A 72,089-nucleotide genomic window follows, 5' to 3' on the forward strand; every position below is an offset into this window, starting at 1 on the left:
AGCGCTTGCTCTAGGTGAATCCTAGTTAGTTGAGTGAGTTTAGAAAAATCACACAACCCCTCGGCTCTTGCGCGAGCCGTTCTAATTGTACCGAGTGGGGCGAGAGTCTTGCAAGATCGTGACAACCAAGTTTGTGTCACAGTTGCCACCGTGTACCGGAGGGAACGAGGCCCGCAGCGTCTCGGCCGGAAGCTCGATAGTGGAGACGGCGGGGAGCATCCGAGAGGAGCCGAACGCAGAGCACCACTTGTGCGTGGAAAAGGCCAGCGGCTCTCTACGAAGTTACTCGACCGTGGTGCTTGGCCCTCGCGTTGGCTTCCCTTTGCGTAGAGGCACCAACGAGGATTAGTCGGGACCTTGCGTGGTTTCGGATACCTTGGTAAAAATACCAGCGTCATCCACGAGAGTTTGCATCTCTACCTTGCTCTTTACCTTCCGCATTTACATTAAGTATTTAAGTTTCAATATTATCTGTTTGATTAGATTATTTAGATTGAAACTTAGTCTTTGTGGTACAGATAACAACACTTAGACAAAACCTAGCTTGCACATTCTAGATTGTTTATTTGCATAGGTTTTGCTCTAGGGATTTATTTGTGGCCTAGTTTAGAGAGAATTGTTAGAAGTCCTAATTCACCCCCCCTCTTAGGCGTCACTGTTTTCTTCACTTGGTATCAGAATCTGGTTTGGCTCATTTAAAACATTTTAGCTTCACCACCAGTGAAGGAGACGATGTAGCTAAAGAATATATTGAGTTTGAATCTGACAAAGATGATGTGGTCACAACCAGTTATGAACAAGAGGGGGAGGGCAATGATGAGCTACTAGGCTGAGCACCTGAGCTTGAGGCTTTAGGCACTTTATCTATTTATCTTTATCTGTTTGCCACTTTATGAACTATTGCTTTGTTTGTACTTTATAAGAAATTGAGAAGTCAGAACTATGTTGCGTAAGAAACTAAGAACTATCTATGTGGCTATGTTTGTGGATGATCTTTGGTGCGATTTTGTTGCTATTTCTATTCCTTGTCTAGTTGATCCTGCTGGTAATGCATACCTAACAACATGTTGTACTGCCGTTGTTGCTGTTAGAGGTGTTGTTCATGTTGTCATGTTGTTGTTGTAGCATGGGCGACGTGTTGTCCTGTTGTTGGCTTGTTGTGTGATGCCTTGCTGATGTTGTTGCATGGGCGTGCTGCCCTGCTATGATGCCAAGCTTGTCGCTTTGTTATTTGATGCCGACAACTTGGTTAGTGTGTTGCCCTGCTGTTGTTGTGCCTTGTAGGTGTGCTGGTCGACAAGCATCAACATCCAAGAGCCAACATGTATGTTGTATGGAGCCTTCGGGCCAACAGATCATGGCATAGTGTCAGCCTGTCAGGTATGTTGGTCAGCGGCTGGATATGTTGCAACTTGCAAGTATAGATATTTTGCAATTAAATAAGATATGTAAAGTTGTAAATAATGTAAAGTTAATTGTATATATATATATATATCAGTATATCAGAGTATATATATGTGGATTTACTCATTTACTCTTGTTGAAAGCTTATTTAATCTTGCTAAAATGGTGCTACAGTAGCAAACAATTTATATCGTTTAGTTGTTTCTAAACACATTTAAACACGTATAAACAATAAATAGAGCCCCGTCGTTCGTCTATTGTATATCATTTACATTACCATTGGAGTAGATAGAGCAAGCTGCAGGCGGTAGGCTATAGGCTGCAGCTGCTTGCTTTGTTTGGTGAGATAGGGAGCGGTTGGCATTAGTCCCAACTTGCTAGCAGCCTAGCACGCACCGACGCATGCATGAAATGGGCAGGCCTTGTGAAAGGGAAATGTGTCCTTGGGCCATTTCTAAGTGTTTTGGTGAGTAAGTGTCTGACACATCACTTTAATCTAACATACAATTGTGAATATGAGCTCAGAGTCAAAGAGAAGCAAATTGAAAGTTGTAAGAACAAAATGCAAACTCTACAATCCTAGAGACACAAAGGTATGATTCTAGAACTTGGTAAATTATTTTTAGTACTAACTATGTTCTACTAAGTGCTAGGGAACTTCTCAAAATAAGAGAAAATAAAATAGAGAAGTTTGGCTAAGTCTAGTCAAATTTGCACTAGCCTACGGTGCACTAGACTGTCCGGTGCCAGGCTGGTGCACCCGGTGAATAGGGCACTCTCGGGAAATTACTAGGGCACCGCGGCCATAATTCACTGGACTGTCCGGTGTGCACCGAACTGTCCGGTGTGCCAGCCGCGCGCCTGGCCAATGGTCGTCCACGCGATCAGCGGGCGCCACGTGTGCCTAGCCAACGGTCACTAGCCTGCATCGGACTGTACGGTGCACCACTGGACTGTCCGATGTGCCATGGGACCGGAGGTTGGCAATGGTCGGCTTCGCCAAACAAGGAAGGGAATAACACACTGTTCATTGTCCGGTGGTGCACCGGACTGTCCGGTGCACCCACAGACAGAAGGCAACCAGGGCTTTCCAAATAGAGCTCCAACGGCTCCTAGGTCCCTAGGGGATATAAAAGGGACCCCTAGGCGTATGGAGCACTACACCAAGCATCCATTGAACATTCTACAATGCCGAGACATTGCGACCACGCTTTTGATTCAATAGATTGAGATTCAGGCAAGCGATGGAGCTGAAACTCCACTGTGTTGTCTCTTGTGCTCCTCTCTTATCTTGTGTGCGTGTGTTGCATTGATTTTGTCTCTTGTGTGTGTTTATACTTCCCCCTTACTCTTGTGATTTATTTGTGATCAACTCTGTAAGGCATGAGAAACTCCAAATTGTGGAGATTCCTCAGAACGGGAAAAAGTTGAGATAAGAAAGAGAATCGTGGTACTCACGTTGATCCGTGGATCACTTGAGAGGGGTTGAGTACAACCCTCATCCATTGGGACACCACAACATGGATTAGGCAAGCATTTTACGCTTGATCGAACCACGGGATAAAATTGTCGTGTCACCTGTCTTTTTTATAGTGATTCTACTCTTTCTAGTAGTTCACTTCACTTCACAATTTCTCTAAGTTTAATACTCACCTTGTGAGAGCAATTAATTGAAGAAGTTAACTCCTCTCATCCTCTTCATTCGGAGTTGGCTTTTGATTTCACTAATCCAATATTAGTCTAAGTTTGTGAAAGTCGCCTAGAGGGGGGGTGAATAGGGCGAAACTGAAATTCTCAAAAATAATCACAACTACAAGCCGGGTTAGGGTTAGAAATATAATCGAGTCCGCAAGAGAGGGCGCAAAACAAATCGCAAGCAAATGGAGAGGTGAGACACGTGGATTTGTTTTACCGAGGTTCGGTTCTTTCAAACCTACTCCTCGTTGAGGAGGCCACAAAGGCCGGGTCTCTTTCAACCCTTCCCTCTCTCAAACGGTCCCTCGGACCGAGTGAGCTTCTCTTTTCTCAAATCACTTGGGAATCAAACTTCCCGCAAGGACCACCACACGATTGGTGTCTCTTGCCTCAATTACAAGTGAGTGTTTGATCACAAGAAAGAATGCCAAAGAAAAAAGAAGCGATCCAAGCGCAAGAGCTCAAATGAACACAAGCAAATCACTCTCTCTAGTCACTAGGGCTTGATTGGAGTTGGGAGAGGATTTGATCTCTTTTGGTGTGCTTTGCAATGAATGCTAGCTCTTGTAAAGTGGTTGGAAGCTGGAAAACTTGGATGCCATGAATGATGGGGTGGTTGGGGTATTTATAGCCCCAACCACCAAACATGACCGTTGGTGGAGCTATTTGTCGAATGGTGCACCGGACAGTCCGGTGCACACCGGACATGTCCGGTGCGACAGCCACGTCACCATAGCCGTTGCAATTTGACCGTTGGAGTTCTAATTTCTGGGCCCGCCTTGATGTCCGGTGCACACCGGACATGTACTGTTCAATGTCCGGTGCGCCTGCTCCCGCGTGCCTGACGACTGCGCGCTTCTGGCGCGCATTAAATGCGCCTGCAGGTGACCGTTGGCGCGAAGTAGCCGTTGCCCTGATGTTGCACCGGACAGTCCGGTGCACACCGGACATGTCCGGTGAATTATAGCGGAGCAGCCTTCGCGAATTCCCGAGACTGGCGAGTTCCTGAGCCGCGACTCAAATGAGCACCGGACACTGTCCGGTGTACACCGGACAGTCCGGTGAATTATAGCGCGCTGGCTCTGGAAATTCCCGAGGGCGATGAGTTTGAGCTGAAGTCCTCTGGTGCACCGGACACTGTCTGGTGGCACACCGGACAGTCCGGTGCACCAGACCAGAGGAGCCTTTGGTTGCTCCTTTGCCCTTTTGTTGAACCCAACACCTGGTCATTTTATTGGCTAAGTGTGAACCTTTTGCACCTGTATAACTTATACACTAGAGCAAACTAGTTAGTCCAAAGATTTGTGTTGGGCAATTCAACCACCAAAATCATTTAGGAACTAGGTGTAACCCTAATTCCCTTTCAATCTCCCCCTTTTTGGTGATTGATGCCAACACAAACCAAAGCAAATATAAAAGTGCAAAATTGAACTAGTTTGCATAATGTAAGTGCAAAGGTTGCTTGGAATTGAGCCAATATAAATACTTACATGATGCGCATGGATTGTTTCTTTGTTTTTGACATATTGGACCACATTTGCACCATAAGTTTTGTTTTGTAAAATCTTTTGTAAATTCTTTTCAAGAGCTTTTTGCAAGATAGTCAAAGATAAATGAGTAAGATTTTTGCAAAGCATTTTTGAAATTCTCTCCCTTTGTTCCAAATGCTTTTCCTTTGACTAAACAAAACTCCCCCTCAAATAAATTCTCCTCTTAGTGTTCAAGAGGGTTTTAAGATATCAAGTTTTGAGAATACTACTTGCTCTCCCTTTAGAACACAAAGAGATACCAATTTTAAAATATTCCATCCAATTGAAAATCATATTTTAAAATTAGGGTGGTGTCCAATTGAAAATCATATTTTAAAATTAGGGTGGTGGTGCGGTCCTTTTGCTTTGGGCTCATATTTTCTCCCCCTTTGGCATGAATCGCCAAAAATGGAATCATTAGAGCCCTATGAAGTACTTTCTCCTCCTTTGGTCATAAAATAAATGAGTGAAGATTATACCAAAGTTGGAGAGTGATGCGGAGCGACGGCGAAGGATGAGTAGTAGAGTGGAGTGGAAGCCTTTGTCTTCGCCGAAGACTCCAATTCCCTTTCAATATACCTATGACTTGGTTTGGAATACACTTGAAACCACATTAGTCATAGCGTATAAAAGAGATATGATCAAAGGTATACTTATGAGCTATGTGTGCAAGTTTAGCAAAAGAAATTCCTAGAATCAAGAATATTAAGCTCATGCCTAAGTCTGGTAAAGGATTTCTCATCAAGTGGCTTGGTAAAGATATCGGCTAATTGATCTTTAGTATTAATGTATGAAATCTCGATATCCCCTTTTTGTTGGTGATCCCGAAGAAAATGATACCGAATGGCTATGTGTTTAGTGCGGCTATGCTCGACGGGATTGTCGGCCATTTTGATTGCACTCTCATTATCACATAGCAAAGGGACTTTGGTTAATTTGTAACCGTAGTCCCGCAGGGTTTGCCTCATCCAAAGCAATTGCGCGCAACAATGGCTTGCGGCAATATACTCGGCTTCGGCGGTAGAAAGAGCGACCGAATTTTGCTTCTTTGAAGCCCATGACACCAAGGATCTTCCCAAGAACTGGCAAGTCCCTGATGTGCTCTTCCTATTAATCTTACACCCTGCCCAATCGGCATCCGAATAACCAATCAAATCAAAAGTGGATCCCCGAGGGTACCAAAGCCCAAACTTAGGTGTGTAAGCCAAATATCTCAAGATTCGTTTTACGGCCGTAAGGTGTGATTCCTTAGGGTCGGCTTGGAATCTTGCACACATGCAAACGGAAAGCATGATGTCCGGTCGAGATGCACATAAATAAAGCAATGAACCAATCATCGACCGGTATACCTTTTGATCCACGGACTTACCTCCCGTGTCGAGGTCGAGATGCCCATTTGTTCCCATGGGAGTCTTGATGGGCTTGGCATCCTTCATCCCAAACTTGTTTAGAATGTCTTGAGTGTACTTCGTTTGGCTAATGAAGGTGCCCTCTTGGAGTTGCTTTACTTGGAATCCTAAGAAATACTTCAACTCCCCCATCATAGACATCTCGAATTTCTGTGTCATGATCCTACTAAACTCTTCACATGTAGACTCGTTAGTAGACCCAAATATAATATCATCAACATAAATTTGGCATACAAACAAGTCATTTTCAAGAGTTTTAGTAAAGAGTGTAGGATCGGCTTTGCCGACTTTGAAGCCATTTGTAATAAGGAAATCTCTAAGGCATTCATACCATGCTCTTGGGGCTTGCTTGAGCCCATAAAGCGCCTTAGAGAGCCTATAAACATGGTTAGGGTACTCACTGTCTTCAAAGCCGGGAGGTTGCTCAACATAGACCTCCTCCTTGATTGGTCCATTGAGGAAGGCACTTTTCACGTCCATTTGATAAAGCTTGAAGCCATGGTAAGTAGCATAGGCCAATAATATGCGAATTGACTCAAGCCTAGCTACGGGTGCATAGGTTTCACCAAAATCCAAACCTTCGACTTGTGAATACCCCTTGGCCACGAGTCGAGCTTTGTTCCTTGTCACCACACCATGCTCGTCTTGCTTGTTGCGGAAGACCCACTTGGTTCCTACAACATTTTGATTAGGACGTGGAACTAAATGCCATACCTCATTCCTTGTGAAATTGTTGAGCTCCTCTTGCATCGCCATCACCCAATCCGCATCTTGGAGTGCTTCCTCTACCCTGTGTGGCTCAATAGAGGAAACAAAAGAGTAATGTTCACAAAAATGTGCAACCCGAGATCGAGTAGTTACCCCCTTATGAATGTCGCCGAGGATGGTGTCGACGGGGTGATCTCGTTGGATTGCTTGGTGGACTCTTGGGTGTGGCGGCCTTGGTTCTTGTTCATCCTCCTTTTCTTGATCATTAGCATCTCCCCCTTGATCGTTGCCGTCAATTTGAGGTGGCTCATCTTCTTGATCTTCTTGTTCAACATCTTGAGCCTCATCCTCAATTTGAGTTGGTGGAGATGCTTGCATGGAGGAGGATGGTTGATCTTGTGTATATGGAGGCTCTTCGGATTCCTTAGGACACACATCCCCAATGGACATGTTCCTTAGCGCGACGCATGGAACCTGTTCTTCACCTATCTCATCAAGATCAACTTGCTCTACTTGAGAGCCGTTAGTCTCATCAAACACAACGTCACAAGAAACTTCAACAAGTCCTGAGGACTTGTTAAAGACTCTATATGCCCTTGTGTTTGAGTCATATCCTAGTAAAAAGCCTTCTACAGTTTTAGGAGCAAATTTAGATTTTCTACCTCTTTTAACAAGAATAAAGCATTTGCTGCCAAAAACTCTAAAATATGAAACATTGGGCTTTTTACCGGTTAGGAGTTCATAAGATGTCTTCTTGAGGATTCGATGTAGATACAACCGGTTGATGGCGTAGCAGGCGGTGTTGACCGCCTCGGCCCAAAACCGATCCAGTGTCTTGTACTCATCAAGCATGGTTCTTGCCATGTCCAATAGAGTTCGGTTCTTCCTCTCCACTACACCATTTTGTTGTGGAGTGTAGGGAGAAGAGAACTCATGCTTGATGCCCTCCTCCTCAAGGAAGCCTTCTATTTGAGAGTTCTTGAACTCCGTCCCATTGTCGCTTCTAATTTTCTTGATCCTTAAGCCGAACTCATTTTGAGCCCGTCTCAAGAATCCCTTTAAGGTCTCTTGGGTATGAGATTTGTCCTGCAAAAAGAACACCCAAGTGAAGCGAGAATAATCATCCACAATAACTAGACAGTACTTACTCCCGCCGATGCTTATGTAAGCAATCGGGCCGAATAGGTCCATGTGTAGGAGCTCCAGTGGCCTGTCACTAGTCATGATGTTCTTGTGTGGATGATAAGTCCCAACTTGCTTCCCGGCTTGGCATGCGCTACAAATCCTGTCTTTCTCAAAATGAACATTGGTTAGTCCTAAAATGTGTTCTCCCTTTAGAAGCTTGTGAAGATTCTTCATTCCAACATGGGCTAGTCGGCGATGCCAGAGCCAACCCAAGTTAGTCTTAGCAACTAAGCAAGTGTCGAGTTCAGCTCTATCAAAATCTACCAAGTATAGCTGACCCTCTAACACTCCCTTAAATGCTATTGAATCATCACTTCTTCTAAAGACAGTAACACCTATATCAGTAAATAGACAGTTGTAGCCCATTTGACATAATTGGGATACGGAAAGCAAATTGTAATCTAATGAATCAACAAGAAAAACATTTGAAATGGAATGGTCAGGAGATATAGCAATTTTACCCAAACCTTTGACCAAACCTTGATTTCCATCCCCGAATGTGATCGCTCTTTGGGGATCGTGGTTTTTCTCATATGAGGAGAACATCCTTTTCTCCCCTGTCATGTGGTTTGTGCACCCACTGTCGAGTATCCAACTTGAGCCCCCGGATGCATAAACCTACAAAACAATTTTAGTTCTTGACTTTAGGTACCCAAACGGTTTTGGGTCCTTTGGCATTAGAAACAAGAACTTTGGGTACCCAAACACAAGTCTTGGAGCCCTTGTGTTTGCCCCCAACAAACTTGGCAACAACCTTGCCGGATTTGTTAGTAAGCACATATGATGTATCAAAAGTTTTGAATGAAATAGCATGATCATTTGATGCATTAGGAGTTTTCTTTCTAGGCAACTTGGCACGGGTTGGTTGCCTAGAGCTAGATGTCTCACCCTTATACATAAAAGCATGATTAGGGCCAGAGTGAGACTTCCTAGAATGAGTTCTCCTGATTTTGCTCTCAGGATAGCCGGCAGGGTACAAAATGTAACCCTCGTTATCCTGAGGCATGGGAGCTTTGCCCTTAACAAAGTTAGACAAGTTTTTAGGAGGGGCATTAAGTTTGACATTGTCTCCCCTTTGGTAGCCAATGCCATCCTTGATGCCAGGGCGTCTCCCATTATAGAGCATACTTCTAGCAAATTTAAACTTTTCATTTTCTAAGTTATGCTCGGCAATTTTAGCATCTAATTTTGCTATATGATCATTTTGTTGCTTAATTAAAATCATGTGATCATGAATAGCATTGATATCAACATCTCTACATCTAGTACAAATGGAAACATGCTCAACACTAGATGTAGAGGGTTTGCATGAATTAAGTTCATGGATCTTAGCACGCAAGATATCATTATTATCTCTAAGATCGGAAATAGTGACATCAAAGTTTTTAGCCTTAGCAATCAAATTTTCATTTTCTACTTTAAGGCTAGCAAGAGAAATGTTTAATTCTTCAATCCTAGCAAGCAAATCATCATTATTATCTCTAGGATTGGGAATTAAGACATCACAAACATGAGAATCAACCTTAGCATTTAATCTAGCATTTTCATTTCTAAGGTTGTCAATGGTCTCATGGCAAGTGCTTAGCTTACTAGACAATTTTTCACATTTTTCTACTTCTAGAGCATAAGCATTCTTAACCTTAACATGCTTCTTATTTTCTTTAATTAGAAAATCCTCTTGGGAATCCAAAAGGTCATCTTTTTCATGAATAACACTAATCAATTCATTTAGTTTTTCTTTTTGTTCCATGTTAAGGTTGGCAAAAAGGATACGCAAATTATCTTCCTCACCACTAGCATTATCATCACTAGAAGATTCATATTTAGTGGAGGTGTTAGATTTAACCTTCTTCCTTTTGCCGTCCTTTGCCATGAGGCACTTGTGGCCGACGTTGGGGAAGAGAAGTCCCTTGGTGACGGCGATGTTGGCGGCGTCCTCGTCGTCGGAGGAGTCGCTTGAGCTTTCGTCGGAGTCCCACTCCCGACAAACATGAGCATCGCCGCCCTTCTTCTTGTAGTACCTCTTCTTCTCCTTTCTTCTCCCCTTCTTGTCGTCGCCCCTGTCACTATCACTTGATAATGGACATTTAGCAATAAAGTGACCGGGCTTACCACACTTGTAGCAAACTTTCTTGGAGCGGGACTTGTAGTCTTTCCCTCTCCTTTGCTTGAGGATTTGGCGGAAGCTCTTGATGACGAGCGCCATTTCCTCATTGTCGAGCTTGGAGGCGTCTATAGGTTGTCGACTTGGTGTAGCCTCCTCCTTCTTTTCCTCCGTCGCCTTGAATGCGACGGGTTGAGCTTCGGATGTGGATGGATCATCAAGCTCGTTGATCTTCCTCGAGCCTTCGATCATGCACTCAAAACTTACAAAATTCCCGATAACTTCTTCGGGGGTCATTTTAGTATATCTAGGATTACCACGAATTAATTGAACTTGAGTGGGATTAAGGAAAATTAGAGATCTTAGAATAACCTTAACCATTTCATGGTCGTCCCACTTCGTGCTCCCGAGGTTGCGCACTTGGTTCACCAAAGTCTTGAGCCGGTTGTACATGTGTTGTGGCTCTTCCCCTTTGCGAAGCCGGAACCGACCGAGCTCCCCCTCGATCGTTTCCCGCTTGGTGATCTTTGTGAGCTCATCCCCTTCGTGCGCGGTTTTGAGCACATCCCAAACCTCCTTGGCACTCTTCAACCCTTGAACTTTGTTATACTCCTCTCTACTTAAAGATGCGAGGAGTATTGTTGTCGCTTGAGAGTTGAAGTGCTCGATTTGGGCCACCTCATCCTCATCATAGTCTTTATCCCCTATGGATGGTACCTGTGCACCAAACTCAACAACATCCCATATACTTTTGTGGAGCGAGGTTAGATGAAATTTCATTAAATCACTCCACCTAGCATAATCTTCACCATCAAAAGTTGGTGGTTTGCCTAATGGGACGGAAAGTAAAGGTGTATGTTTGGAAATGCGAGGGTAGTGTAGGGGGATCTTACTATACTTCTTGCGCTCTTGGCGCTTAGAGGTGACGGATGCCGCGTCAGAGCCGGAGGTGGATGTTGATGAAGTGTCGGTCTCGTAATAGACGACTTTCCTCATCCTCTTGTGTTTGTCCCCACTTCGACGTGGCTTGTGAGAAGAAGATTTCTCCTTCTTTTCCTTGTGATGAGAAGAAGATTTCTTCTCTTTCCCTTTGTTGGAGGAGCTCTTCTTCTTCTCCTTCCTTTTGGTGCGGGACTCTTCCGATGAAGTGCTCCCGTGGCTTGTAGTGGGCTTTTCGCCGGTCTCCATCTCCTTCTTGGCGTGATCTCCCGACATCACTTCGAGCGGTTAGGCTCTAATGAAGCACCGGGCTCTGATACCAATTGAAAGTCGCCTAGAGGGGGGTGAATAGGACGAAACTGAAATTCTCAAAAATAATCACAACTACAAGCCGGGTTAGGGTTAGAAATATAATCGAGTCCGCAAGAGAGGGCGCAAAACAAATCGCAAGCAAATGGAGAGGTGAGACACGTGGATTTGTTTTACCAAGGTTCGGTTCTTTCAAACCTACTCCCCGTTGAGGAGGCCACAAAGGCTGGGTCTCTTTCAACCCTTCCCTCTCTCAAACGGTCCCTCGGACCGAGTGAGCTTCTCTTTTCTCAAATCACTTGGGAATCAAACTTCCCGCAAGGACCACCACACGATTGGTGTCTCTTGCCTCAATTACAAGTGAGTGTTTGATCACAAGAAAGAATGCCAAAGAAAAAAGAAGCGATCCAAGCGCAAGAGCTCAAATGAACACAAGCAAATCACTCTCTCTAGTCACTAGGGCTTGATTGGAGTTGGGAGAGGATTTGATCTCTTTTGGTGTGCTTTGCAATGAATGCTAGCTCTTGTAAAGTGGTTGGAAGCTGGAAAACTTGGATGCCATGAATGATGGGGTGGTTGGGGTATTTATAGCCCCAACCACCAAACATGACCGTTGGTGGAGCTGTTTGTCGAATGGTGCACCGGACAGTCCGGTGCACACCGGACATGTCCGGTGCGACAGCCACGTCACCATAGCCGTTGCAATTTGACCGTTGGAGTTCTGATTTCTGGGCCCGCCTTGATGTCCGGTGCACACCGGACATGTACTGTTCAATGTCCGGTGCGCCTGCTCCCGCGTGCCTGACGACTGCGCGCTTCTGGCGCGCATTAAATGCGCCTGCAGGTGACCGTTGGCGCGAAGTAGCCGTTGCCCTGATGTTGCACCGGACAGTCCGGTGCACACCGGACATGTCCGGTGAATTATAGCGGAGCAGCCTTCGCGAATTCCCGAGACTGGCGAGTTCCTGAGCCGCGACTCAAATGAGCACCGGACACTGTCCGGTGTACACCGGACAGTCCGGTGAATTCTAGCGCGCTGGCTCTGGAAATTCCCGAGGGCGATGAGTTTGAGCTGAAGTCCTCTGGTGCACCGGACACTGTCCGGTGGCACACCGGACAGTCCGGTGCACCAGACCAGAGGAGCCTTTGGTTGCTCCTTTGCCCTTTTGTTGAACCCAAAACCTGGTCATTTTATTGGCTAAGTGTGAACCTTTTGCACCTGTATAACTTATACACTAGAGCAAACTAGTTAGTCCAAAGATTTGTGTTGGGCAATTCAACCACCAAAATCATTTAGGAACTAGGTGTAACCCTAATTCCCTTTCAGTTTGTTTTGTTGAGCTATTTTTACAGGATCACCTATTCACCCCCCCTCTAGGTGCTCTCACCTTGTCTTTTGGTCTCTTTGAATGCCCATGTCACTATGTCTTCTTTTCCTTTGTTGTCAGGTCACCGCCCACAGCCTCCGCTCATCCCCATTGGATCAGCAGCGGGTTGGCTTGGATAAAATGAATATACCATGCAATGATGTAGTGTTGCGATCTTTGTTACATGCAGGGCCATCTCTACATTTTTAGGCCCACTGTGAAATATAGGCCCCTTAGATTTAAAGTATTTATTCATTTGTATCCTAACAGGCAATGAAGTAGATAACTAACTAAGCAATCTATTCTTGAGCGGTTCTTCAAAGTTGTTTAGGTACATTTCTATAACAAGTGCTACATAAAAAGAAGCCTTCTCCTAAATGCAGTGGGGCAAAAAAAGTGGAGGTTCTATAAGAGGTATTGTGTTCAATGTTTCTGCATGCTTTCATGTAAGTTTTGTATTACTAATGTATGACCATTGTTTATGTATTAGTGAAATAAAGAGCGGATTGGAATCCAGGCCTTGAGAGATCCCTTATTGACATTCTCCATGAATTTAAAGATGGTGGCTGAGGTGACAATGGTTGTAACTTTTAAGGGTGGAATAGTATGATAAAGGAGTTTCATGTTAGGAACAAGTATGTATCCTTTACAAAGGCTCATATTTAAGATAAAGAAGGTCAAGTGAAGAGAGACCACAAGATGCTTAAAGTAGCAAAGCAACAGAGTGGGTAGACCTAATTAGTGAATATGCTTTAAGAATCACTAGCTTTGTGGAGAATCTCATGGTGGTAAGTTGATTTTGTGGGATAATCAATTAATGAATTAATTATGTGGGATAACCTCACAGTGAGAACCTCATATTTGATCGATGTTTTTTAATTCTGCAGACATACCCTAAAATCAAGAAATTTAATATCAACAAGGCAACCTTCCCGCTCTTTGATGCTTTGGAGATTCTTTATGATGATAAGTTCATATATCTCTTTTTTGAATGATGCTCAGCTTAAGCTAGCTAGTCCATTCATTCATTAAGAGGCAACCAAACTAAATTTTGCTAGTGAAGGGCAATGTCTTTGTAGAAGTATATATGGACTAGCTAGTGATTTGCTATTCATTAATAGACCATTTGGAAGAGAAAATACATGACTTGTCCACAAGAGGTGGAGCACTGGGCTAAAATGTTTGTAGAGAAGTGCAATGGCTTACCAATTGCTATTGTACAAAAGTATTGAGATGCATCTTAGCAACACTCCTATCATGGATATGAACATAATCATGCAGGTTAGTTTGGAGGACCTACCACATAATATAAGAAATTGCTTCATGTATTGTTGTCTGTACTCGGAGAATTATGCAATGCAAAGGAAGTCGCTAGTGCGAATTTGGGTTGTAGGAGGAGGTAGCTGAGGATTATCTGACTGAACTAATCCATCAATGTCTATTAGCAGTGGTGAAGAGGAATGACTCTGGATGTGTTTGTGAAGTTCAAATGCATGATATGAAATGCATCGATGCCTGTTATCTAGTCCAATCATTCATTTATTCATTAAGAGGCAACCAACCATTTTAGCCCGAGTTCCAAATGCAAGATTAACAAGTGAGAATCATGTATCGAGATACTTTAATTTTGTGTTTGTGAGAAGGGACCAAATTGTAATGAGTGGTTATTTGTTCCCATATCATATATATTTGCTAGCCTGCTAGGTAATCTACTAGTCTGCTAGGTAATGCCATATATATCTTTAGGGCAAGAGTATCTCATGTTAAGACTTGTTCATTGCACTAGGATTTGATTTCATATATTCATCTTGACTTATTTCCTTGTTATTGTGTAGGACACTTGGCTGAAGGGACTTGGAGTTGCACTTCTCTTGAGGCGTCGCAAGAGGAAGAACCCATTGAGCAACTTCAGGATGCCAAAGATGGGCCACAATGCTTTGATATCAATGCGGTTTATGATGCAGATGATGATGTTGATGATGCACTCACTGAAAGAAATGAAGATGTGCTTCAAGGAAGGGCTAATACTCTGTCATGAGATGAAGAAGGTGAGATTCTAGCTATTGAAAGAAGTGGATAGCGAAGACCTACTGCATCAAGAAACAAACAAGAAAAAGAACTAAAGAAACCTAGAAAGAGTGACGACATAGAAGATATGATGGGCAGATACTTAGAAACGAGGAGCAAGCAAGGAGAAGATGAAGCTGCAATAGAAAAGGAGGCAACTCAAAGGGCCTATTTGGTTCAACTTTTTTCTGACCAGCTTTTCTGAAAATCTGGCTGTGGGAAGAATCTGGCTGTGGGGAGAACTTGAGTATCATTATGATTATGTGTGGAGGAAGATAAAGTTGTTCATAGGGCTCAGGATTTAGAAAGTGACGGATTCCTACTACTACAACGACTCAACCGATTATGTGTTTATGTTGATTTTGGATGGTTTTTGCCCCAACGAATTTTATAAAAGCTGATTGAAAAGCTGATCGTTTGGCAGTCTGCAACAGCTTTTGGTGGCCAGAAGCTGCCAGAAGCCGAAACAAACAGCCCCAAAGTGACGATTTCTTTATCAAAAGGTGTACATCAGTTCTAAACACAATAGAAACAGTGACCAAATTGGATAAGGCAAAAGCATATTCAGTCTTCACCAATTTATGCACCCAAAAATACTAAACGCACCTCTAAAAAATTTATGCACCCAAAATACTAAACGCACCCTCCTCAATTTTTCTCTAGCTTTGCTACTGAGACTATTAGTAATTTTATTCTACATTAGAACATTTTGCCACATAAGAGCTAGCTACTAAACTAACTACACTATAACTAGTTACTCCAACAACTAAAAACACTACGTTGGTGAGCTAGCAACATAAGCAATGTATGAATGTCAAACACATGCGTGGAGATTAATATTGAAGGGGAGAAAAGAGATGACACACTCATTTTTCAAGGTTCGATGATTTCTGTGCTAATAATCCTTGCCAGTTCGATCACACTCCTAGCTACAGCCTAAACAACTGAGGGCCTAGATTTGCTTGTTGGTAGATGAGGCAGGATCAAGTCAGCAATTGGAGTGTCAACACGATACTTAGAGTAAGTACTAGCATATAGCTCGTGGTAACGCTACGATCCAAGAGGAGGGGAGGGGTCAACAGTGGTTGCGGTGGCAGCGTGAGAGGGTTTGACGGCGATGGCGACGCGAGAGAGGGGGAGGGCGTGGCGGTGACGCGGGGGAGGGGGGCTGGGGCGGCGGGGTTATGTGGGAGGGAGTGAGTGATGAGGGAGGATCCAAATAGTATTGCTCATTAGGTTTGAGTAAAAGATAGGGGGTTATCTAGCGTTCTAAACCGTTGATTTTGATGGTATGTTTAAGTTTAGGTGCAATTTATTTGGTGGATTTATTGGAGATTAAGAGTGTGAGTGATTTGATTGGGTGGGTTTTGCAAAGTTTAAACTGGTATATAGTGTTATAGATAATAAGGTGATGTAGACAAACTAAACTATAAGAGATGACATGTCAGATTTATGATGATACAAATGTAAGATAAATGGAGAGAGAAAGGAAACAGATTGCTCACTAGTAGCCAGTCGAAAGTGAAATACTTAGGATGTGTTTGGTTTGAGGTCAAAGTAGGATGAGGCAGGGGTGACACCGTCCCCTCAATTTTTTTGGATCACGACGTCACAAAAAAACTTACTCCGGTATTTATCTCGTCCCCACGTGACTCTCATCCAAACGCTATATAAACTGTGGTCGCCTTCTTTCATCACTCCTTATACAATATACATTCAACCAAACACACCCTTACAGAATGCAAGACACCCTTTATGAGAAAAAGTGACAAATAAAATATTAAATATATAGCCGTATTGTGGACAAAGATATTACACAACTTGACTTTTAATTGGTTAGTGGCAATATCATAAAACTCAATATGTTCTATCAACTATTGGGCTACGGATAGGTTTGTGTTTGCGAGACTAGAAGCCCACCTATCGGTATCAACAACCAATAGGTCTATTAAAGCAGTCCAAAGCCCAGAAGTCGATAGGCTCACCCACGCTGATTTGCAAGGACGGTTCACAAACATCAAAAGGTTAATATAATCCACCGGTATCAAGTCAGGGCTTGTTCTATGTGGATTGAGTAGGATTAGATTGATTTAAATTTCAAGCAAGTCAAAAAAATTTAAAAATTTTTCTAATTATATTCAATTCATGTATAATAGGAATAACCAAATAAGTCCTCAAGGTCCGTCGACAACAGAAACACATGTGCAGGCTGGTATGCATATCAACTGCCGATTAACCTCCTGTCGGTATTGAGAATAGACAGTGCGATCCTGAGCGTCCGTTTCTGTCCAGACGGTCAAACATTTCCCGCCCAATCAAACCCAAACCCTCACCGGCCACCGCTCAGTCGCTCAACAGACGCCGCCTCCTCGTCGCCGGCGACCCCAGGTGGGCAAGGCAAAGGCGAGCCACCCGTGATCTGATCCGCCCATCTCACTCTCTCTTTCTCCACCTGAAACTCCGGGCATTTCGTTTTTGGGTAAGATTCAACATCCGCATGCTCTAATCGGGCGCGCAGCTCGGTGAGGAAGGAGATGGAGGAGTTCCAGGCGGCGGTTCGAGGCGGAGACTCGCGAGGAAGTGCGGAGGCTGAGGGTATGGTCCCGATACTTGGCAACCATAAAGTATGATCTATCGAGCTCATCGCAGTTCCTACCTTGTTTAGCCTAGCCGCAACTGGTTGCTTGGCATCTGCGTGATACTAATCAAACCGGCAAAAGTAGGGCAGAGGTGTTTAATATGCTTTGGTCTGATCTATCCAGTAGCTTGCTGTCCTCTCGGTTGAAAACTAGCCAGTGGCCTGTAGTTTATTGATGGATCTTTGTTGGCCTGCCCGATGGAATGGACCACCTGGGCTGGGTCTGGGAAGCTGGAGGCTAACTCTTGCCATCTAGTCAAATTGTTTTTTGCCTTGCCATTTCATTGCGTTTCAGATGGACCGGATCAATGCGGGTGATAAATTCCTGGGCCATGGCTGTTGCCTCTCCTGGGGAAGGATTTGAATTATGGGTTGTCAAGCCTGTGTTGGTCCGCACCAACATTTTGTGGCTTCACTATTCAGACAGCCAAGAAGAGCGTGGTTAGGACTTATGTGATGGTCAATATAGGCTAACTTGTATTTTACTGGGCCTATGAACACTGACAAGAATGTGTTGTGAACTTATGGTGTAAAATGGTCTGCTGATATATTCTAACGTATCTCTTGCATGTGTGATGGTAACGTCGAGAAAGATAGGGCGTTATTTATGGTTGTACTTGGATCGTAAGTTATTGTCGATACTAGATTTGTAGAGAGGAACGTTGCTGGGTAATTTGTTCTGTTAGGCCTAGATAGCAAGAATTAGCTGTTCATGGAAGCTGTGTAGATATATGTATATATAAATTTTTTACATCTTGGGCGATTCTCTTTCTCCATCAGTCTATCTTATCAAGTAGCTATTGTTTTACTTGCCCGATGCACGAAAACAATTCATGGTGAGTCATGGACCATGGTCTGCACATAACCATTAACTTCACAAGCATCCAAATAACATTAATATGAATTTAAAAGACAACCTGTTCTTGCATACAAGAGTCTGCTCTCCTAAGAAATTGTTGGTTGGTACATTTTGTTAGGTTTGCAGTGCAATAATATAGCACACAGTAGTGAGGAACTATTTCAAACGGCATACACAGTTCAAGATCTACTCACCTGAGCCAAGAAATAGAGCGGCATTGCTCAAGATCCCACCAACAAGCACTTACAGCTACCTTTTTTTTGTGTCGCTGTGTCTTTATATAGAGCAGAATTAATTACTGTTCTGCTGATGTTGCGAATTTGTATCTGCTTCTTCTGATTAACGGATGGTTCCTATAATGAGTACAGCTGAAATCTACAATGCAGGAGGTGCAGAGCAGTGCGATGTACTCGAAGTCTCGAACAACACAGAGATTGCTGCAGGAGAAGCTAGGAAGCCTGATCTGACTGCTAAGAAGGCAAAGCTGGGCGAGAGCATGGCTTCAGCCCGCTAGTTCAGAGCACTGCTTCAGCAGCAGCTCCAGAAAACTTTTCAGTCACATGGGATCAGAAAGCAGCTCAAGCTACCATTTTAAGCAGATATTTTTCGTTTCCAGGACACCAAGAAAGCCTTGTTTTGTGGGTAGCACATTACAAAATTCATCTTAATCTGGTGGACACTATAAAAATGTGCATTTATGTATAGCACACCATATCAATTAATAAACTCCTTTTGTGCATAGAGGAGGAAGCATTTCCGGTAAAAGGGCTGAAATATCTTTAGAATTGGTCCCACTCATCAATTTCTTATCTGCTTTGGTATAATATTAACATACGTCTGGTATCCCATTAATATATGTCTTCAATTTTATATTATTTTTCTACTATCTTAACCACCTCAAAACTCAAATGTTGTAGATGTCATTGATGATAGCTACAACTTTGATGTAAGAACTATTTTTTTTTGAAGTGACAAGCTCTCGTACGTAATTACTATGTTACTAAAACTTTATGTTATTTTTTTTTGAACATTTTAACGACTCCAAATAAGAGAACTTTTTAAGAGTTTTTGGATCCCATTGAAAATTATAACATTCATGTAAAAGTATATTTATTTGTTATTATATAGTAAAAAAATGTTGTTTTACTTAACTTTATACTATTTTTTCAAGCATCTTAACGGTTTCAAATGAAAAAAAAACTTATATTAACTTTATATTATTTTTTCAAGCATCTTAACTTTATATTACTAGTTTAGAGAGCAAACCGCACGATGCAAGAGATGACACAATATTTATCTCCAAGGATTAGTTGCTTGCCAATAACCTACATCATTGTTGTGGTGAGTCCAAACTAGATGAATCATGTAGTGAATGGCATAACAAGCCAAGCCCATAAGCAGGCGCCATAAGGATTTACTCTAGAGCGATACCCAACAAGCCACTATTTCACTATAGTTGCTATTCACGAATCTCCTGTGTGATGGGCATAAGAACCCCATTTACAAGAACAAATCAAAGCTAGCAATAATCATCAAAGACACTCAATGATCCCACGATCACTAGGCCATCTAGATTGGAAAAAAAACTTAGTTTAATTGGTGCAACGTATCTCTCCTACTTATTAAGGCTGTAAGGGTAGCCTGTCATTTTCTGTTCTGCCTTTTTCCATTTCCTGTTTTGCCCTCATCCCTGTCCGGCAGCAGTAAAAAATGAAATCTGTAAGAATTGTGAATCGAACTCAAGACCTGCTGCTAGATTAAAGACAACATATCCATCACACCACATCTTATTTTGTTGTTATAATAGAAGATACTAGAGTTATTAAAAGTAAGGTATGGCTAATGCCACACTAAGCCATAATGGCTCCTCCGTCGCTACTGTCCGGCAAACCATCACATTCTGTGACGCGGGACGTCGAGCAACTCCTGACTTGGGGCACTCCGGTCCCATGTGACGAAATCCCCCATTCCCATTCAGCCATTCCTATCGTGCAAGCCATCACACACTCTGGACGTTGGGCCCACATTGCAGACTACGGGCGCCCACGTGATAGCCACCCTAAGTTTTGCACACACCGGACCCACGTCTGCTCGCACAAAAAGTTGCCTCAATTTGACACCGGGAGGAGCATTTGACCACGATTGCTTTCTCTGAAGAAGGAAGGCTTATAAGCCGGTAGAAGCTATGTTGGCTGGCCGGTATGGTCATAAAAATGTGCAAGCCGTGACGATGACATAGGTCGCGTGGGCTGTGTTTCTTTGGTGCGGCCCAAGTAGCTGCCAGGAGGCCGCACGCTTCTTACCCTGACCCAGCTTAGGCTTTAGGGTCAGTCTCCCTTGCTTTCTCTGCCCAGCGAGCCCTCGCCCTCTAGCTCTTCCTGCTAGCGCCGTCTCCATCCCGTGCTCTCCTCTTCATCGTCAATCTCAGCCATCTCAGGAGCACCCGCTCACTCCCAGACGCCCGCGCAAAGGAATCCCCCACGATCTCCCTCCAAACTTCCCACTCCCTCCACGATCCCCCCCTCTAGCTCATGATCCCTCTGCCCGCCCTCACCCCCGCCTGCCACACCCACGGGCGCAACAATCCAACAACCCACACTTGGCCCCGCTATCCCGATCCGTCGCCATAAATCCGCTAGCTCCTCCTCGAGTCCTGCTTGATCTCCCCATGCTCGACCGGTCGACCGGACGGAAGGGCAGCCCCGACCGTGACCACAGCGCGATGTGCGACGAGTGAGGGCGGTGGTGGGGGTTGCGACCAACGACGGAGAGCCACACAAAGAAGCCCGTCGGCGATGTTTTCCTCAAGGTTCGCTCGCTCATTCCTTCCTTCATTATGCTATTGGCGTGTGATCCTAGCTAGCGCTCTCTTGATTTCATCCTTATCCACGTGAATCCTGGATCACACTGCATGCAGATCGGATTACTGGAAGGCCAGACCAGCTGCTCGCATTCACTGGTGCACGGTGTGGGAGCTGAGAGTTCCGTTCCTATGGCCGGGCCCCACCTCTCTTGGGCCCTTGTGCAGATACGCAGAGGTAGTGTCCCCTAATTTGTTTGTCATGTCCCCTAATTTGTTTGTCAGAGCTACTTGAGGATGTCAATGAGGTATGGCTCTGCTGGTTCATCAGTATTCAGTAATTACAAGGCATTATGAGTTAGCATGCTCCCTCCTGCTAAGCTAGCTAAATGTGGTTATCAGGTCTCAATAAGTATCCATTTTTAAAAGTATAAATTGTTATAGCCATACATGCAAGTCTTTATTTTGGAAATAACCAAAGGTTCTGAACCTTAACTCATCAATCATTCCTAAAATGCGATTCCTTTTTTTCATTCAGAGTTCGATTGGACAAATTAAGATGGATTGAGATCTTAGTTGTTAAGGTAGAAGCAAAAGCACCACCACTGAATCCTGTACTTTAAACGGTGATAGCAGCAGTTACGGTCTTCGATATCTTAGTGTGTTACTTGGTGATAGCAGCAGCTGCGATCTCCAATATTCTAGGGCATGTTTGCCTCCCTCTTCTAAACTTAGAGATCTAAAAGCTTTAGAATGTTTTAGCTTTCTTTTGATGTCCAAATCTCTAATGTAGGGTGGGCTAAAGGTTAAAGCCAACTTTAGACCACCTGACGCATATAAGGAAGAAGGGTCCACATGCACCATTCTCTGTGGCATAGCAAAATCGAGCTCGATGTCCTTGAAGATTGATCGAGATAATATTAGTCAGTACTGAATTTAATTTTAATGACAAGTTTGTAATGGGTAGGATAATAAGGGATATGTTACAGGTTGTTGGTTTCTTGAATGAATATGTTGATGCATAGGGTTAGGCCTGAAAGGAGAAACAGAACAGGATTGGTTTTTGTAGCTCTCCTCCCCTCATCTCTCCATGGGATTGGAATATATAGAACTTTGTGAGTTTATATGGAAAGCAATAGATATTGTTTATTTCCTCTCTTCTCTTTTCTCCTCTCCTCTCCTCTCTATGCCATATTACTGTTTTTAAACTAAGGCGACATTGCTAGAAGCACTATTATATGTCAAGTTCATATATTAAGAATTTGAACTCTAGCCTATTAATGATGATAATTGTTCATTGTCTGAAATTCCTCTATTTGACCTCTATATATGTTTGAAATTCCTAAACAACATTATGTCCATGTTTGTGTGTTAATATTTTTTGGTCATTATGTCATGAGTTTGTGTTAATAATCTGAATACTAAAGCATGTGGTAGGCACCATTATGTCTAAAATTCATATACGCATTGCTTATGATTGTTTGAGGATTACACCTGTCTTGAGTTTTTATATTAATAATCTGAATAGTAAGGTTCGTTGTACCTTGTAACATTTGAGTTTAGTTGTTGGCTCTGAATTCTGAAAAAATATTTTTTTTACCAAATACAACATCAGATGTAATTTTACTACTGTGATTAAGTTGTATCACATATTCACAGTAGTATTATTGTGTTCTTCAAGCAAGTCAATTACAGTGAGCTTTTAGTCATGAATTTACAGTAGTCTATGAAAGATCATTCTTGAATTTTTGCCTTTAAATTGTCTTGTTAAATCTTGTATACTACACTACTAGGTGAGTGCTCGTGCGTCACATGTCCGAGTTTCTCTTCAATGTCATCCCGGACGGCTCGTGGATGTCGTCCTCCATCTCATAACAGTATAACACACATTTGTATATATAAGTTATCGAGCTATTATATGATCCCGTTGCAACGCACGAGCACTGAGCTAGTTATTCATAAAATTAGTAAGAATGTAGAATGTCCACTGGACAACTAAATGAACCAGTGGAATACGATACACAAAACGATCGTTTCGTTTGCTCATGACTCAAGACATGCTATCCAATTGCTACTTCTTGGTTGCAACGCTTGACCAGAACCCAGGTGTCCTGTGCCTTACCCATACTATGCAGCAAGTGCAAAGCATATACTACTAGTATACTCTCACCACATTATTAGCAGCAGGATCTTTGGCAAAGCATGAGCCTCATTTTTTTTCTCACCCAGCTAGCCTTAGCCAGGGCCTGGGAACTGGCCTGGTACCGACGCCGCAAAGTGTGCAGCGTATCTCCTCTCGTCTCATCAATGCGTAGTCGCCCCGCCCGCCCCATTTGCATGCAGCCCAGAGGCAAAGTGGACGCTTTTTAGGGTTGGTGCCCCCCCTCCTCCTCTCCAACTACTCACGCACTTGTACCGTCTCGTTAAATGCTGCTGGCCTGCCGCTGCACATGAGGAAGCTTTTCTCGCCATGCCAGGGTACGGATCGTCGCCCGTGCATTGTTGTTGTGGTAGCAGCACAACGGAATGCGGCTGTAATTCATAAATTCTGGCGAATAAATACCGTGGCAGGCCCGCTGGATGTAAGGGCACGGTTAATTGAGTCACGGTCATGTGCACACCAGTACCGCGCGCGGGTGTGTGTTTGTGTTTGTCCCTCTGAGATACAGAGTATTCTGCGCACCAAATTAGGGTTTGTTTGGACAATCTCGGATTAAAGTGGATTGAGGTGGTATGGAACGTATCGAAGTGTAATATGAACTAATTTCTCTTTCAATCCCTCCAATACACCTCAATTCACTTCAATCTCTCTTTGCACAAACAAAGCCTTAGGGATTTAAAACAACCAAAAGTGAGGGGAGGGGGGACATAGGGCAACAAAATTTTATCTGTATCAGACACCTTGCGATCAAGGAAAAACAAGCTGATTTAGCAAGTGTCAGTGATCAAGTAAAACAAGGCAAATTCGAAAGTGTGAATATCAAACAGTACCGTTAGGCCGCTGCCTACGACTTCCTCGTCTCAGTGATGAGAGGCTCCACAGTCGTTGTCCCTTGCAAATTGCAACTGCAAAGCGCGGCCCTGCTTGCCGGTAGGAGGAGGGTCCCCGCCCCGGTTTATAGTAACCGCAGCAGCAGCAGCAGGTTTACGGGCGGAGTGAAGGGAAGCCGCGCCGCACCCGCAGTCACTCTCGCCGTCGCAGCACAGCGGCAGGGCAGAAGCGGCTGCCCCTGCTGCGTTTCCGTCCGTCGCCCGCCCGCCCGCCCGGCGCCCGCTTCTCTTTTGCCCGCCTCTCTCTCTTTTGCATACGCCTTTCATCTCCACCCCAGTCCCCACCCGCCCGCACCGAGGAAAAACTTTTTTGAAAACAAAAAACCCCCCACTCCCACGTCCCACCACCTCGCCTCGGCCGCTGCGACAGTGCATACGCCCCCTCCCCTCCTGACTCCTGTTGCGTATACACCGTATGTGTCTACTGTGACTCCGGGTCCCGGGGGGGTAAGCGACCGAGCAAGGCTTCGTCTCCGGCGGCGGAGGCGGATCTGGGAGGGATGGGGAACCGGATAGGCGGGCGGCGCAAGTCGGGGGTGGAGGAGCGGTTCACGCGGCCGCAGGGTCTCTACGACCACAAGGACATCGACCAGAAGAAGCTGCGCAAGCTCATCCTCGAGGCCAAGCTCGCGCCCTGCTACCCGGGCGCCGACGACGCCGCGCCCGGCGGAGGGGACCTCGAGGAGTGCCCCATCTGCTTCCTGGTAAGCACGCGCGGGGAGATCTCCCCCCACCCTCACGCACCCCCGATTTCGGCGTCGGCGGCGTCGGCGGCGGCGCCGTCTGCTGTGGCGGGAATGCCCGACCACGGTCCACGGTTAGAGACCTGGACTGAGGGGGGAAGATTTCGGCGGGGGGGTTACTGGGTCCATTGGCGCCTGACTCTGTTGGATTTGCGTGTGCCGTTGCCGCGATTCTGTTACTGACTGGGTGGGGGGAGGTCGACGACCGTGCACGCGGTTCTAGATGCTGTGTGCTCTGGAACCTCCTCCTAGGACCGTGGGTTTCAGTACGCTTAGCCACGTTTCTAGGCTAACAGCACAATTTTGTCGACTAGTTCTGCAAAGTGCAGTCACGGCGGCGTCGTATTTTGTTTGTTCTGTGCGCAGGCGACTGTTACCTTCTGCTCTGCTTCTGTACGTGCATTGTTGTTAGGGATATTCTAGGGGCTTGTTTTAGGACCAGCCGAACATTTCCGTGTTTTCAATGACTTGAGAGTACTTGACTGTTTTGCCTGATACCCCAGAGTTGCCAACAAGTAGTCAAAAGCGCGGTAACGGTGGGCATCATTGTTTTTTTTTTGTTCTGCGTATGTGTCTGGGATGGTACCTACTGCTCATGCTCTGCTAGGACATCATACTGTATATGTACATTGTGCAAAATGCGCTACCATGTTGTCCTAAGATTGTTATCACACCACATTTGATGCTTTGATCATGTTGTTTGGAGAATTTTCTGAATTCCTTTTGGATGGCTAACCGCTGTGCTATATGAGGTTATGAGTGCCACCAGTGCCACCAGTGCCCCATTGATTCTAATTCCTGGAGCAACATGGCTTACGAATGTTCTACTGTTCTACTCCTATGTGATGGTAGTGTGGTAACAGGCTTGCACATCACTTGAAATGGGCGTATTATACGAGCCTCGCAAGAAACTGCTCCAGTTCCATGCCTAGTTAGCTCAGTACCAGCGTATTGGGCACTTCTGTCTTATGGTTGTATCGTTACATCCTTTGTCTAATCCTCAATGTGAATCTGGTTATGCTCTTGTTATCTGGGATTTTTAATCTCATTGCTATTGCAGTACACTTAATGATTTGGTTGCCTGATTGGTTGATTCTGTTGTATGGAATTTTGTTTCTTAGATGTTTTCAATAGCTCGTGGCGTTTTTTTTTCCGCATCTACATGTCTTGTTCAGTTGTTTTTAGTGTTACTAGTTGGGCAGGACAGCAAGTACTGCATTTTGATCACTAGCTTCAAAAGTACCTCAGGAATTTGGCCAATGATAGTGAAGAATAGGATGGTCTATTTGGTTCTTAGAAGTATTTTGGGGTTCTGGTTAGTTGGCTGTTTAACTAATCAGATAGAATCATCAGTTGTTTTGTGCAAGCACTGTGTTATCTCTCCTTGAGCATTTTCTAATAAGATTGTTTCAATTTGTTGCAGTACTACCCAAGCCTCAACCGTTCAAAGTGTTGCTCAAAGGGGATATGTACAGGTAATGCATGCATCCTACTGTTGATTTAGCCATCCCACATCTGCAAATAACCTTTGCATATCCTGTTTGGCATTTTTACAGAGTGTTTTCTTCAAATGAAACCAACTCATACTGCTCGACCTACACAGTGAGTATCCTTTATTTCATCTCATCTTAGTTTCATATTATTTGGTGATTACATGCCTTCTTATGAAAAAAAAACTTGGTCGCTGAAGGTGCCCATTCTGCAAAACGCCTAATTATGCTGTGGAGTATCGTGGTGTGAAAACAAAGGAGGAAAGGAGCATAGAGCAGTTTGTAAGTCTTAGCCTTTAAATGCCTGCATATTCCATTTATGCATTGCCAACTTCTGTACAGTCTTTAGACTGCAATCTGCATTTGCTGTAGCTTATGTATAACATATTGCAGGAAGAACAGAAAGTCATAGAAGCACAGTTGAGGATGCGCCAAAAAGAACTCCAAGATGAAGAAGCTAAAATGAGAAGAAAACAGGGCAGGTGTTCTTCTAGCAGAACGGTAACACCAACAACAGAAGTTGAGTATCGAGATATTTGCAGCACATCCTTTTCAGGTTAGCAGTGGGCATAACTAATATGCTCATTTAATAATGCTATCTTTCTGGTGTAGTCTTATCACTTACACAGCCATAATGTCATTACCTCTGTAGTGCCATCATATCAATGTACTGAGCAAGGAAATGAATGCTGTTCATCTGAACCTTCATGCTCTAGCCAGGCTAACAGGCGGCCTTTCCATTCTAGACACAACCGGTATGTTCATGCTATCTCTTTTATGTTTCACATGAAACCATTCTATTTTTGTTTGTTGTAACTTACAATTTGCAACGTTTAAATATTACGGAAACTTGATCTTTTAGTTTTACAGTGGATTACATTTAACTGTTGAGATGAAATCGACATCTAACTACTGTGCCACCTGTTTTTGCTGACAGTGATGATAATGTTGACATGAATCTGGAGAACATGATGGTTATGGAAGCAATTTGGCGTTCCATTCAGGTTAGTGGACAGGAACTAGCAAGATGCATGCAGTACATGACTTGAATAATGCTATGAGTGCTAATTTATATTGGTTTTCCAAGAGCTGCACATAGACCAACATTTGCCTAAAATAAAACTTTACCAGTTTCAGTGTGCAGGATTTGTAGTTAAAGAAAGCATGGTGAAGACCATGTGCTCTCTTAGAAAGTTACAACATCTGTATTTTAAATAGTTATAGCATATGTGCTCTCACTTGGAAAAAAAGGATTGTGTGCTAACATGTTGCATGTTGATAATCTTTTCACCTGTTGTGCAAATCTCACATTTGTTTGTTGTGCTAACATGTGCATGTAATTTGCAGATAAGCATAGTCATGCTACTGGGTAGTATAGGGTCTATGAGTTCTCCTCGTCCTTCGCACTTATTCGCTAAATAGTCATTGTCAGCATTAGTATATCCATTTAACAAATACTCCCTCTGTTTCAAAATATAGTTCTTTCTAGCCTTCTTTTTTTTATGTTCACATTCGAATGGATGATAATGAATGTCATACATACAAACTACATTCATAGGTTAATTAATGAACGCATGTTTAATCTAAAACGAAATATATTTTGAAACGGAGGGAGTAGTTCATATTGAAATTTAGTCGTTTTCTGTGATCCAGAGTTGGATGTTCATGTTTTCATTTGCCACGGAATCTCAGCTCTATCTGTTTTCGGAATATCAAGTAGAATTGATTGAATTTGTTATGGTGATTGCACGAGCTAACTTTGCAACTCCAGATTGTTAGCCAATTATGTAGATATCGAACATGATTTGTTATTTGGGTGCTAATTTAGAGGATAGAGTCACTGGCAAAATGGTTTTGTGGAATGAATGTAGTTAGGTCTGCGGGATAAACCAAAATTTTCTTGCCTGCAACCACTACGGATAAAAAAGCTTCTCGTATCCATAATGCTGGCTAATACAAATATTTGAGGTAATTAGTTTTGAGTACTGCCATAATGGGGCAATATCTAATATATGTATCAATTATTTGATATATGTTATGAAATCTTATGGACGTTCTTGATACTGCACTATGGGAGTTTGCTTCTGACAAAAGTGCCAGATGTGCAGACACTTTTGGAGCATGAATTGACAACTATGTTTTCTTTCATTTCATTTGAATAGCCTATTTCAGGATATTTGAAGGTCGAGTAGCTAAACTGAAACTATAGTGGATATGCTCTGTTTGGTTTAATGAGTTTTGTGTACAGTTGTCCTATTTTTATAAAGTCGATAGTTTCTAAATATTGCATCGTGTTCCCAGTTTTGTGCTTGTTACTTCTCAGTGCTTGCATTTGCATCCTGCAAACGACAACCGACCATTGACACCCAGCTAACGTAGAACACCTGAGGGCTGGGGTCCAGACTCATCAAGGGCAAATGACACTGCTATTACTTATGAACAACCAATGCGTAACCATACATAGTATCAACTGATATGATCTCAAGGACTTGTCTGATCTTAGCAGGCATCTAAGATGCTCCTAGGCTTCCCATTATAATACTTAAAAAATGCATAAAGGAAATGTTTTCATAAAACAGTTAATGGTAAGATTGATGAGATTCTTCAGAACACCTTTTGAAATCACTTTTTTACTTGGATCAAATCCGAACAATAATTTTTGCTTTGGAATTTATGTATTTGCTAAGTCAAAGCAAACTCTATATCTGTTTCTTATTTGTTTCATTACCTTAGCAGGAACAAGGACATCTAGTAAATCCTGTTTGTGGCAGCTACTTTCCTGTAATTGAGCCACCATCACGTGAAAGGCAGGCATTTCTTCCGGCTGCTCCTCTAGAAATGCCTCATCCAGGTGGATACTCTTGTGTTGCGGCTTTGGCTGAGCACCAGCCACCAAGCATGGATTTCTCTTACATGGCTGGCAGTAGCACATACCCAGTCTTTGACATGATCCGCCGACCGTGCAACATGTCTAGTGGAAGCTTGTGCAGCGTCGAGAACAGTTCACTAGACACCTGGAGCGGGATGGCACCAAATTGCAGCAGAGGAGTGGTAAGAGAGGAGGGAGAGTGCTCAACCGACCACTGGTCGGAGGGTGCGGAGGCGGGAACAAGCTATGCCGGATCGGACATCATGGTGGATGCAGGGGCCATGCAACCGCTGCCTTTCGCTGAGAATTTCACCATGGCTCCAAGCCACTTCCGCCCGGAGAGCATCGAGGAGCAGATGATGTTTTCCATGGCCGTGTCACTAGCAGAAGGTCATCATGGTAGGACGCAAGCGCAAGGTCTGGCATGGTTGTAAGTTGTATAACACTAATTTTGACGCCTTGATCCCTGCCCCTTTCTGTTGGTTCGACCTGCTTCCCCTGCACCTCTGCTTTTTTGCCACTTTGTTTAGCTTTTTGCTCCTTTTTTTTCTTTTCTTTCTTTTTTGCATGTGTTGCTTCATGGCTTGATATAGATCTTGCTATAGTCCTCCATTGTCATTGCTTATATGTATGTAAAATGGAATATGTGGAAATAGGAAAGAAAATGGGTCGAAAGTTCTTTTGCCGGTAGGATGCGCAGTGTGTTTTCGCATTGCAAAGCATTCCAAGATTTTGCAAAGTTGACCTGGAACAGGCATTCTAGCTATTCTCTCCGTTGACATGTTCTTGGGGTGTAAAGATGTTTGATTCTATGGGAAAAAAACAACTAGACTCTGGACCGGCTGAGGTTAATTTCAGACATGTTTCGATCTATTTGTGAATTCTTCTGATCTGTTGTAGAACTACTTTCAGCTGTAGTGTATGACTTGTCAGGCAGAGGCAGGCAACAGCAACACCAATATTATCCAGCCTCACAAGTATGTTTTTCTTAAAGGGGGCTCAAGTACAGGTATTTTGGCATGGAGCATGTCGATGGAGGATGGACAGACTGAGGACAATGTACAGAGATTTGTTGCGTTGCACACGATTCCGCATTCCGAACCGTGAGGTTGACAAAAGGAGAGAGGATCTCTTCTTGGAGAGGAAGCATCCTGTTTCTTAACAGCAGTTAGCAGGTGAGGTGAGAAACCTTGGATGCCGACACCAATATGCAAAGCTGGCCGGACTGAAACACGGGAATTCCAAGTTTTGTCTTATTTTCCGCAGAAACTTACGCGAAGCGAAGGCCAACAATGGCTTCAAATGCGTTTTGGGGGTAAGAAATGAATGCAGCTTGTGGCTTGAAATGAGGCCATGAGCCACCGTGTGGGAAGGGCAAGGGCTTGCAGTTAGGATGGTAGGGCTTGAAATGGTAATGAATTACGATCTAAATATTTTTTTCATAATTTATTTAAGCTTTTAATTAATTTTAGTTTAAAAATAAATAGAAATAGACCTCGGTCATAATTCGATTCGATCCTTAAATTTTGTAGTGTAAAATTTAGAGCTCATTACCACCTCTATTTGTAGTTGCACGTGTGGACAACTAGGTGTTGAAAATTAGGTTCGGGATCTAGCTCGGAGCATCACAAGTATCTCTAAAATTAGGTTCGGGATCTAGCTCGGAGCATCACAAGTATCTCTCCCACATAGCCGATAGTAATATACAAATATATTCCATATAAAATCATATTAGCTTAATTGATCTACGCATAAATTACAATTATTAGTATGGAATTCAATTCCAAGGATCCGAACGGGGCTAAGAAAATAAAAAATTTACATTACTTAAAAATACATAATACATATGTCAAATTAAAATAAAAAGTTCACAATGCATAAAAAACAAAAATTACATATCTAATACAAATAAAATTTAATTCCCATGTGCAGATCCTAAATATGCTCCATTAAATTATTTTGGAGTTGATCATGCACCGAGCTTGCATGGAGTGCGGTCTCACGCTGAAGGATAGCTGCAAAGCTCATCGGTGTTTCGAGGGTGACAATTGATACTGCAGTGGAGGACTCGGTTGTCTCATAGTCTTCCATGTCATATAATCCTCCACGCTCATCATCAACAGTCATATTGTGCAGGATGATACATGCATGCATGATTGAGTACTTGATAGGAAAAAAAGAATGACCTGGATTGTGAGAATATGAAATTAAGCCTTGATCACCCAAATACCATCTCCATGTCCTCAGTGTTCCTTCCTATTAAGTAGCAAACATACACTCCTTTGGAGTCTGTGAGAGTGGAATGGTCTTCACGAACACCAAGTGCCAAGAGTAGATGCATAAGGGAGGTAGTACCGTTTGTACTCATGGCCATTCATCATGAAGTTCACATTTGGTGTTTCACCTTTGAGCACGTTAGTGAACAAAGTTGATTGGTTGAACACACTCACATTGTTGTTCGATCCCGCCACCGCCTAAAAAACATGCTAGATCCATACTATAAGTCATACGAGGCAACCGTCTTGAGCATGATGGTCAGATATCCATTGCCCTCTTATAAATTGTCCTCTCCATGCAATGGACAGTTTCTCCACTTTTAATGCATGCAATATATACTCCATGCCATACCAGATATCTCCTCCCCTTAGCTAATAGACAACTAAGGTCATTGACAATGGGACGACGAATACACTTCGTCTTGAAACATGCAATAAAACCTCTACAGAATAGTTCAAGACACTCTAAGAAATAATTGTTCCCTATTTTGATGTACTCATCGATGAAGTCAGCAATGCTACCGTACCTAAGCATGAGTAGGGCAGCTGTGCACTTTTGGTAGGGGAGAAACCGTTGTGGTTGAGTGCATTGGTTCAAAGAGTGAAGTAGGTAGAGTGCTCACCCAACCTCGCCAAGATGTGAAGAAAGAGACTCCACATGCGGTACCTTCGACGAAAGTAGAGCGAAAGATAGACGTACAGTTTGTTGAAGTAGTCTTGCATCTACAGGTCATGGACGGATACATGGTCGCGGTCGATGTATCCTCAACGTTGCATCAGTCTCCTCCTCGACCTAGAAGACTAGGAGACAAACTATGTTGCCTATTGTATTACACTTTCCTGCAACAATTCGAACAACTTTTATTCGGTTTGTCGATGTCCGAGCTAGACAAAGATATCACAACAATGCTTGATCCGAATGAAACAAGTGTAAGACGAGAATGAGGAGATGGCTGAGAAATTTGAAGTGTGAGTTATGTGAATGTGCTCAAACACTCATCCTCTATTTTGTATACTAGGTTTCAGGATCTTTTTGAATTAAAAAATAAAATCCAAAATAGAGTGAACCAATTAGAACGTGCCACATGTTACCAGACAGACGATACCGGCCATGGCAGCAGGGGTTGGGTTGGTACCAACTGACCTAAACCCAACACGGTCGGTACCGATCCTAGCGCCCATGACCGTGCACCTACATGTATTGGCACCATGGCGAGCGATACCGACCGATCATTGATGCCACGCGGGTGGACGGTAGCGTCCAGCGTTAAATTCGATCTAAGATTTCTTTAATTAATTGCACACCATTCACCCCAATCTAGGTGGATTAGGAGACACGAAGAAGACGAGGTGGATTGGAATGCAATCAAACACTCGTTAGGACGACCGAAAAGCAAAAGAGAAGCATGTTGTGCCCCATCATAGTCTCATCATCTAGCAAACTAAAGAACAAAGCTAAAATAAAGCGAAAGCACCGCTAAAGCGTGAGTGTGTTGCTCGGGTGGGTACCTCGTCATGGTCATGTCAAATTTGTCTTGTGCGGGCTTGTTATTTTTTTTATCCAAATTATCATATACTAGAGACGACGGAAGGTTAGCAGCTGTTACATGGATCACCTCTTATTTTACATGGTTTGTAGCAGCCAATGATGTGCGCATAGTTGAGATTTGAGGCAGTTTTCTACACCACCACCTTTGGGTTATATATGTACTATGGATTGGAGAATTTATCACCACAAATCTAGAAAAGTAAAATTAGTCGGTCCCTCAAAAGGTCACGTAGTAGTATTAAGAAAGAGCATTTGAATCGACTTCCACACGTCGGAAAAAAGGTTCAACGAGTAAAAATAAAGAGTACTACCTTCATCTGAAAAAGGACACGGCTCTAATTTTGTCAAATTACCAATATCGACTAGATTTATTAAAAATATATATAATATTACGAAAAAATATCGATATTCATGGTGTCAAATATTTGTATTATAGAAATATATTCTACGATGATTAAATTGACACTACAAATATTGATATGTACTATAGCTTTGATGAAAATTTTAAATGATTTCACTTAGACGCTTAGTTCTGTCTTACAGTTCGGGACAGACCCAGCTGTTTCGTTGTCGTCAGTTTTAACTTTAATCGCTGTAGCCAGGTTGCCCTCGGCGCAAAAGCGCGGCACATTGGAATGAAAATTTTAAATGATTTCTGCGCGTAAAGAGCACGAGTCAACGGCACACGTCTGCGTCGACATCCTATCCTATCCTACTCATACTACTAACACAATCGTACCATTGGCCGGCAGGCCGATCTAATTTTTGGCTGGCTGATCAGGTGCGCATAATGCAGGGGAATCTTTTTATATGTCCTGTCATGTTGTTGACCCATCCACGTCACCCGTGGACCAAGAGTTTAATACGGTTAATTTCCTCCCACGAGTCCACAGGACATCCTTAGCAGCAACACGCAATTGCTACACGCACGCACGCACGGTACCCCTTCTACGAATAGTATTCATATTTTAGAGCAAGTTTAATAATATAGTTGTAGCGGATTTTATGATGTTTTTATGTTACATAAAGCTAACAAACAAACCTAATATAACCTATACATTTAATATTTGCTCTATCTCTTTCTCTCACAAAGTGAGCAACTCACTTTCTCTCTCCATTTCTCTTTTTTCCACGTCACCATAAATCTAAAGTGACCTCTCTTGCAACCCACCTACGTCACCTTATTGTATTTTCAATATTGATGGCACTTTGGTGCGTTTTATCAGACCGGATAAATCGCAAAATTTTAGAGAAGTGAACAATAGCAGAAAAGATTGAATTTTGTTGTTGGGTTTTCCTGTTAATCTCATGAATGACATATGCATCCACCAAATCGTAGCTTCCTTGGGCAAGCTCCTTCATTGGCACAATAGTCCTAGCTAGAATCAAGTACTATGTCCTTGTTAAGTGCATGTACAAAATCTTTAATGATGTGCCAAGAAGCATCGTGCTCACTCAGGGAGAGGTTTCCACTGGTCTGGGATGCTCTTGGACTGTCCTTGTGTACATTCTCACGCCGGAAGACAACTGGAGGCTGGGGGACGTTGAAGCCCTTGTTAATCATGAAGATGATGTTCCTCCCAATGACAACCCTTGTTGGTGACTTGTTCTCAAATGCTATGAGTTAAGAACAAGACAACACAGAAAATGTTAAACGGTAAAGTCCTTCGTCCTTAGAAACATTATTTCCCTTAGGATATAATGATTTTCGGACGAAGGTTATGAAGGACACACCTTCATAAACGCAACATACGATGATGAAGAATGGACCATAAGAAATATGAAGGATTATATAGACAATTATATATTATTATCAACTTATTTTCGCATTATTATTATGAAGAAACAGAAATGACATCAAATTACAAGTGTACCTTCGGCTTGGAAGGAGATGAAAGTACGAGTATGACGCAAAAGCAAATGCCAAATCAGCGTGAACAATACGGGGGTACTGTTCACCTATTTATAGGCACGGGACACAGCCCATATAAAATTACATTCATGCCCTTTACATTTGGTAGTAATTCTATAGTAATCCATCGAGGTCTGAATAGCCTTTTCATCTTTAAGTCGGTTTCCTTTTCTGCTACCACGCCGAAGCTTTCCCGCTCACATCTTCGGCGCTGTATCAACCTTCGTATTATTTTGGGCTTCTCCTACTATGATATCAACTTGAGTCCGAAGATACCTGTTCACACATTATACTCCAGAAACACTGTTAAATCATGTTTTTGAGGACCTTCGGAAGCCGAAGGCCCCCAACAGTAGCCCCTCGCAATATTAATTTGTTAAAATAATAAATTTAGATTGCGACATGGACGAAGGCTTTAAGCCGAAGGTCCGAAAAAACACCTTCCCTTTGCTAGAATAGCAACATTCACTGACAGGCGGGGCCTTTCAATTTTCAACGCACTGGGCGTATAAATAAGGGCATACCGTGAGCTCATTTGGTACGCTTTTTTGCCATCTGCTCTCGCTCACTCAATTTTTAGCTCTTGCGCACCAAGATTTCTTAGCTTTTTAAATTTTGAAGCTTCGGCGTTGAAAATAGTTTTTTAGTGTTTCCAAAGATGTCTGAAGATAAGAAGGTTGCTGCCGAGATGAAGCTGAGTCTCTCTGAAGAGAAGAATCTGGGGTTTCTTATAGCAATGTCGAAGACCAATACAGAAAAAATCACCAAAGAAATTTTAGAAGGTTTGTCTGAAGATACTGATGACAGCGACAGTTATGATATGGATAGTGGTGGTGAAGACTCCGAAGATCGCCCTTGGCGACCAAGCCATGCGGTTTTCGGCAAATCAAGTATCAAAGAAAATCATTTTGTCAACATGAGAGGAAGATATTTCCGGGATTTGTCCGTTGTGAGGGCCGACGAAGGAGAAAAGACTTGTCCGAACCCTGAAGAAAATGAAGTCGTAGTGTACCGAAGCTTTTTGAAAGCTGGACTTAGATTTCCCCTGAGCAACTTTGTCGTAGAGGTGCTGAAAATATTCGAAGTCTATCTTCACCAACTTACCCCCGAAGCAATCATAAGGCTGAATATCTTCGTGTGGGCCGTGAGAAGCCAAGGTCTGGAACCTGATGCAAAAAGTTTCTGCAACATACACGAATTATCATACGAGACAAAACCTTGGGGTAAGGAACAGTATCACAATAATTTTGGCTGCTACAGTTTCGTTTCTCGGTCTGGGTCAAGCTGTCCCGTGCCAACCTTTCGGAAGAGATGGCCCGGCGACTGGATGACAGAATGGTTTTATGTGAAGAATGACCTGAAAGCACGGGAAGATATTAAAGGTATAATTATGCGCCCTATTTGGCAAAGCTTCGGCCTGCGGAGGCCGAAGGTTGAAATGAATGAAGCTGCCGAAGAATGCCAGAGAGCCTTCGGTGTTATTTGTTCTTTTATTGGAACGAGAGATTTGGTCCAAGAGCATATTGCCTTCAGAGTATGGCCGCTCGCGGAAAAATGGAAAATGCCGCAAGAAACCACAAAGGAGGCTGACGAAGGTGGACTTATCAGGCTGAAGTATACTTTCAAGTTCGGAGATAAATTCGTTGAGCTAGATGATGACTGGCTAAAAAGCATTGAAAATTTAAGTGATGAACTGCTTGGGGCTTACTCGAAGGCCGAAGATACTGCATTGTCAGCAGCCTTCGGAGGCCGAAAAAAGAAAAGACTGAATCAGGTGTTTGACGCAATCGGGTTCGTCTACCCTGACTATCGTTATCCCATTCGAGGGCAGAAAAGAAAAGGCACAACCTCTGCGAAAGAAGAAGCTGCAGCTGCTCCTAGTGAGCCAGCACCGAAAAGAAAAAGGATAAAGGTCCTCACACATCGGCCACGCTATATTGAACCAGCCTCGGTGCCTGAGTTCACCAGAAAAACCTCTTCGGCCACCGAAGCTGAAAAGCCAACCAAGCCAACCTTGCTGCCAGAAGTCGCAGAAATGGCCGAAGCGCCAACAAGAATAGAATTGGAAGAACCAAAGATTTTGTTACCAGAAACCAACGAGATGGCCGAAGCGCCATCGACAGAAAAAATGGAAAAAGCAAAAGGATCCACTGAGGGATCAAAAATATCAGAAGTTTTAAGTCCTTCAGCAAATGTTGAGACAATAAAAAATCAAAAGGGGCCAGCGGTGACTCCGAAAAGAAAAAGAATGGTCAATGTGCTAGATGTTTTGGAAACAATTAAGTCCTCAAGCACAACTCCGAAGAAAACTGTTGAAACTTCCGAAGCGAAAACTGAGATTTTTGATACTAAGGCTCCAGAGCAAGAAACTGAAGCTGAAGCTGGGCCCTCAGAGCCCACGAAGGTAAAATCCTTGGAAACCGAGGAAGAAAAAATGACGGAGCCAATTCTTGTTGAAGAAATCAGTGCTGTTGCCCCCGAAGCATCCCCCAAAGTCCTTGATTATATTGTTCGACATGCTTCGGGGAAAAAATTATCAGAAAAAGAAAAGCAAGAGGCCCAGCTTTACGCCCAAAAACTGAAGTATCCAAAGGGGCGTTAATATTCAACGGCGGTGGAGAAGAAGACTTTTTGTATTGTCTCCCTGACAGCAAGGAGATTTCTGTCTGTCAGGAGATGAGCAAGAGCTTCGGATTCCCAACACTAGAAGACGGGCTCTCGGTGCTGTCGAAAAACGAACTGGCCGACAGCCTGGCGTATAATAGCCTAAAGGTTCAAAAAATGAGATCTTTGTATTTTTTCTTGAGACCAAAATTTTTCGTCTGCTTAATTTTATTGACGCACACAGATTTTTCTTTGCAGGGCCTTATACTTAGCAATGCCCTCAGGGCCCAAAAAGATGCCGAAGACAAAGGATGCGCTATAGCCCTGAGCAACCTTCGTTCCGAGGTAATTGAACTAAGGAACGAAGGTCTCGAAAAAGATAAAATATTACATTCATTGATAAATAGAATAAAAGAAGACGAAGCTACTTTTAAAGGTCAAGCTGAGGTTCAGAAGCGTGAAATTGAAGATCTTCGAAAGCAACTAGCCAGAGCTAAAGAGGAACGCATACTTGAAGAAACGAAGCGAGAGCTTAGTGACCAATGGGCAAATCATTTAGAAGGAACCGTTGAAGAGCTTCGTTCGTCCAAGAAAAGATGATATGATAAATCTATGGAGTGTGTTAAGAAGATGAAAGCTAGCTTCGCCAGCGTCGGCGCATTCTCGAGCGAAGAAAATTTTACAAGAGGCAACCCCGAAGGTCCCATCGAATGGATTAATCACGAAGCTAAAGCCTTCGAGGAAATTTTAAATAGCCGCGGAGACATATGTGCTTTCTCGGGTGCCAGGGGGATTGCCACCATTTTGGAGAAAAAGGGCTGCGAGCATGTAAAGATTTTAGCGCAATCCGAAGATACCTTGTCCTTCGAAGATGCGAAAGATCCTTCAGCCGAAGCCAGCATGGTTGGTGGAAAATTTTTCACCGATGTCTGGGATAATGGTGGTCGAGAAATGGCCCGAGAAATTATCCAAAAAAGCGAAAAGGGTATTCACGATGCTAGAAAAGTAGCAGAGGCTGCTGAGAAAAGCGCAGAGCCCGAAGGGCAAATAGGTATTAACTAATAGTTTTTAGTGTGCTGTAATTTTTGGTTTTAAACTTCGTTCACAATTTGTAATAGCAATGTAGCCGTATCCTGTCCTCATTCAGATCCTACTAAAGCGTCTCCGGGCCCTCACCCGAAAGGAGACGACGAAATTAAAAAGATGGCTGAAGCTATCATGGATGAAGTTGTTAATCGGCTCCTGAACGAAGCTGCGGAGGTTGTACTTAGAGAAGATTAAGTGCTATTGTAAGAACTTCTGAAATGTAATATGTGTAACATCTTGTAACCCTGAATGTAATATACTTGTTTTTATGGTTCAATTCTTTGCGATGCATGAAATTTTACATACGTACCGTTTTTGAGTCTTTGACGAAAAAACACCTTCCCTTCTTTTCATGCTTCGTGAAGAAGAATTTTCATTTATCACAACAATATCCGTAGTGTTCTGATGAAGAATATCCAAGCTTCGTGAAGATATTTTCCGAAGCTACACTTCCGAAGATCAATAGTGTATCTCCTTGTGACTTAGCATGATTTTCCCCTTTTTCAAAACATTCTTCTGAAGATCAATATTGTGTTCCCTTCTTGTGTCATATGCAGCATGATGTATGATGCTTATGCCATGCGAAATGATGTGATGATGTTATGCTATGTGAGATGGTATTTATTTCGAAGATACACGCACATCCCTGTAAAAACACATAATCCTTTTAAATCAGCGTTGACTTTTCGCTGTAAGCCTCCCTTAGGAGCTTCTTCGCCTTTTACTTCAGCGGAATCAGCGTTTATTTTTCGCTGTAAGCCTCCCTTAGGAGCTTCTTCACCTTTTACTTTCAGCGGTATTCGCGTTGACTTTTCGCGCTTCGCCTTTTACTTAGGCGGTATCAGCGTTTATTTTTCGCTGTAAGCTCTGCATTCCCTTTGGAACGACTTTGGAGCAGAAAACTTACACTGCGCTCCCTTCGGAACGGCTTTTTGTAACTTCAGCAAACTTACTCTGCGTTCCTTAGAACGACTTTTTGATAATCCGAAGGTCCTCCTTGTTATCGCAAATCTTTAAGCTTCAACAACTTAAGCTTGTGGAAAAAATATATTTTCCTTGTGGCAGACATCAAAACTATTACTTGAAATTTAAAGAGTGTCCTTTATTACACAGAAAATAAAACTGAAATGAAGAAAACTGCTATCAAAATAGGATATTTGTCAATAGATGTGCTTCGACTCTGGCACAGTGCTATTGACTGTGCGAGCTTCGGATTGTTCTCTGAAGTCCCTTTGGTGTGGAGCATATTGGCTCCCTTCTGGCTGTTGGCCTTGTTGCAGCGGTGGTGGAGGCGGAGGCTGTTGCCAAGAAGCTTGAGGTTGACTCGCCGAAGCAACAGAAACTGCAGGGTGGTTGCCTACATATTCTGGGATGTAAGGCGAATGATACGAAGCTGTGTGCATGACCTGCTTCGGCTGAGCCTGTTGTGCTGCAGCTTCGGCTATTTCCTTTTGCTTCTGGATGGTAACATGGCACATCCTGGTGGTATGGCCCTTGTTCTCACCATAGAACAAACAAAAAAAATCTTCTTGGTTGATCTCCAAATCTTCCGCCGAAGCCCCTGGCGCCTCTGCCTCTTAGAGCTGGCGGTCGGAAGGAGCTTTGCTGTTGCCCCGAAGCCTGTGAGGAGCACTGTGGCCTTTGCTGCTGGCTCCCCCTATCATCATTTTGAGTAGAGTTGTGAATTGACCTAACATGCCTCGGATAGAATCTTCCTCCGAAGCCCCTGGTCATTTCAGAAAACCTGAAAGCCTCCTCCCTTCTTTGACGAAAATCATTATCGGCCCGAATATACTCGTCCATCTTCTGGAGCAGCTTCTCCAAAGTTTGAGGAGGCTTCCTAGCAAAGTACTGAGCTGAAGGTCCTGGCCGAAGCCCCTTGATCATGGCCTCAATGACAATTTCGTTGGGCGCTGTTGGTGCCTGTGCCCTCAAACGCAAGAACCTCCGGACATACGCCTGAAGGTATTCTTCGTGATCCTGGGTGCACTGGAATAGAGCTTGAGCAGTGACTGGCTTCGTCTGAAACCCTTGGAAGCTGGTTAACAACAAGTCCTTCAGCTTTTGCCATGAAGTAATCGTTCCTGGTCGAAGAGAGGAATACCAGGTTTGAGCAACACTCCTGACAGCCATAACAAAAGATTTTGCCATGACTGCAGTATTGCCACCATACGAAGATACTGTTGCTTCGTAGCTCATCAAAAACTGCTTCGGGTCTGAATGGTCGTCGAATATGGGAAGCTGAGGCGGCTTGTAGGACGGAGGCCAAGGTGTAGCCTGCAGCTCAGCGGACAGAGGAGAAGCATCATCAAAAGCAAAATTTCCATGATGGAAATTGTCATACCAGTCATCTTCGTTGAGGAAACCCTCGTGATGAAGGTCTTGGTGCTGAGGCCTTCGGTTTTGCTCATCCTAAGTAAGATGACAAACTTCTTCAGAGGCTTCGTCTATCTGCCTTTGCAGTTCAGCTAGCCTGGCCATCTTTTCCTTCTTCCTCTGCACCTGTTGATGAAGTATCTCCATGTCTCTGATTTCTTGGTCTATCTCATCCTCTGGCGGTGTCGGGCTGACAACCTTCCTTTTCTGGCTTCGGGCCTCCCGAAGGGAGACAGTCTCCTGATTGTGGTCCAGCGGTTGCAGAGCTGCAGCCCCAGTTGCTGAAGCTTTCTTCGGCGCCATAGCGAAGGTTTATGATCGCCGAAGGTGTTCAAAAACTCAAAGAGTGGAAGTGAGTTCACCGGAGGTGGGCGCCAATGTTGGTGACTTGTTCTCAAATGCTATGAGTTAAGAACAAGACAACACAGAAAATGTTAAACGGTAAAGTCCTTCGTCCTTAGAAACATTATTTCCCTTAGGATATAATGATTTTCGGACGAAGGTTATGAAGGACACACCTTCATAAACGCAACATACGATGATGAAGAATGGACCATAAGAAATATGAAGGATTATATAGACAATTATATATTATTATCAACTTATTTTCGCATTATTATTATGAAGAAACAGAAATGACATCAAATTACAAGTGTACCTTCGGCTTGGAAGGAGATGAAAGTACGAGTATGACGCAAAAGCAAATGCCAAATCAGCGTGAACAGTACGGGGGTACTGTTCACCTATTTATAGGCACGGGACACAGCCCATATAAAATTACATTCATGCCCTTTACATTTGGTAGTAATTCTATAGTAATCCATCGAGGTCTGAATAGCCTTTTCATCTTTAAGTCGGTTTCCTTTTCTGCTACCACGCCGAAGCTTTCCCGCTCACATCTTCGGCGCTGTATCAACCTTCGTATTATTTTGGGCTTCTCCTACTGTGATATCAACTTGAGTCCGAAGATACCTGTTCACACATTATACTCCAGAAACACTGTTAAATCATGTTTTTGAGGACCTTCGGAAGCCGAAGGCCCCCAACAGTAGCCCCTCGCAATATTAATTTGTTAAAATAATAAATTTAGATTGCGACATGGACGAAGGCTTTAAGCCGAAGGTCCGAAAAAACACCTTCCCTTTGCTAGAATAGCAACATTCACTGACAGGCGGGGTCTTTCAATTTTCAACGCACTGGGCGTATAAATAAGGGCATACCGTGAGCTCATTTGGTACGCTTTTTTGCCATCTGCTCTCGCTCACTCAATTTTTAGCTCTTGCGCACCAAGATTTGCTTAGCTTTTTAAATTTTGAAGCTTCGGCGTTGAAAACAGTTTTTTAGTGTTTCCAAAGATGTCTGAAGATAAGAAGGTTGCTGCCGAGATGAAGCTGAGTCTCTCTGTTGGAGCTTGCTCTCAACTGCAAGGAGGCCAACAAGGGTGAACAGTGGTGACAACAGGGTTACGTGCTAGGGGGCAATAGCTCTGTTGATCTAGCCTCTCACGGGCACTGTGCGGGGGTATTTATAGGTATCTGAGTGCCCAGCGCCTTGTGTTAAGGACGCATGTGCCCTCAGACACCTAGTTTATCCCCAGAATATTCCCATAAAGCAGGGTTACAAGCTGTAATTACAAGAATGCCTTTACAAATTAGGCCCGTAACACAAAGGCGGCCATGCAGGGCCCGTTACAATGGGCCAGATCGCACGTGGGCCTCAGAGCTGGACGAGGCCGCGCCGCGGGATGACGTCGCCGTAGGCCTTCGTCTGGTGCCGAATGGAGCGAAGGGTGTCCCTGCCCGTTTTGTCTCTGTCAGACCAGCGACTGCAGCGAAGGCCTCGAGCGAAGGGTGGCGTCTTTGCCTTCGCCCCAACACTCTCTGAAGAGAAGAATCTAGGGTTTCTTATAGCAATGTCGAAGACCAATACAGAAAAAATCACCAAAGAAATTTTAGAAGGTTTGTCTGAAGATACTGATGACAGCGACAGTTATGATGTGGATAGTGGTGGTGAAGACTCCGAAGATCGCCCTTGGCGACCAAGCCATGCGGTTTTCGGCAAATCAAGTATCAAAGAAAATCATCTTGTCAACATGAGAGGAAGATATTTCCGGGATTTGTCCGTTGTGAGGGCCGACGAAGGAGAAAAGACTTGTCCGAACCCTGAAGAAAATGAAGTCGTAGTGTACCGAAGCTTTTTGAAAGCTGGACTTAGATTTCCCCTGAGCAACTTTGTGGTAGAGGTGCTGAAAATATTCGAAGTCTATCTTCACCAACTTACCCCCGAAGCAATCATAAGGCTGAATATCTTCGTGTGGGCCGTGAGAAGCCAAGGTCTGGAACCTGATGCAAAAAGTTTCTGCAACATACACGAATTATCATACGAGACAAAACCTTGGGGTAAGGAACAGTATCACAATATTTTTGGCTGCTACAGTTTCGTTTCTCGGTCTGGGTCAAGCTGTCCCGTGCCAACCTTTCGGAAGAGATGGCCCGGCGACTGGATGACAGAATGGTTTTATGTGAAGAATGACCTGAAAGCACGGGAAGATTTTCGGACGAAGGTTATGAAGGACACACCTTCATAAACGCAACATACGATGATGAAGAATGGACCATAAGAAATATGAAGGATTATATAGACAATTATATATTATTATCAACTTATTTTCGCATTATTATTATGAAGAAACAGAAATGACATCAAATTACAAGTGTACCTTCGGCTTGGAAGGAGATGAAAGTACGAGTATGACGCAAAAGCAAATGCCAAATCAGCGTGAACAGTACGGGGGTACTGTTCACCTATTTATAGGCACGGGACACAGCCCATATAAAATTACATTCATGCCCTTTACATTTGGTAGTAATTCTATAGTAATCCATCGAGGTCTGAATAGCCTTTTCATCTTTAAGTCGGTTTCCTTTTCTGCTACCACGCCGAAGCTTTCCCGCTCACATCTTCGGCGCTGTATCAACCTTCGTATTATTTTGGGCTTCTCCTACTGTGATATCAACTTGAGTCCGAAGATACCTGTTCACACATTATACTCCAGAAACACTGTTAAATCATGTTTTTGAGGACCTTCGGAAGCCGAAGGCCCCCAACAACCCTCATCCTCTCCCAAAAGAAGACAATGATGAAGATTTCTTTCAAGCTGAGGGAGACATCATGGAAAATGTTGATAATCACAACTTGGAAGATGTTCAGGGTCTTGCACAAGGTGATCCTATCTGGGATAATGCAGCCATGAAGATGGGAATTGCTAACAGCTGGCATCCATGTCCCCAACAGCCCCATTTTCCTTCTTAGGCTCATGGCATGCATGAGCAAATTATGTTGGACCCCACTGATAGACTGGATGATGGGACCGATTCCTCTTCCTCCTCCAACAACTCGGTTGCAAGATGCAAGAGCAGTAACAGATCCCCGTTCAGGACTGTTGGTGATCTCCTTGAACTTGGTGCTTTCCCTCTATCTCTGGATCTTCTATCACGTGAAATGTCGGGATGGGTTGAACAATTCATGTCCATAGGACTAAAAAGAATTTATGCCGTGCTCTCCCTAACTTAAGTGAGGCCTCTTGGTGGGGCTCTTTTTCGCCTGGTCCTTCCACGACTCAAATTCAGATTCAGGAAGAAAATGTTGAGGCTTCCATCATTGAAAAAGTCTAGCCTATGACTTGCAGCCAACATGTCTCCGCTCCTCTGCCTATTGAGCCTGCTTGCTCACATAGGCATAAGCAGGAGGTTTCAAAGCAAAAGCAAGTGGTCTCCAAAGTTTATAAAAGGCAGGCGTTGTGGCGGATCCGCCCGAATTATTCCAACTCAAGTGCCTAAGTCCCACCTTAAAGGCTAGACCACACTTAAATAGGAATAAAACGTCAGTCCCTCGAATCTAGTCCGACAAGGCCACTGACAGGATCAAGTACCACATACTCACTCGATGGTGAGGCACAGAGCAAATACAATAAAGCATAAAACCATACATTAAGGAGTATTAAATTTATTACAACATCATCGGAGTTTTAGCACAAGTGGTGATCATTGTTCGAAATGCGGTGGAATAAAACTAACGATAAATAGACGGAGGGATGAGAAAGCCTGTCCCATCACTCCTCATGCTCCTCCTCAGCCGAGGTAGGGTCCCACTCGACTGTCCAACCCGGTGGCAAGATGGACGACCAAGTCACTCCAGCAACCATGTCCTCCAAAGAACCTATAAAATTATGCCACAAGCAAGGCTGAGTATACTAATACTTAGCTATACTTACCCGGTGTGACAGTCTACTCCTCTACCTCTAGACATGCAGCTGTTTGGCTGAGGGGTTTGGTTTGCCAAAAGCACTAGCTGAGTCTAAAATCAAGTTTAGCTTTTCAAGTTTTAGTGTGACTCTCTTAAGACTAAATGTGTATCTATCTATTCATACATGGTATCAAGCATTTAGCAATCAACATCTTTTGCCAAAACAACACATTTCCACTTGTTACTCAATGTAGCAGCATGGATCAAGCAGTCTCATTAGCTGCGAGAAGCAGACGATTCGAATCGAGTTTTTAAACCTTGCAAGGTAAACCTAAACACACGACGTGGTGAGGCACTCCGTCCCCACACACATCAACCGTCCCCATCGATTCCCCGTCAGTAGAGAGGGGCTCACCGCCTTAGCGTACAATGCCTCACTGACCCCGACTGCCGTCGTGCAGTGACCGCACTTGCACCCACCATAACCGGAATGGGAGACCACGTCTCAGGTCACGTGAGGAGGGCCATCTGCTGCCAGGTTCACTCAAGTATTAGGCTTACCGATTTACCATATTTCTCGGCATATGTTTAGTACGTTCAAACGCTTGACATACGGTACCACACCTTAATCCTTATTCCAATTTTCGTCTCGTAGACAACCAATCCCCATGGATCGTTGTCCACAGACCATCATCCTTACGATATAAAAATGGATACAACCAATTCCTGACCTCGCGTGAGTGCTAGAAAAATCACTCGACTTACCGAGATCCCTAATTATTAAAGCAGCTACTCGACCTAGCATACTAGTATCCATCTCAAAGGGAATCCTGAGTCATGCAACTACAGTTTCAAACAACTCCTACACTTAAGTGCACATTCAAACCTACAAACAATAAGTGTAGTAAAATAACATAATAAGTAGGTTATGCATAAAACTGGGGCTTGCCTTCCAAAGCTGGGGCAGACATATCCTCGATGGCAGGCTCTGGTGCTGGATCCTGGGCTACCTCCTGAGCAACTCCTTGCTCCGGCACGAGGATGTACGCCCCATCAGCGAGATTACAGTCTATCGAATGCAATGAATACAATATATGCTTATTAATGACATGATAAATTGTAAAGGCTATGCATAGTAAATTAGTACTAAGTTCAGTGGGACTCTAGGGTTTCTGTTGGGTATACTTAAGGGTTTTGCACTTTCATCTTCGAGATTTTGAATGGAGTTACACTTTTTAATCATATTTTTAGGCTCCCTGAGGTACTTAAGGGTTTTGATTGTACATTATCTAATTTTCCCAACATTTCCCTTTTCTTTCCACTGTGCTTCTATTTAAGAATTTTGAACTATCATGGTCAGTTAACATTTTCCAAAAATGTTATAAACATTACAGTGGGTAAATATTCACCATTGTGGGTTATTCTAGAAGTTTGAGGCTGAATTTAATTTAGATACTACTTGTGCAAAATTTACAAAAGTAAGGGAAAAAGGACACTTTATACTATAGCTCTAGTGTAGGTGAGGTCTCTGCACTAAATTTTATTTCTGCCTAGATTCAAAGGTGGTATTAGGCCTCTGTGTTAAAAATCACAGAAAAAGACTTGCTGGATATTTAGCTGTGATTTTCTAAAGTTTAATGCCAAAAAGGTACTTCTAACTAACTTGTTATTTGAAAAATATCAAACAACAGAACTCATATTTTTCCTACATTCCTAATAACAAAATATTAGTTATCCCAAGGTTTGGGGTGTGGTCTCCTCAGGATATTTTTCTAAGATTTTCCTAAGTTTTCATTGTTTGCATAAAATAAAAGGTAATGCATTTCTTTTATACTAAACAAGGGTCCAACAAAATTTTCCAGTGAACTATACTAAATAAGTGAGCTAACAAAAATGTGGTTGCTCTCTGGTTCTTATTTTAAACTACCTTTTCTATTTTCTTTAACTTTAGGCTAAAAATGATTTAAATGGCAAACCCTACCTTAATTTGGTGTACTGAGGGTTTTACTATTTTTAAACAGATTAGGGAGTGATTAAGTACTTCTCTGATTTTTCTTTTGGCCAGAACACTATTTAATTCCAAACTTTAAATTCTTCTGCAATACTTAGAGGGTTTTGTATTTTTCCTAAGTAGTTTACATTATTCAGAACCTAGCAAAATTAGTTTGACTCAAATTGGTTGAATAAAACTGGAGTTATGAATTTTACAAGCTCTGTTTGTATTAAATGAGAAATGTTTAAATGGTTTTCTGGAAAAACCAGTTTACACCGAGGACCCTGGGTTTTTCCTAAAACAATCTTTTAACTTATACCCCTGCACAACTATTCACCTGAGTCGCTGACATTTCAAAAACCCCCCTGACTTCTATTCCTTCTTCCCCGAGGTCCCTCCCCCCTTTTGAACAGTACCTGTGGAAGGAATTAGGGCGGCGCGGCTTACCGGCGGCGAGGGAGGTCCGGCGAAGGGTGGGGTTGGCTCCGGGAAGTTCTTGCGGTCACGACGAGGTGCGGCTTGCCGTCGGTGATGGTCGGAATCGGTCGGTCCACGAGCGCAGGCGGGTGAGCTCGTCGGCGGCGTGTGCTCCGGCCTATCCACGGCGATATAGGTCAATCCAAGGGCACGGGGAGCTTCACTTGGTGCTAATGAGTCGACCCGTGCAAGGAATCGAAGAATAACTCACCGTGGAGCTCAGTCTACGTTCGCCGGCGGTCGGGTGAAGTCCGGTGATCTTGATCCGGCGTCTCCGGCGAGGCAGAGCTTGATTCCTCGCTCTGGGAGCTTCACCGAGGCACGTAGAGTCTCTCTTGAGGGTCGGACGGGGCTTGGGATGGCTCGGTTGGCCGGTCTATGGTGGTGGTGCTCGGGCGGCCGCTGGCACGCCGTGTGCAGGGCAAACTCCGGTGATCTCGTGCTCCAGTGAGGTCGAGAGCGCGCGGGGGCGTACGACTGAAGCCTTGGCTGGCTTTATAGGTGCAGGCGCAGGCATTGGCATGGGCGCGGCTTGGCGCGATGCGGGGCGCGCGGGGTCGGTCGCTGGGCGTGCTCTGGCGAGTTCAGGGCGCGTCGAACACGTGGAGGTGTTCTTCTACCCTTGTTCAAAAGCTTGCTGAGATCGCAAATGTGCGAATCTTGGCCAAAATCCGGCGCAGACCTCTTCCTGGCACCTATGGCTATCTCTTGTATGTGAGTTCCAAGGGGAGATAAGCCCTAGGTCAGAAGATTTGTGGACGCCAAATCTGGGTTGTCTCACTGTCCACCCCGAGACAAAAGTGATGTCAAATCATGTCAAATGGTTTTGGCTCGGGTTCAAATTTTTCCAGTGGTTTCCTTAGGTAGTTTGGCACCTTTTTGGTATTCAGACCAAGTGGTTTTGGCACCATTTACTAAGTGAACACGTCTGATCTTTAGATTAGGGTTAAATTTTGACTTAGAGAAGATTAGAGAGCTCTAGTGTGCTCTCTACTTAAGGAGTGGATTTGGGGTCTTTGAGGGGCCTTTTTGTAATGTTTCCCTTTTGCATTTTATAGGTTTTAGTGTGTACTTAAACTTTAGTTAAAGATTAGAATCAAGATTTGGCCACTTGATTAACTTATCCACTGATCCCTTGCTTGGAAGTCTAGTGCCTTTAGGGGTCTAGGGTTTAACCTATGTGGCTCAAGATGACAATTGTTCAAAATGTTTGGGTAAATCTTTTGTCATTAACATTTCTTAGCTAACCCATGCTTCCAAGGTTTTAGGTGCTCCTTCTCCTCCAATTAACCACATGTGATAACAAGTCATCAGTGCAAGTATGAAGCCAGTGTCTTGGTAACACCTGAGGTGTTACAACCATCCCCCCTTAAAGGAATCTCGCCCCGAGATTTTGGGTAGGGATCCTTTAGGGGGTACCAAGAAGGTGTGCTGGTGTGTTGCATTTTCCTTTAGCCAAGTTTCTCTAGTTAACTGCTCTTCGAATGTCATTCTCTTTGCAACTTCAGAAGGAAGTCCTTTTAAAGTTATTTTCAAAGCTTACTATACCTTTAACATCTAAGTTTTTCTTATATTTAGATTCAAAGGGCAGGTGGGGGTGGGGTTTTTGGATTACGTACCGACTTTTTTAGGCAGAAAGTCGGGGAAGCGAGAACGTAGAAAATCCTCAGTCTCCCACGTAGCCTCTTCTACTGAATGGTGGCTCCACTGAACCTTATACATCCTGATCGACCTTGCCCGCGTTGATCTCTCCTTTTGATCCAATACTTTGACGGGGTGCTCTTGATAGGACAAGTCTGGTTCTATCTCCAATTCTGGTTCAGGTAGCACTTCTGTGGGTAAGCGGACACACTTTCGTAGCTGAGATACGTGGAACACATCATGAACTACTGACATATGGGGTGGCAACTTCAATTGATATGCTATAGGTCCACAAGTCTCCTTGATTTCATAGGGCCCAATGTAGCGAGGAGCTAACTTGCCCTTGATTCCAAATCTCTGAACACCTTTGGTGGGTGACACCTTAAGATAAACATGATCTCCCACTTCAAACTGTAGAGGCTTCCTCCTCTTGTCATGATATCTCTTTTGCCTGGCTTGGACAGCCTCTAAATTTCTCTTAATGACTCTGACTTTCTCTTCCGCTTCAAGTACCAGGTCAGGTCCAAATATTTCCCTCTCTCCAGCTTGAGACCAATTTAGCGGTGTCCTACACCTTCTCCCATACAAGGCCTCGAAAGGTGCCATCTTTAGGCTGGCCTGGTAATTGTTATTATAAGAGAACTCTGCCAACGAAAGACACTTGTCCCAATCCTTGCCATAGTGTAGCACACATGCTCTCAACATATCTTCCAAAATCTGATTCACCCTTTATGTCTGACCATCCGTTTGAGGATGGTATGCTGAGCTTCTTATTACATGGGTCCCAAGTGATTCTTGCAGTTGCTCCCAGAAACGTGCTACGAATGGTGCTCCTCTGTCTAACACAATAGTCCTTGGTATTCCATGCAAACGAACTATCTGGTCAATATAAATCTCTGCATACTTCTCTGCCCTGTGGGTGATATGTACTGGCAAGAAATGAGCTGTCTTGGTCAACCTATCAACAATGACCCAAATAGAATCGTGGTGCCGGGAGGTATTGGGCAATCCTACGATAAAATCCATGCAAATATCCTCCCATTTCCAAGATGGTATGAGAAGGGGCTATAAGGTGCCTGCCATCTTCAAATGACTGGCCTTGACTCTTTGGCAAGTGTCGCATTCAGATATATACTTAGCAATTTCCCTCTTCATCCTGGTCCACCAATACAAGGATCTGAGATCATGATACATCTTATTACTGCCGGGGTGCATGGAGAATCTGGAAAGGTGAGCTTCATCCAATATTTTCCTTCTGAGCTCGGGGTTCTTAGGAACAACCAATCGGTCTCCAAACCATAGGATTCCTTTACTGTCCTGACGGAAGCATTTGTATTTGTCCACCTTTTGTTCGATCATTTCCTTAATGACTTGAACACCCTTGTCACCGATCTGTGCCATGACTATTTGCTCATGTAAGGTGGGCTCCACTAAGATATAACTCAAAGTATCTGAGGGAATGACTTCTAGGTTCAATTTGCATAACTCGTCACACAGAGTGGCGATCTTAGAGTCCATGATCACACAGTTGCATTGGGCTTTCCTGCTTAAGGCATCTGCCACAACATTGGCCTTGCCAGGATGGTAATGCACCTCCAAATCATAGTCCTTGATTAGTTCTAACCATCTCCTTTGTCTCATATTAAGATCAGCCTGAGTGAAAATATATTTGAGACTCTTGTGATCAGTATAGATATTACAATGAGCTCCCATCAAATAATGTCTCCAAATCTTCAGAGCATGAACTACGGCTGCTAACTCCAGATCATGATTGGGGTAGTTCTGCTCATGGGGTCTGAGTGCTCGGGAGGCATAAGCAATGACTCTGTTGTCTTGCATCAAGACACATCCCAATCTAGTACCGGAAGCATCACAATAAACCTCAAAGGGTTTGGTGTTGTCAGGTTAAGCTAACACGGGTGCTGTTGTCAGATGGTGTCTTAATGCATGAAAGGCCTCTTCACATTTATGACTCCACTCATACCTCAATCCTTTCTTCAGCAACTCCATCATTGGCTTGGCAATCCTAGAGAAATCTGGAATAAATCGTCGATAATACCCTGCCAATCCCAGAAAACTACGGATCTGCTGTACTGTGGTAGGAGGCTTCCAGTTCATCACTTCTTGTACTTTCTCAGGGTCAACCGATATCCCATCCTGAGAAATGGTGTGACCCAGAAATTTTATCTCCTTCAACCAGAAATCACATTTGGACAGCTTAGCATAAAGACGATGATCGTGCAGCCGCTGAAGTACGATATGTAGATGCTCAGTATGCTCATCTTCATTTTTGGAATAAACCAGAATGTCATCAATAAAGACCACCACAAACTTGTCCAGCTCTGGCATGAACACTGAGTTCATCAAATACATGAAATAAGTCAGGGCATTGGTCAGCCCGAAAGACATCACCAAATACTCATAAAGCCCATATCTGGTAGAGAAAGCTGTCTTCGGAATATCACTGGCCCTGATCTTGATCTGATGGTAGCCAGAGCGAAGGTCTATCTTAGAGAATACTCGGGCTCCCACCAACTGATCAAACAATACATCAATGCGGGGCAATGGATACTTATTCTTGATGGTTACCGCATTGAGCGGGCGGTAATCAACACACAACCTCAAACTCTCATCCTTCTTCTTCACGAACAAGGCTGGACATCCCCATGGTGAAGTACTTGGGCGAATAAATCCCTTGTCCAACAATTCTTGTAGTTGCTTTTTCAATTCCGCCAATTCTGCTGGAGGCATCCTATAGGGTCTCTTAGATATAGGTGCAGTTCCAGGTTGCAACTCAATTGCAAACTCTATGTTCCTGTCGGGTGGCATCCCTGGTAATTCATCTGGAAAAACATCTGGGTACTCACAGACCACTGGGATTCTCTCAACATGTGACTCTATCATAGTGAAGGCACAGGAACTGGTACATCCCTGGTTAGGCAAATATAATGTAGTTTCACCACAGGAAGGGGAGTGTATCTCAATGGCTCTTGCTGCAATATCAATTATTGCCTGTTGCCTTGATAACCAGTCAGTCCCTAATATGATATCCACATTATCCAATCCCAAGATAAGGAGGGTGGTTCTAATCACAAGACTACCAAATTTTATAGGCACCTGCCTGTTGATTTGATAGGTGGCAACCCTGCCTCCTGGTGTTGAAATTGTAATACCCCCATTGGTGTGATGGAAAGGTAACTGACATTTGGCACTAAATTTTGCACTAATAAAACTGTGTGATGCACCAGAATCAAAAGGAATGATTGCAGGATAATTCAAAATGGAAAAGATACCAGTCATGACGGGTGCTCCCTCTGGAATGTCAGCCATGGTGGTGAAGTTCAGCCTGCCTTGTCTCATTTGCACCTTCTGCCTCTTGCCTTGATTCTGATTGGAATTCTGTCCCTGTCTCTGCTGATTCCTGGGGCAATTCTTGGCATAGTGTCCAGTGTTACCACAAGTGAAACACCTATTGTCATTGGCCTGACAATACTGCTGCTGTTGTGGCTGATTATGGTTCCTCTGAACTGGGGGCTGAGAGCGATTGGGTGCCTGCTGTGGTCGGATCACCCAACGTTCTTGCTGCTGCTGAGGTCCCCTGTTCTGAGCGTCAGATACAATTCTGAAGCGCTAAGGCTGAGCTGATGATCATACCACAGGGGTCTTCCTCTTCTTTTCTACCTGACGGGCTGTGATGCAGTCCTCCTGGGAAATGGCCATGTTGACTAACTCATTGTAACTATTGGCCCTGACAGTGTTGAGACGGTCGCGGAGCTTAGTGTTGAGCCCCCTCCTGAACCTATCCCTCTTCTTCTCATCAGTGTTTGCATGATATCCGACATACTGACACAGGTCATTGAAGGCCTGAGCGTACAGCAACACAGTGCGATTCCCCTGAGTAAGTGCCAGAAACTCATTAAGCTTGCAGTCCATAATGCCTGCCGATATGTGATGCCCTCTGAAGACTGCCTTGAACTCTCTCCATTCCACCACATGGTCAACTGGCTGCATAGCGAGGAAATGATCCCACCATGTTCGCGCGGGTCCGCGAAGCTGCTGGGTGGCGAACCTGACCTTAGCTACATCTGAACAAACTCCATTTAGTAGTGGAAATTTGGATTCCACTACCCTAAGCCATACATCAGCATCAAGCGGATCCTCTGCCCGAGTGAACAATGGCGGCTGAGTGCTGAGGAACTCCTGATAAGTGGCTGCTGCTGGGGGACGCTGATGGTGATCACCACCACCATAATGCTGGGGTGGCGGCTGACGCTGAGCCAACTGTCGCAGAATCTCATTCTGCTGAGCCATCAACTCTTGCATGGTAGGAGGCGACGGCGGTGGTGGAGGAATGCGTTCATTCTGTCCACGACGCACTCTTCCTGCCATCTGAAAAATTAAGGATGCTCTCAATATCATACTTCTGATGTCAGGGTCCATACGTGGTGAAAGATTTGAAAGGGTAAAACCAACATTTTCTTGCATAATTCATAAAGAATACTACGTGGCATAAAACTTTTCTTCATAAATTAAAGCTGACATCATTCATCATCCATACTTCCAAAAGAGTTTGTTACGATTACATCAGTGACCCAAAAGACTCAACTCCGTCTAGCCTAGTACCCCAAGGGTGCAAAAGCTAAGCTAGCCTCGAGGAGTTCTACCGCCACACACTTCTAACCCTATCCTTGTAACTTAATGGACAAATGAGGCAACGCTTGACTCGGGGGAAGGGGGTCTCCCTGAGCCAGCAGTGTCTAGGCTAGATGCGGGCTCCGGCTCCACTCCTCCCTTGATGTCAACATTCTCGTTGGTCTCCATGTCCTGAATCTCCTGATGGTGCATATCCAAATGTTGGTTAGCTTCCTCAAGTTGCTGCTGAGTGTTGATTAGCTGATCCTCGAGAACCTCAATGGTGTTCTCCCTGGCTCCCACTAGCTCCTCAAGCTCCTGGATCTGGTTGGCCATCTGTTCCACCTGTAGGTCCTTTTCCACCATCTCAGTGGATAGGTCTACCATCAGTTCCTCTCTGTTGTCTAGGGTCATCTTGGTAGCCTCCAACAATGCCATTAGCTGAGACATTGCCTCTCCTCGCATCACTTGCAGACGATACATGGCATTCATGCACCGTACCGTGAGGTGAGCAGTCTGCCCTGGGTATAGAGCCCACACATCCTTGGCATGTTCCACTCGATCCTTCCACATTGGGTCGTCCTCCTTCTCCGCGGGGAACAAACCAATGGGGTGAGTGGACAACTCCAAGGGGTGAAAACCATAGAAGGTGGTCAGCTCGTGGAGAGCAATGGCCTCGATCGTGTCCTCAGCCCGGTATCCAAAAGACTCGGAGTCCAACAAACGCCAGCCTGGCTGTAAGGGATGAGGCTCCAGGGTCATCCTCACCCTACAGCGGGGCACCCGGTGCTTCTCGAACAGCTGTACCGTGTATAGGGGAGGCGTCGTGTAACCGGCTCCCTGCAGCACCTCCCACAAGATGCGGGGAAAACCCCCTCGTGCAAGTCCGTCTGTGTGGGAATGTGTGTTCCCTCCTTCCGAGGATCCGTGAGAAGTCATCTGTGTACGGGTAAGCGTAAGCGAAAAAGGAAAAAGAATTACAAAAGAATAACAGGGAATCAAGGTTTGGCCTTTCGAAAGTTATGATAAGGTCACTGAGTGTACTTAATCTTTTTATTATCCTGCCTCATAGCATCTAAGGTTCTTGACCAATTACCAAGTAGTTTGAATAAATTATGCATGCATGCTCGTCTTGAATGACCTCACATCAACTTATAGGGAATAGGGAAAAATCCCCATCCCTTCTAGTAGCCTGTAGGGCTCACTCCATTAGCCACCTAGCTACCCTTCTATTACCCTAAGGCTTCACGCTCTATATCCATACCTATCGCCTTACCGATCTATCCAACATTTGTTTCTAACAATTTTACTTTTGAAAAAGGATGGTATTTATAGTTTATTGATTCCTCTGTGGTGGTACAAGCTCCGATACCAACTGTGGCAGAACCGCCCGAATTATTCCAACTCAAGTGCCTAAGTCCCACCTTAAAGGCTAGACCACACTTAAATAGGAATAAAACGTCAGTCCCTCGGATCTAGTCCGATGAGGCCACTAACAGGATCAAGTACCACGTACTCACTCGATGGTGAGGCACAGAGCAAATACAATAAAGCATAAAACCATACATTAAGGAGTATTAAATTTATTATACCATCATCGGAGTTTTAGCACAAGTGGTGATCATTGTTCGAAATGCATCGGAATAAAACTAACGATAAATAGACAGAGGGATGGGGAAGCCTGTCCCATCACTCCTCATGCTCCTCCTCAGCCGAGGTAGGGTCCCACTCGACTGTCCAACCCGGTGGCAAGATGGACGGCCAAGTCACTCCAGCAACCATGTCCTCCAAAGAACCTATAAAATTATGCCACAAGCAAGGCTGAGTATACTAATACTCAGCTAGACTTACCCGGTGTGAGGAGTCTACTCCTCTACCTCTAGACATGCAGTTGTTTGGCTGAGGGGTTTGGTTTGCCAAAAGAACTAGCTGAGTCTAAAATCAAGTTTAGCTTTTCAAGTTTTAGTGTGACTCTCTTAAGACTAAATGTGTACCTATCTATTCATACATGGTATCAAGCATTTAGCAATCAACATCTTTTGCCAAAACAACACATTTCCACTTGTTACTCAATGTAGCAACATGGATCAAGCAGTCTCATTAGCTGCGAGAAGCAGACAATTCGAATCAAATTTTTAAAACTTGCAAGGTAAACCTAAACGCATGACATGGCGAGGCACTCCGTCCCCACACACATCAACCGTCCCCATCGATTCCCCGTCAACAGAGAGGGGCTCACCGCCTTGGCGTACAATGCCTCACTGACCCCGACTGCCGTTGTGCAGTAATCGCACTTGCACCCACCATAACCGGAATGGGAGACCACGTCTCAAGTCGCGTGAGGTGGGCAATCTACTGCCATATTCACTCAGGTACTAGGCTTACCGATTTACCATATTTCTCGACATATGTTTAGTACGTTCAAACGCTTGACACACAGTACCACACCTTAATCCTTATTCCAATTTCCGTCTCGTAGACAACCAATCCCCATGGATCGTTGTCCACAGACCATCATCCTTACGATATAAAAATGGATACAACCAATTCCTGACCTCGCGCGAGTGCTAGAAAAATCACTCGACTTCTACCGAGATCCCTAATTATTAAAGCAGCTACTCGACCTAGCATACTAGTATCCATCTCAAAGGGAATCCTGAGTCATGCAACTACAGTTTCAAACAACTCCTACACTTAAGTGCACATTCAAACCTACAAACAATAAGTGTAGTAAAATAGCATAATAAGTAGGTTATGCATAAAATCGGGGCTTGCCTTCCAAAGCTGGGGCAGGCAGATCCTCGATGGCAGGCTTTAGTGCTGGATCCTGGGCTACCTCCTGAGCAACTCCTTGCTCCGGCGCGAGGATGTACTCCCCGTCAGCGAGATTACAGTCTATCAAATGCAATGAATACGATATATGCTTATTAATGACATGATAAATTGTAAAGGCTATGCATAGTAAATTAGTACTAAGTTCAGTGGGACTCTAGGGTTTCTGTTGGGTATACTTAAGGGTTTTGCACTTTCATCTTCGAGATTTTGAATGGAGTTACACTTTTTAATCATATTTTTAGGCTCTGTGTGGTACTTAAGGGTTTTGATTGTACATTATCTAATTTTCCCAACATTTCCCTTTTCTTTCCACTGTGCTTCTATTTAAGCATTTTGAACTATCATGGTGAGTTAACATTTTCCAAAAATGTTATAAAAACTACAGTGGGTAAATATTCACCATTGTGGGTTATTCTAGAAGTTTGAGGCTGAATTTAATTCAGATACTATTTGTGCAAAATTTACAAAAGTAAGGGAAAAAGGACACTTTATACTATAGCTCTAGTGTAGGTGAGGTCTCTGCACTAAATTTTTATTTCTGTCCAGATTCAAAGGTGGTATTAGGCCTCTGTGTTAAAAATCACAGAAAAAGACCTATTGGATATTTAGTTGTGATTTTCTAAAGTTTAATGCCAAAAAGGTACTTATAACTAACTTGTTATTTGAAAAATATCAAACAATAGAACTCATATTTTTCCTACATTCCTAATAACAAAATATTAGTTATCCCAAGGTTTGGGGTGTGGTTTTCTCAGTATTATGTTTCTACGATTTTCCTAAGTTTTCATTGTTTGCATAAAATAAAAGGTAATGCATTTCTTTTATTCTAAACAAGGGTCCAACAAAATTTTACAGTGAACTATACTGAATAAGTGAGCTAACAAAAATGTGGTTGCTCCCTGGTTCTTATTTTAAACTACCTTTTCTATTTTCTTTAACTTTAGGCTAAAAATGATTTAAATGGCAAACCCTACCTTAATTTGGTGTACTGAGGGTTTTACTATTTTTAAACAGATTAGGGAGTGATTAAGTACTTCTCTAATTTTTCTTAACCTCAGTCTAACAGTGTAACTATTTTTCCTTCTTTTATTTAGCTTTTGGTTAGAACACTATTTAATTCCAAACTTTAAATTCTTTTACAATACTTAGGGGGTTTTGCATTTTTCCTAAGTAGTTTACATTATTCAGAACCTAGCAAAATTGGTTTGACTCGAATTGGTTGAATAAAACTGGAGTTATGAATTTTACAAGCTCTGTTTGTATTAAATGAGAAATGTTTAAAAGGTTTTCTGGAAAAACCTATTTACACCGAGGACCCTGGGTTTTTCCTAAAACAATCTTTTAACTTATACCCCTACGCAACTATTCACCTGAGTCGCTGACAATTCAAAAACTCCCCTCACTTCTATTCCTTCTTCCCCGAGGTCCCTCCCCCCTTTTGAACAGTACCCGCAGAAGGAATTAGGGCGGCGTGGCTTACCGGCGGCGAGGGAGGTCCGGCGAAGGGTGGGGTTGGCTCCGGGAAGTTCTTGCGGTCACGACGATGTGCGGCTTGCCGTCGGTGCGTGGGGTCGGGCGCTGGGCGTGCTCTGGCGAGTTCAGGGCACATCGAACACGTGGAGGTGTTCTTGTGCCCTTGTTCAAAAGATTGCTGAGATCGCAAGCGTGCGAATCTTGGCAAAAATCCGGCGCAGACCTCTTTCTGGCACCTATGGCTATCTCTTGTATGTGAGTTCCAAGGGGAGATAAGCCCTAGGTCAGAAGATTTGCGGACGCCAAATCTGGGTTGTCTCACTGTCCACCCCGAGATAAAACTGATGTCAAATCATGTCAAATGGTTTTGGCTCAGGTTCAAATTTTTCCAGTGGTTTCCTTAGGTAGTTTGGCACCTTTTTGGTATTCAGACCAAGTGGTTTTGGCACCATTTACTAAGTGAACACGTCTGATCTTTAGATTAGGGTTAAATTTTGACTTAGAGAAGATTAGAGAGCTCTAGTGTGCTCTCTACTTAAGGAGTGGATTTGGGGTCTTTGAGGGGCCTTTTTGTAATGTTTCCCTTCTGCATTTTATAGGTTTTAGTGTGTACTTAAACTTTGGTTAAAGATTAGAATCAAGATTTGGCCACTTGATTAACTTATCCACTGATCCCTTGCTTGGAAGTCTAGTGCCTTTAGGGGTCTAGGGTTTAACCTATGTGGCTCAAGATGACAATTGTTCAAAATGTTTGGGTAAAGCTTTTGTCATTAACATTTCTTAGCTAACCCATGCTTCCAAGGTTTTAGGTGCTCCTTCTCCTCCAATTAACCACATGTGATAACAAGTCATCAGTGCAAGTATGAAGCCAGTGTCTTGGTAACACCTGAGGTGTTAGAGGCGCCTAGGCAGACTAAGCAGATTGGCAAGGAGAAGACTAGGTCTATACGTAAGAAGGTTGTTCAACAACCTTACCCACCTCAAGTTAGAAGGAGTGCAAGGATCAATGCCAGAATTAAGGGACTCAAGGTCTCCTTCAAACTTGGCTCGACCTCAAGGTCCCTGGAGGTACCCACTAGGCATCTGCCCCTTGAGTTGGAAGATTTGAATGATCTCAATTATTTTCTTGGGTCGGTTAAATTATCATCCTTACAAAACCTCTTGGATTTTGATGGTACTTACCTAGAATTTAATGCTACCACCTTGCAGAAGGTGGTTATTGAGCTTTGTGGTGTGCCCCCTGTGGAGGCATCCGTGGAGGTGCTGCTTCGTCCGGATCCAGGAACGGAGGGCAACATCTTCCCCAAAGGAAACATTCAAGAACCATTAAGATTCACAAAACAATGTCTAATGATGTGGTGTGGGTGGTCGTGTTCTTTTGCATCCCAAAACTTACGTGGTGGCTTCATACTGTCTTTTGTACCCGTGGGGTATATTTTGATGGTTTTGGATCTTTGGTGACAAACTTCATTTGTCCTTGATGGCAACTTGGCCTTTTATTTGCATTCCGATGACATTGTTTTTCTGATCCATTTTGACCTGGGAAAGTTTGCGGTGAGGGCTACGACATGCGGTTGCGTCCTGGATGTGATATCCAGGCGCTCGTTGGCCTTATTTATTTATTTATTTATTTATTTATTTATTTATTTATTTTTGTGATAATTAATGAATCACAACATTAGAAATTTGAATGTTCTTAATTGGAACACTAGAGGTTTGAATGATGAAGGCAAAGCTTGTGCAGAGCGACAAAAATTGAAGAAAGTTGCTGCTCTGTTTTTTGCATCCAGGAAATAAAATGGAGGACTTCACTGCTCATTCTTTCAAATGACTTGCCCCCAAGTGGTTCACCAAATTTGCCTTTAGCCCCTCTAGAGGTGCCTCGGGGGGGGGGGGGGTATTCTGATGGGTTGGAATGACTCATTGCCTCAGGGTTCGATCGAAGAGGTTAATCTTTTCTCTATTATGGTGGAGTTTGCCTCTCGCCTCTCTGCGGATCACTAGAAGTTAACAACTGTCTACAATCCTTGTAGTGGATCGGATCGTATTGCTTTTATCAACTGGTTGAGCTCACTTGACATATCTTCAACACATAACTGGATGTTGATAGGGGATTTCAATTTCTATCATTCAGTGGCCGACATAAATAAGCTAGGAGGGAATGTTTTAGATATGAATACCTTCAACTCTATCATTAGTAGGCTTGGTATTATCGAAATCCCCCTTAAAGGTCAAAGTTTCACTTGGAGCAATATGCAGTCTGATCCTTTATTGGTACAATTAGATTGGTGCTTCACTTCTATTAGTTGGACTGTTGCTATCCCCAACACCTTGCTTGTTCCCTTGGCGAAGACCACATCTGACCATATTCCTTGTGGTGCCCAGGTTGGTTCTTCCATTCCACGATTTTGATCATTATTGGATGGAGTTACCAGGATTTACTGAGGTGGTTTCTAATGCTTGGAACAAAGGGATCAGAATAGTCTCTAGTGCTGCAAGAATAGTTGCTAAATTCAAGAATGTTAGATACACTCTCAAGAATTGGAGTAAGTCTACCTCCAGTTTGAATCGCTTGATAACAAACTGCAATGAGATCATCTTAGTCGTTGACAAATTAGAAGAATAAAGATCTCTGTTTCTTCAGGAAAAGAATTTGAGATCAATCATCAAAACTCAGATCGACAGGCTTCTAAAACACAAGAATAGCTACTGGAGGCAGCGTTACACGGAAAGATGGGTCACCCTAAGGGATGAATGCACTAAATTTTGCCATGCTATCGCAACAAACAGATACATGCACAATGTCATTGCCACTTTAGTTAATGAGGAGGACATTAATTTCTCTGATCATGATGGAAAAGCTGCTTGTCTTTGGGATGCATTCAAGGATCGTATGGAGATCTCTAATGACCCCACCATGGCCTTCAATCTTATAGACTTGGTTCATCCTATTGAAGGTTTGGAGAATCTCACTATTCCGTTCTCATTGGAGGAAATTGACAGAATTGTTTAGAATATGCATGCAGATAATACGCCTAGCCCTGACGGATTCAGTGGCAAATTCCTGAAGTCCTGCTGGTCCATCATCAAGGCTGATTTCTACAAGTTATGTCAAGATTTCTTTGATTGTTATATCAGCCTAGAAGGGCTAAACACCTCGTACATTATTATGATTCCCAAGGTTAGCAATCCAGTTACCATTAGTGACTACAAACTAATCTCCCTTCTCAACGTAGCCATCAAGTTGATCACAAAACTTCCGGCCAAAAGACCGCAACCAAAGATGTCGAGTCTTATTCACAGAAACCAATGTGGGTTTATCAAGCACAGATCTTTTCAAAACTGTTTGGCATGAACCTATGAGTACATTCATCAATGCTAACAATCAAAAAAGAAGCAGTGGTCTAAATTTTGGAATTTGCTAAAGCCTTTGATACAATAGAGCACAATGCCATCTTGGTGATGCACAGACAACTTGGTTTCCCTGACAAGTGGATCAGTTGGGTCTAAACCATTCTCAATTTAGGTTCCTTTGCAGTTCTATTGAATGATGTTTCAGGGACATTTTTTGGTGTAAGAGAGGGGTCAGGCAGGGTGATCTGCTTTCACCACTCCTCTTTGTCATTGCGGCGGACCTTCTCCAAGACATCATCAAAAAAGCCACAAATATGGGTATCCTCTTGACTCCTCTAGATGGCGCCACCCCTTCTGATTTACTATCATTCAATATGCAGATGATACTCTCATCATCATGAAGGCCTTGTAGAGGGAGTTGTTCTACTTAAAAGGTATTCTGCATTCATTCTCCATGTCGACATGACTCAATATTAATTTCCACAAATCCTACCTCTTGCCAATCAACCTGGATGCCACCAAAACAATCAGCTAGCGACAGTGTTTGGATGCCAAGTTGGCGCCTTCATGTTCACTTAGTTGGGCTTGCCAATGGGTCTCACGAGATCGAAAGTCAAAGACTACCTCCCTCTCATCACCAAAGTGGAAAGAAGGCCCAACGCCATCAGTTCTTGGTATCTATAGCAAGAAGACTCACTCTGGTCAACTCTACTTTCTCGACGATGCCCATCTTTTCAATGTGCACCTTAAAATTTCGGTAACGATCATTAACGCCATTGACCGTATCAAAAGGGACTATCTCTGGCGCGGCAGCGATGAAAATGCGCACCAAAATCCTCAGGTCGCCTGGGACAAAGTTTGTCGTCCCAGAAATAAAGGGGGCTTGGGGGTTCTCAATATAAAGATTTAGAACACAGCTCTCTTGTTCAAATTCATTCACAAATTCTATGATAGAGAATACATTCCTTGGGTAAATCTTATTTGGGCCAATCACTACTCTGGGGGCAAGATCCCCCATGCCTATCCTAAAATAGGCTCTTTTTGGTGGAAGGATGTTTTTATGTTGGTTGATTATTTTAGAGGGGATGATATGCTCTATGTTGGGGATGGAAGGACAATTCTGCTGTGGCATGATGTTTGGAACAATATCTCCCCCAGATTCACCTTACCTTGTCTTTTCTCCTTTGCCAGGGAAAAGGAATGCTCACTCCAATAATTTTTAGCCAACATGTATATGGATCACAATTTCCATACTCCTTTATCTCCTGAGGCCGCAATCTTTAGAATTCGGTAACTACTAAAGTGAAAGGGAAATGGGCTTAAAACATTTCCTATAATCGATTTTGGTGTTTGGCGTCCATCACAAACCACGTGGGCTAACTAGTTTGCCTAGTAGTCATTTGTCTTAGGTGCATAAAGTTTAACATAAACCAACAAAGAAAATAAGTGGAGAACTCTACAATGTTTGGAGCAAAGAACATCGGGCACAGTCCGATGCGCAGGCCAAGGCACCCCACGAACTGGCCGCTCTCGGGTTTTTCCCAGAGTCACTCCACTATAATTCACCGGACTGTCCGGTGAGCCAACGGAGCAACGGTCAACTGTGCCCAACGGTCGACTGCGGCGAACAGTGAATAGTGGTCAGCGCAGAGGTCAGAAGTCAGAACTCACATGACTGTTCGGTGTGCCACCGGACTGTCTGGTGCCGCAAGAGGACAAAGGACTTCAACGATCAACCGCTCCAAACCCCAACGTTTGCTGACGTGGCACGCACGAGACAATGAACAGTGTCATGTCCGGTGCACCACCGGACTGTCCAGTGTGTCCATCGACAGCAATGACTGGAATAGTGGTTGGGGTTATAAATACCCCCAACCACCACCATTCAAGCCATCCAAGTTTTTAGCCCTTCACATTCAATACAAGAGCAAAAACATACACTTCAAGACACAACCAAAAGATCAAATCCTCTCCAAGCCTCAAAATCAACTCAATTGCTTAGTGACTTGAGAGAGGGTGTTTAGTGTTTCTTTTGTTGCTCTTGTTGCTTGGATTGCTTTTTCCTTCTCACTCTAATTCTTCAAGTGCTTTGTAAAGCTAGCAAGAGACACCAAAATGTATGGTGATCCTTGTGGGATCTTAGTGACCCAAGTGATTAAGGAGAAGCACTCAACCGGTTTGTGTGACCGATTGAGAGAGGGAAAGGGTTGGAATAGATCCGGCCTTTGTGGCCTCCTCAACAGGGACTAGGTTCTTTGGAGCTGAACCTCGGTAAACAAATCACCGTGTTCATTTGTGTTAATGTCCGCTCGATTTGTTTCCCCTTTCCTCTCTTTCTCTCTCTAAAGTTCCCTTGCTCAAATTGATTTGAGTTTGCTCCCAAGGTTATCCGCATTAATTGAGCAACTCATAGAAAGGAGAACTATCTTCCGCACTATGAATTTATTTCTAACCCTAACCTCAAGTGTAGTGCGTGTTTAAAGTTTGTAAATTTCAGGTTTCGCCTATTCACCCCCCTCTAATCGACTTTCAATTGGTATCAGAGCCCGGTGCTTCATTAGAGTAACAACTCGAAATGATGTCGAGAGAACACGCCAAGAGGGAGATAGTCACTGGCGAAAAGCCTGAATGCTCGGGAAGCAAGAATGATGAACGGACTTCGTCAAAGGATGCCGATGACAAGCACAAGGAGGAATCCGCTTCCTCCATCAAGTCACATAGGAAGGGTGACAAGAAGAAAAATAAAATGAAGAAGGTGGTCCACTACGAGGCTGACTCTTCATCACCTTCCACATCTGGCGCCAAGTCTACCACTTCGAAGCGCCAAGAGCGCAAGAAGTATAGTAAGATGCCTCTACGTTATCTTCGCATTCCAAAACGCGCTCCTCTACTTTCTGTACCCCTAGGCAAACCACCATATTTTGATGGTAAAGATTATTGTATGTGGAGTGATAAAATGAGACACCGTGTAACCTCACTCTACGAAAGCATATGGGACATTGTTGAGTTTGGAGCGCAGGCACCACACGTGGGCGACGAGGACTACGACTCCGACGAGGCCACCCAAATAAGACATTTTAATTCCCAAGCAACTTCTATACTCCTAGCCTCCTTGTGTCGAGAGGAGTATAATAAGGTGCAAGGGTTAAAAAATGCCAAGGAAATTTGGGACGTCCTCAAAACGACACATGAAGGGGACGAAGTGCCAAGATCACCAATTGCGAAACGATCGAGGGAGAGCTCGGTAGATTCGTCCTCAACAACGAAGAAGAGCCACAAGTAATGTACAACCGGCTCAAGAAAATGGTCACCAAGTGCGCAATCTCGGGAGCACCAAGTGGGATGACCATGAAATGGTCAAGGTTATTCTAAGATCTCTTGTTTTTCGTAATCCTACTTGTTGGGACTTGTTCTCAAATGCTATGAGTTAAGAACAAGGCAACACAAAATATTAAATGTTAATGTCCTTCATCCTTCGAAGCATTATTTCCCTTAGGATATAACAATCTTCAGACAAAGGTCATGAAGGGCATACCTTCATCATCACAGTATACATTAATAAAAGACGAAGCATATGAAACATGAGAGAAACCATGAATAATCATATAACATCATCACTAATATATTTTTATTATATAATCTTGGATAAATAAGAACAACATTTAATTACATTTGTACCTTCGGTCTTGACAGAAGGCAAAAATCCAAGCGTGACACACGAGTGAATGCAAATCAGCGTGAACAGTACCGGGGTACTGTTTATCTATTTATAGGCACAGGACGCAGCCTGTGAGAAATTACATTCATGCCCTCTACAAATGATTACAATCATAATACAGGTTATCATGGGCCGATTGGTCATTTCATCTTTAAGTCGGTGCATCTAGAAGTACGCTACGAAGCTCCATGATTGATAGCTTCGGCTTTGCTTCTGTGTTGATCTTCCGAAGGTGTTTATTCTTATGGGACCTTCGGCGACGAAGTAGACCCCTAACAATAGCCCCTTCACGGTGCCAGATCATTTTTCGTAACGAGCTCGACCCGTGAAAAAAATCTTTTAGGCTTCAGAATGTCGAAGGTCCGAAAAACACCTTCCCTGAGCTCGTTGTGGAGAATCGATTTAAATATTCCGAGTGCGAGGTGGTCCCACCATAGGATGGGTACGCGTGGTCTAGTGATTCGCCTTCTCGCGCACTATGGTCCACCGTTTAGTGGTTGCGGGCGACTGTTCAGCGGGTGCGAGCGGCTTGACGATTTACCTTCCCACCTGCAGCACTATATAAACAGACGGGTAGGTGTAAAGTTACCACAGCATTTACTACTATTGTACTGTTGTGCTGCCAAAAAATTTGACCACAGCCGAAGCTTATTCACCGTATTCTCCATCAAAGCATCGTTTTGCTTTAGCTTCGTCATAAGAAGGAGCTTCAGCAAAATAAAAAAGTAATCAACTTCGTCAAAACCGCAAGAAATTCAGCATCAAATGGTCAGGGTGCGTTCAACTGCTAGAGTCACACGCGACGGGGAGGAGGCCGAAGCTACTGAGACTGCCCCAATCTCCAAAGTTATGAGGCGGTCGGGACTGGTTGTGACAGAAGGCGCCTCTGACGAAGGTGCGCCTGCTGCCGGAGTTGAACAAGCAGATATTGAAGAGGTTGATGCTGGTGAAGAAGAGATAGATTATTCCATCATGCCATCTAAACCCAGCCACCTGGAATTTGGAAAGTCTACTGTCTCCGAAGCCGATATGCCCATGATGACAAAGCTAGGCTACTTCGGGGAAGCCGAGAAGAAGCTGATTCGTTTTGGCGGAGAAGAAATCACGCCAAAGCCAGAAAATGATGAAGTGGTAGTTTTCAGAAGTTTCTTTAAAGTATGACTGAGGTTTCCTCTGTATGGGATGATTGCGGATGTTTTGGAAAATTTCGAAATTTATCTTCATCAGCTGACTCCTAATGCTATCGTTAGGCTCAGCGTCTTCATCTGGGCTCTTCGAAGCCAAGGAGTGGAGCCGCTTGCCGAAGCCTTCTGTCGGGTGCACGAACTTCACTATTAGATGAAGGCTAGAGAAGATGGACTTCACGAGAATTTCGGCTGCTATAATTTTGCCTACCGCAAAGACATGAAGACACCGGTGGTTAGCTACCACACCAAATGGCCAATCGGTTGGAAAACTGAATGGTTTTATGTTAAGATTGATGAGAAAAAGGAGAAGCTAGTTCAGAGCCCACTCGAGCTAACCTTCGGGTTAACTAGGCCCCAGTGCCGCATGACGCCGGGGGCATCATGCCCAGATGCTGTGGGCGAATCTAGAGTTGTGTCTGAGCATATTGGTACTAGGGATTTGGTTCTGGAATACTTAGCCAATAGAGTACTCCCAACGTTAAAGGAATGGAGTATGCCGAAGCTTAAAAGAGAGAAGAAAAAGAATGAACTCGTTCGACTGTTCTATCATTTTAAGTTCAAGAAACACTTCAAAGAACCCTGCCAAGAATGGTTAGATACGATTGAGGTTATGTGCAATGAAATCTTGGGCAATTATACGAAAAAAGAAGATCAATTGATGATGGCAGCCTTCGGCACCCGGCCGAAACGAAGGCTGAACCGAGTAATGGACGCTCTGAAATTTGAATACCTAGACTACGAAAGGTTAAGCAAAGATGCAGAAGGGCCAAAACGAAAAAGAGTTGTCAGTGTTATGCAAAGACAAGCTGCCAGAATGATAAAAGAAGATGAAAATTTAGCAAAAAAGAAAAAAATCCAACCCTGAGCCGAAGGTGGCTATTTCGAAGAAAAGAAAAGCTACAGCTCCGAAGCCAAAAGCTGATTTAGAAGAAGAAATTCCCTCAACACCTTCTGCTACTGACGCAGAAGAAATTTTAAAGGTAATGACTGAATCTCTACCTAATAAGCTAAGCCCGCTGGGACCATAACTGATGAAGCTTTTACAAAAGAAGAAGAAGGAGCCTTCGGTTGCCGAGAGGTCCGCTGAACCGAAAAAGCGAAGGATTATTACTGTCATTGAGGCTATTGAAGAAACACCGCCATCGGCCTCAGCGCCGAAAACAGCAGCAGCCGAAGCTGCTCCTACCGAAGCTTCTACTTCCGAAACTGCAGCAGCCGAAGCCACAAATTTGGAAAACACACTTACTGACATTGATGAAATGATTTTGAATATGGCTGAGGAAGAAACTGCTGCCGCTACTGAGGAAACCATGACCACAGTGCCTGAAGAAAGGGAGAAGATGCCTGGAAAAGAGAAGGAGATTGCCGAAGATGCTTCGGAAGAAGAAGATTTCAACTTTCAAAACATAATTGGACAAAAGTTGTCTAAGGTTGAAAAAGAAGAGCTGAAGGACTATACTATATCTTGCGGGTACCAGCCAGGGGCGCTACTCTTCGACGGTATAGACGAAGAGAGCTTAGGTTGCCTTCGAGATCGGACTAGGGCAAAAGTTGTCAGCACTTTATCGAAAAGTGTTGGCTTCCCAAAGCTTGAAGCCGATCTAAGCAGATACCGATGGCAGCATATCGCCGGGAGCTTGTTTTATTCTAACTTTAAGGTAAAATTCTTCCCTTAACTTTTTATTGTTTTGATATGAAGATGTTTTATGATGAAGGTTATTTTGTCAGAGCCTACTGCTAAGCAAAACCTTGAGGATGCAACAAGACCTCGAGGACAAGAAAAACAAAGTTATAATTGAGAGCTTAGAGAATAAGATTAAAGATCACGAAGCTGCCCTAGAAAAGAAAGACTTCGTGCTTCAAACAATGGAAGGTTCACTGGCCGAAGCTCAGGCCGAGATCACCAGATTGAACAGTGAACTTTCGATGAAGTCAAAAAGTTTTAAGCAAGAGAAGAAAGAATTCGAAACAAAACTCGAAGCTGAAGTTGAAAAAAGTTCAAATCTGTAGAAATCACTTAAAGATCTTCAAGAAAAATGCTTAGGCTTCGGCACCCGGTGCATTCAACGACTGAAGTAGGTCTTCAACTCAGTTGGAGCCAGTTCCGAAAAGTTTAAACCTTTGGTTGAAGACCTGTCGGGTACATTTGATCATATTGAAGGTGAAGTTGATGCTCTTGACGAAGTTATAGCTGGACATGGTGACTTTTGTGCTCGCTAGCTTCTCGAGGCACAGCTGTTGCTTTCATGAAGGCTGGCTGTACACATAGAAATATTGTAAACAGACCAAACTTCAGCCTGTCACCAGTAGACTTGGATGACATGCCCGGCCTGGCCCGAAGCATCGGAAACAGATTCGTTACTCAAATCTGGGCAAAGGGCGGGCGAAACTTGGCTGGTGACGAAGCTCGAAGCCACCTCAAGCCGGTAATAAACTTGTGCCTGCTGCTTGAAAGTCGCCTAGAGGGGGTGAATAGGCAAATCTGAAATTTATAAACTTAAAGCACAACTACAAGCCGGGGTTAGCGTTAGAATTAAAGTTGAGTCCAAAAGAGAGGGAAAACAAATCAACAAACAAATAAAGCGGATGAACACGGTGATTTGTTTTACCGAGGTTCGGTTCTTGCAAACCTACTCCCCGTTGAGGTGGTCACAAAGACCGAGTCTCTTTCAACCCTTTCCCTCTCTCAAACGGTCACTTAGACCAAGTGAGCCTTTCTCTTCAATCAAATGGGACACTAAGTCCGCTACAAGGACCACCACAACTTGGTGTCTCTTGTTTTGATTACAAGTGAATTGAGCACAAGAATTAGAGGAAGAAGAAAAGCAATCCAAGCGCAAGAGCTCAAATGAACACAAATGTCTCTCTCTCTAGTCACTAATTTGTTTGGAGTGTGTTGGGGACTTGTTCTCAAATGCTAAGAGTTAAGAACATTATTTCCCTTCGGATATAATGAATTCCGGACGAAGGTTGTGAAGGAAAAAACCTTCGTAAGCACAATAAATGATGAGGAAGAATTCATATACGAAATACGAAAAATAATATAAACATTATCATCAACTTATTTTTATTTGCATTACCATATCTACAATAACAAATTATAGATGTACCTTTGGTTTGACGGAAAGTAAGGGTACATGTGTGATGCAAAAAGCGAATGCCAAGTCAGCGTGAACAGTACAGGAGTACTGTTCATCTATTTATAGGCAAGGGACGCAGCCCATGTAGAATTACATTCGTGCCCTTTACATTTGCTAATAACTCTATAGTAATTCTTCGAGGTCTAATTTGCCTTTTCATCTTTAAGTCGGTTCCCCTTTTCTGCTGTCATGCCGAAGCTTTTCTGCGCACAGCATCGTGATCACCTTGTCCTTCGTCATAATCACCTTTCGTCTTGCTCAGGCTTCGTCCTGACCATGCTCTTGTATACTCATGATCCGATTCCGAAGATACCTGTTCACATATTTCACTTGGAAAACATTGTCAAATCATGTTTTTGAGGACCTTCAGAAGCCGAAGGCCCCCAATAGTAGCCCCTCGCAATATTAATTTTGCTAGAATAATAAATTCATATTGCGATATGGACAAAGGCCTTAAGCCGAAGGTCTGAAAAAACACCTTTCCTTTGCTAGAATAGCAATAGTCAATGACAAGTGGGGCCCCGCCACTTGCAACGCACTGGGCATATAAATAAGAACGCACCGTGAGCACATTTAGCATGCTTTCTTGCCGTCTGCTCTTGCCTTCCTAATTTTTAGCTCTTTGCACACCAACGCTTGCCTGGCTTTTTTAAATTTTTAAGCTTCATCTTTGAGAGCACTTTCTTGGCATTTTCGAAGATGTCTGAAAACAAGAAAGCTGTCGCTGAGTCGAAGCTAAGCCTTCCCGAAGAGATGAATCTCGACTTCCTTGAATCAATAGCAAAGACAAACACAGAGAAGATTACTAAGGAGATTTTAGAGGGTCTCTCTGAAGACACTGGTGATAGTGACAGCTATGATGTGGAAAGTGGTGGTGAAGATTCCGAAGATCGACCTTGGCGACCAAGCCATGCGGTTTTTGGGAAATCTAGCACTAAACAAAGCCATCTTGTCAATACGAGGGGTAGATATTTGCGGGACTTGTCTATTGTGAGGGCTGACGAAGGAGAGAAAACTTGTCCGACTCCCGAGGAGAATGAAGTCGTGATATTCCGAAGCTTCTTAAAGGCTGGACTTCGGTTTCCCTTGAGCAGTTTTGTCGTGGAAGTTTTGAAGATATTTGAAATCTGCCTCCATCAAATTACTCCTGAAGCAATCATAAGGATGGGCATCTTCGTATGGGCTGTGAAGAGTCAAGGTTTGGAGCCAAATGCCAAAAGTTTCTGTAGCATGCATGAGTTACTATATGAGACAAAACCTTGGGGTAAAGAGCAATACCATAACAATTTTGGCTGCTACAGCTTCGGCGCCCGCTCTGGGTCGAGCTGTCCCGTGCCAGCTTTTCGGAGGAGATGGCCTGGGGACTGGATGAAGGAATGGTTCTATGTGAAGAACGACTTGAAGACGCGAGAAGATATTAAAGATATCATTATGCGCCCTATCTGGCAGCGCTTCGGCCTTCGGAAGCCGAAGGTGGAAATTGACGAAAGAACCGAAAAATGCCAGAGGGCCTTCGGCGTGGTTTGTTCTTTCATCGGGACAAGGGATTTGATCCAAGAACACATTGCCTTTAGAATATGGCCACTTGCAGAAAAGTGGGAAATGCCGAAGGAAACCGTCAGCGAACCTAACGAAGGTGGACTAGTTAGGTTAAAATTCACCTTCAAATATGGAGATAAATTCGTCGAGCCAGATGATGACTGGCTGAAAAGTATTGAGGCTATAAGTGATGAGCTGCTTGGGCCATACTCGAAGGCAGAAGATACTGCATTGTCCGCAGCCTTCGAAGGCTGGAAGAAGAAAAGACTCAACCGAGTATTTGATGCCATTGGGTTCGTGTACCCTGACTATCGTTACCCAACACGGGGTCAGAAAAGGGAAAATACTGCTTCAGCGAAGGAAGTTGCTTCAGCCGCTCCTAGTGAGCCAGCGCCGGAGAGGAAAAAGATAAAGGTTCTTACGCACCGACCACGCTATATTGAATCGGCCACAGTGCCTGAATTTGTCGGTGAAACCTCTTCGGCCACCGAAGCCAAGGAGCCGACTCCCCTACCGAATGTTGAAGAGTCAGTCATAATGCCGGAAATGGAGAAAATAGAAGAACCGAAGGCTACAGAAACAAGGACATATGATATTTTAAGTCCTTCAGCAAAAGTTGAAGCACCAAAAAGCCAAAAGGGTCCAGCAATGACCCCCAAAAGAAAAAGGATGGTTAATGTACTGGATGTTTTGGAGACAATAAAGTCTTCAAGCACTACTCCGAAGAAAATTGTTGAAACTTCCGAAGTGCAAATTGAAGCCTTTGGTGCCGAAGCTTCAAAGCACCAAGCTGAGACTGAAGCTGGGCCTTCAGAGCCCGCCAAGGTGAAATCCTTGGAAGCCAAAGAAACAGAAACAACAGAACAAATTTTGGCTGAAGAAACTG

The 72,089-nt window shown here is 43.7% G+C and overlaps 2 protein-coding genes across 3 annotated transcripts; both read left to right on the forward strand.

Annotated features, from left to right (window-relative positions):
• The first annotated feature begins 13,846 nt into the window (after positions 1-13,846).
• On the forward strand, positions 13,847-18,952 carry LOC103628527 (uncharacterized). The gene is made up of 6 exons (XM_035958892.1): positions 13,847-13,930; positions 14,485-14,697; positions 15,141-15,219; positions 16,925-17,104; positions 17,201-17,311; positions 18,600-18,952. Exons 1-6 carry the CDS (start codon positions 13,847-13,849, stop codon positions 18,725-18,727), a joined length of 795 nt encoding a protein of 264 aa, XP_035814785.1. The 3' UTR covers positions 18,728-18,952.
• A 4,982-nt stretch (positions 18,953-23,934) lies between these two features.
• LOC100276421 (GW2) lies at positions 23,935-29,859 on the forward strand. Of its 2 annotated transcripts, none has more exons than XM_008683413.4 (8): positions 23,935-24,768; positions 26,231-26,282; positions 26,364-26,409; positions 26,498-26,579; positions 26,691-26,853; positions 26,950-27,052; positions 27,235-27,301; positions 29,034-29,859. In XM_008683413.4, exons 1-8 carry the CDS (start codon positions 24,565-24,567, stop codon positions 29,598-29,600), a joined length of 1,284 nt encoding a protein of 427 aa, XP_008681635.1. In that variant the 5' UTR covers positions 23,935-24,564; the 3' UTR covers positions 29,601-29,859.
• Positions 29,860-72,089: the final 42,230 nt, after the last annotated feature.

Source organism: Zea mays, chromosome 5 (genome assembly GCF_902167145.1).
Source record: "Zea mays cultivar B73 chromosome 5, Zm-B73-REFERENCE-NAM-5.0, whole genome shotgun sequence".
NCBI lineage: Eukaryota > Viridiplantae > Streptophyta > Magnoliopsida > Poales > Poaceae > Zea > Zea mays.

Excerpts from the sequence above, each read along its gene's own strand:
- LOC103628527 (XM_035958892.1), top strand. The coding sequence starts at position 13,847 with ATGGCTTACCAATTGCTATTGTACAAAAGTATTGAGATGCATCTTAGC. Across the intron at positions 17,105-17,200 it reads CTCGTCGCCGGCGACCCCAG|ATTCAACATCCGCATGCTCT; the intron begins GTGGGCAAGGCA and ends TTTTTGGGTAAG. Across the intron at positions 17,312-18,599 it reads AGGAAGTGCGGAGGCTGAGG|GAGGTGCAGAGCAGTGCGAT; the intron begins GTATGGTCCCGA and ends TCTACAATGCAG.
- LOC100276421 (XM_008683413.4), top strand. The coding sequence starts at position 24,565 with ATGGGGAACCGGATAGGCGGGCGGCGCAAGTCGGGGGTGGAGGAGCGG. Across the intron at positions 26,854-26,949 it reads TTGCAGCACATCCTTTTCAG|TGCCATCATATCAATGTACT; the intron begins GTTAGCAGTGGG and ends TTACCTCTGTAG. Across the intron at positions 27,053-27,234 it reads TTCCATTCTAGACACAACCG|TGATGATAATGTTGACATGA; the intron begins GTATGTTCATGC and ends TTTTGCTGACAG.